This window comes from Cuculus canorus, chromosome 2, assembly GCF_017976375.1.
Source record: "Cuculus canorus isolate bCucCan1 chromosome 2, bCucCan1.pri, whole genome shotgun sequence".
Classification (NCBI taxonomy): Eukaryota; Metazoa; Chordata; class Aves; order Cuculiformes; family Cuculidae; genus Cuculus; species Cuculus canorus.
Window position 1 is genome coordinate 755,032 of NC_071402.1, and position 60,948 is coordinate 815,979.

The 60,948-nt window shown below is 56.0% G+C and overlaps 3 protein-coding genes across 3 annotated transcripts in view; 1 reads left to right on the forward strand and 2 right to left on the reverse strand.

Annotated features, from left to right (window-relative positions):
• Positions 1 to 6,862, forward strand: part of CPSF1 (cleavage and polyadenylation specific factor 1) — a 72,761-nt gene extending 65,899 nt beyond the window's left edge. Inside the window, exons 16-17 of the mRNA XM_054060588.1 lie at positions 3,597 to 3,735; positions 6,745 to 6,862. Coding sequence (XP_053916563.1) covers positions 3,597 to 3,735; positions 6,745 to 6,792 — 187 coding nt within the window. The 3' untranslated portion in view covers positions 6,793 to 6,862. The remainder of the gene's footprint in view (positions 1 to 3,596; positions 3,736 to 6,744) is intronic.
• A 12,200-nt stretch (positions 6,863 to 19,062) lies between these two features.
• On the reverse strand, positions 19,063 to 37,712 carry LOC128851142 (sphingomyelin phosphodiesterase 5-like; the record flags this gene model as incomplete). Its single annotated transcript, XM_054057763.1, has 8 exons — positions 19,063 to 19,084; positions 20,163 to 20,195; positions 20,749 to 20,898; positions 20,992 to 21,142; positions 30,676 to 30,739; positions 30,840 to 30,929; positions 33,699 to 33,839; positions 36,863 to 37,712. Coding segments are annotated over 6 exons (1,392 nt in total), but the record flags the coding sequence as incomplete, so codon positions are not given.
• Positions 37,713 to 53,215: 15,503 nt separating this feature from the next.
• On the reverse strand, positions 53,216 to 58,916 carry SPATC1 (spermatogenesis and centriole associated 1). Its single transcript, XM_054060603.1, has 5 exons — positions 58,721 to 58,916; positions 56,979 to 57,119; positions 55,130 to 55,420; positions 53,624 to 53,772; positions 53,216 to 53,533 (listed from the first exon to the last, which is right to left on the reverse strand). Exons 1-5 carry the CDS (start codon positions 58,914 to 58,916, stop codon positions 53,216 to 53,218), a joined length of 1,095 nt encoding a protein of 364 aa, XP_053916578.1.
• Between the last annotated feature and the right edge of the window lie 2,032 nt (positions 58,917 to 60,948).

A 60,948-nucleotide genomic window follows, 5' to 3' on the forward strand; every position in this document is an offset into this window, starting at 1 on the left:
ATAGAGACCCATAACAACCAATAGAGACCCATAGAGACCCATAGAGACCCATAGAGACCCATAGCAACCAATAGAGACCCATAACTGACCCATAGAGACCCATAACTGACCCATGGCTGACCCATAGAGACCCCATAGAGACACATAGAGACCCATAACTGACCCATAGCTGACCCAGAGAGACCCATAGAGACACATAGAGAACCATAGAGACCCATAGCAACCAATAGAGACCCATAGCGACCCATAGAGACCCATAGCGACCCGTAACTGACCCATAGAGACCCATAACTGACCCAGAGCGACCATAGCTGCCCATAACTGACCCATAACTGACCCATAACTGACCCATAGCGACCCATAACTGACCCAGAGAGACCCATAACTGATCCATAACTGACCCATAACTGACCCATGGCTGACCCATAACTGACCCATGGCTGACCCATAGAGACCCCATAGAGACCCATAGAGAACCATAGAGACCCATAGAGACACATAGAGACCCATAGAGATCCATAGAGATCCATGGAGACCCATAGCTGACCCATAGCAACCCATAACTGACCCATAGAGACCCATAGAGACCCATAGAGACCCGTAACTGACCCATAGCGACCCCATAGAGACCCATAGAGACACATAGAGACCCATAGAGAACCATAGAGACCCCATAGAGACACATAGAGACCCATAACTGACCCATAGCTGACCCAGAGAGACCCATAGAGACACATAGAGAACCATAGAGACCCATAGCAACCAATAGAGACCCATAGTGACCCATAGCGACCCATAGAGACCCATAGCGACCCGTAACTGACCCATAGAGACCCATAGCGACCCGTAACTGACCCATAGAGACCCATAACTGACCCAGAGCGACCCATAGAGACCCCATAGAGACACATAGAGACCCATAGAGAGACCCATAGAGACACATAGAGACACATAGAGACCCATAGCTGACCCACAACTGACCCATAGCTGACCCATAGCGACCCATAGCTGACCCATAGAGACCCATAACTGACCCATAACTGACCCATAACTGACCCATAGCTGACCCAGAGAGACCCATAGAGAACCATAGAGACCCCATAGACACCCATAGCTGACCCATAGAGACCCATAACTGACCCATAACTGACCCACAGCTGACCCAGAGAGACCCATAACTGACCCAGAACTGACCCACAGCTGACCCAGAGAGACCCCATAGAGACACATAGAGACCATAGAGACCCATAGCAACCAATAGAGACCCATAGAGACCCCATAGAGACCCATAACAACCAATAGAGACCCATAGAGACCCATAACTGACCCAGAGCGACCATAGCTGCCCATAACTGACCCATAACTGACCCATAGCGACCCATAACTGACCCAGAGAGACCCATAACTGATCCATAACTGACCCATAACTGACCCATAGCTGACCCATAACTGACCCATGGCTGACCCATAGAGACCCCATAGAGACCCATAGAGAACCATAGAGATCCATAGAGATCCATGGAGACCCATAGCTGACCCATAGCAACCCATAACTGACCCATAGAGACCCATAGAGACCCGTAACTGACCCATAGCGACCCCATAGAGACACATAGAGACACATAGAGACCCATAGAGAACCATAGAGACCCCATAGAGACACATAGAGACCCATAACTGACCCATAGCTGACCCAGAGAGACCCATAGAGACACATAGAGAACCATAGAGACCCATAGCAACCAATAGAGACCCATAGTGACCCATAGAGACCCATAGAGACCCATAGCAACCAATAGAGACCCATAGAGACCCATAACTGACCCAGAGCGACCCATAACTGACCCAGAGAGACCCATAACTGACCCATAACTGACCCATAACTGACCCAGAGCGACCCATAGAGACCCATAGAGAACCATAGAGACCCATAACTGACCCATAGAGACCCATAGAGTGACCCATAGAGACCCATAGAGACCCCATAGAGACCCATAGAGACTATAGAGTGACCCACAGCTGACCCAGAGAGACCCATAACTGACCCATAGAGTGACCCATAGAGACCCCATAGAGACACATAGAGTGACCCATAGAGACCCCAGAGACACCCCATAGAGACCCATAGGGACCCATAGACTGACCCATAGCGACCCATAGAGTGACCAATAGATACCCATAGAATGACCCATAGAGACCCATAGAGTGACCCATAGAGAGCCATAGTGACCCATAGTGAACTATAGAGACACATAGAGACCCCATAGAGACCCATAGAGTGACCCATAGTGAACCATAGAGACCCATAGAGTGACCCATAGTGACCCATAGAGACCCATAAAGTGACCCATAGAGAGCCACAGTGACCCATAGTGAACTATAGAGACACATAGAGACCCATAGAGTGACCCATAGTGAACCATAGAGAACCCATAGAGTGACCCATAGAGACCCATAGAGACCCATAGAGTGACCCATAGAGACCCATAGAGACCCCATAGAGACCCATAGAGACCCATAGAGTGACCCATAGAGACCCATAGAGACCCATAGAGTGACCCATAGAGAACCCATAGAGACCCCATAGAGACCCATAGAGTGACCCATAGAGACCCATAGAGACCCATAGAGTGACCCATAGAGACCCATAGAGACCCATAGAGTGACCCATAGAGACCCATAGAGAACCCATAGAGACCCCATAGAGACCTATAGAGACCCATAGAGTGACCCATAGAGACCCCAGAGAGACCCATAGAGACCCATAGAGACCCCATAGAGACCCATAGAGTGACCCATAGAGACCCATAGAGACCCCATAGAGACCCCATAGAGACCCATAGAGTGACCCATAGTGACCCATAGAGTGACCCATAGAGACCCATAGTGACCCATAGAGACCCATAGAGACCCATAGAGACCCATAGAGGCCCATAGAGTGACCCATAGAGACCCATAGAGACCCATAGAGACCCATAGAGTGACCCATAGAGACCCATAGAGTGACCCATAGAGACCCATAGCTGCCCCATAGCTGCCCCATAGAGACCCATAGCTGCCCCATAGAGACCCATAGCTGCCCCATAGCTGCCCCATAGCTGTGTTGCTTTCGAGTTCCCATTTTGGGGGTCCCCTTTTCGGGTCTCCATTTTCGAGTTCCCCTTTTCGGGGTTCTCTTTTCGGGTCCCCCGTTTTGGGGGTGTTGGTTTTTGGGGTTCACTTTCCCGATGGGGGTTTTTGGGGTTCACTTTCTCAGTGGGGGTTTTTGGGGTCCCCTTTTCAGGTTCCCCTTTTCAGGGTCCCCTTTTCAGGTCCCCATTTTTGGGGTCCCCTTTTCAGGTTCTCATTTTTGGGGTCCCCTTTTCAAGTTCCCCTTTTCAGGTCCCCACTTTCGGGGTCCCCTTTTTGGGGTGTGGGGTTTTGGGGTCCCCTTTTCACGTCCCCCATTTCAGGGTCCCATTTTTGAGTTCCCCTTTTCGGGGTTCCCTTTTTGGGTCCCCCGTTTTGGGGCTGTTGGTTTTTGGGGTTCACTTTGCCGGTGTTGGTTTTTGGGGTTCACTTTGCCGATGGTGGTGGTTTTGGGGTCCCCCCCCCAGACTGCTGCAGACGGAGCGGCGTTCGCTGCAGAACGCGGTGCGGAACGTGTTGGACGCGGAACTGCTGCAGCGCTTCCTCTACCTCAGCGCCATGGAGCGCCACGAGCTCGCCAAGAAGATCGGCACCACCCCCGACATCGTCAGTCACCCGGAAACGGGGGGGGAAGCGGGGAGGAAGTGGGGGCGGAAGTGGGGAGGAAGTGGGGGGGAAGTGGGGGGAGAAACAGGGAACAAATGGGGAGAAATGGGGGGGGAATGGGGTGGGAATAGGGGGGAATAGGGGGGAATGGGGTGGGAAATGGAGGGGAAATAGGGGGGAAGTGGGGAGGAAGTGGGGGAGGAAGTGGGGAGGAAATAGGGGGAGAAATGGGGAACAAATGGGGGAGAAATGGGGAACAAATGGGGGAGAAACGGGGAGGAAATGGGGTGGGAATAGGGGGGGAATAGGGGGGAAATGGGGTGGGAAATGGAGGGGAAATAGGGGGGAAGTGGGGAGGAAATAGGGGAGGAAGTGGGGAAGAAATAGGGGGAGAAATGGGGAACAAATGGGGGAGAAATGGGGAACAAATGGGGGAGAAAAGGGGAGGAAATGGGGTGGGAATAGGGGGGGAATAGGGGGGAAATGGGGTGGGAAATGGAGGGGAAATAGGGGGGAAGTGGGGAGGAAATAGGGGAGGAAGTGGGGAAGAAATAGGGGGAGAAACGGGGAACAAATGGGGGAGAAATAGGGGGGGAAATGGGGGGAATGGGGGGAATAGGGGGAAATGGGGTGGGAAATGGAGGGGAAATAGGGGGAAGTGGGGAGGAAGTGGGGAGGAAGTGGGGGAGGAAGTGCGGAGGAAGTGGGGAGGAAGTAGGGAGGAGAAACGGGGAACAAATGGGGGAGAAATGGGGTGGGAATAGGGGGGAATAGGGGGGAAATGGGGTGGGAAATGGAGGGGAAATGGGGGGAAGTGGGGAGGAAATAGGGGGAAATGGGGGGGAATAGGGGGAGAAATGGGGAACAAATGGGGGAGAAATAGGGGGGAATGGGGGGAATGGGGTGGGAAATGGAGGGAAAATAGGGGGAAATGGGGTGGGAAATAGGGGGAAATGAGGGGGAAGTGGGGAGGAAATAGGGGGAAGTGGGGGGAAATAGGGGGAGAAATGGGGAACAAATGGGGGAGAAATAGGGGGAATGGGGGGAATAGGGGGAATGGGGTGGGAAATGGAGGGGAAATAGGGAGGAAGTGGGGAGGAAATAGGGGGAGAAACGGGGAACAAATGGGGGAGAAATGGGGGGGAATAGGGGGGAAATGGGGTGGGAAATGGAGGGGAAATAGGGGGAAGTGGGGGGAAGTGGGGAGGAAGTGGGGGGAAGTGGGGGGAGAAACAGGGAACAAATGGGGAGAAATGGGGCAGAAATAGGGGGGAAATAGGGGGAAAGGAGGGAAATGGGGTGGGAAATGGAGGGGAAGTGGGGGAGGAAGTGGGGGGAATAGGGGGAGAAATGGGGAACAAATGGGGGAGAAATAGGGGGAAATGGGGTGGGAATGGGGGGGAATGGGGGGAAATGGGGTGGGAAATGGAGGGGAAATAGGGGGAAGTGGGGAGGAAGTGGGGGAGGAAGTGGGGAGGAAGTGGGGAGGAAATAGGGGGAGAAACGGGGAACAAATGGGGGAGAAATAGGGGGGGAATGGGGGGGAAATGGAGGGGAAATGAGGGGGGAAGTGGGGAGGAAGTGGGGTAGGAAGTGGGGAGGAAATAGGGGGAGAAAGGGGAGAAACAGGGAACAAATGGGGGAGAAACGGGGCAGAAATGGGGTGGGAATGGGAATAGGGGGAAATGGGGTGGGAAATGGAGGGGAAATAGGGGGAAGTGGGGAGGAAGTGGGGAGGAAGTGGGGGGAAATAGGGGGAGAAACGGGGAACAAATGGGGGAGAAATAGGGCTGAAATGGGGTGGGAATGGGGGGGAATGGGGGGAATAGGGGGAAATGGGGTGGGAAATAGGGGGAAATGAGGAGGAAGTGGGGAGGAAATAGGGGGAGAAATGGGGAACAAATGGGGGAGAAATGGGGGGAAATAGGGGGGAATGGGGGGAAATGGGGTGGGAAATGGAGGGGAAATAGGGGGGAAGTGGGGAGGAAGTGGGGGTGAGAAATGGGGAACAAATGGAGAAATGGGGCAGAAATGGGGTGGAAATAAGGGGGGAATAGGGGGAATGGGGGGAAATGGGGTGGGAAATGGAGGGGAAATGGGGGAAGTGGGGAGGAAGTGGGGGAGGAAGTGGGGAGGAAGTGGGGGGAAATGGGGGAAACGGGGAACAAATGGGGGAGAAATAGGGGGAAATGGGGTGGGAAATAGGGGAAATGGGGGAATGGGGTGGGAAATGGAGGGGAAATAGGGGGAAGTGGGGAGGAAATAGGGGGAGAAATGGGGAACAAATGGGGGAGAAATGGGGGGGAAATGGGGTGAGAAATAGGGGGAAATGGGGTGGAAATGAGGGGGGAAATGGGGCAGAAATAGGGGGGAAATGGGGGTGGAAATGGAGGGGAAGTGAAGTGGGAAATAGGGGGAAATGGAGGGAAATGGGGCAGAAATGGGGTACAAATTTGGCAGAAATGGGGGGGAAATGGGGCACAAATGGGGCGAAATGGGAGGAAATAGGGAAGAAATGGGGGAAATGGGGTGGGAAATGGGGGGTAATAGGGGAAATGGGGTGGAAATAAGGGGGAAATGGGAAATGGGGTAGAAAAGGGGCAGAAATGGGGTAGAAATAGGGGGGAAATGGGAGGAAATGGGGGAAATGAGGGGGAAATGGGGTGGAAATGAGGGTGGAAATGGGGTGGAAACAGGGCAGAAAGGGGGCTGTCTATGGGGCAGCTGTGGGGCAGCTGTGGGTCCAGCTCTCCCCTCCCGTGGGGGGGGGGTCTGTCCTCTTTGCTGCGCCCCACAGATCTGTGGGTCAGCTCTCTGCCCCACAGCTGCCCCACAGCTGCCCCACATGCCCACCCTCAGGCTCTCTGCCCCATAAGTTGTGCCCCACACACCCCCCGCCACGCTCCCTGCCCCACATCCACCCCACATCCGCCCCACATCCGCCCCCCCCTCCGCCCCCCGTGGCGTTCGCTGTGGGTCAGCGCTGAAGCCCTCCCTTCTGCCCCACAGATTCTGGAGGACCTTCTGGAGATCGACCGAGTGACGGCGCATTTCTGAGGGGCCTCAGACCCACAGCTGCCCCACAGCTGCCCCACGGCGACCCACAGCTGCCCCACAGCGACCCACATTCCACCCCCCTGACCCATGGCTGCCCCACGGCTGCCCCAGATGTGCCCCACGGCCGCCCCATGGCTGCCCCACAGCTGCCCCACGGCGACCCACATTCCAACCCCCCCGACCCATGGCTGCCCCACGGCTGCCCCACATCTCTCTCCCTGCCCCACGGCTGCCCCACGGCTGTCCCAGATGTGCCCCACGGCTGCCCCAGATGTGTCCCCCCCCGCCCCACAGCTGCCCCACGGCCGCCCCACGGCCGCCCCACGGCTGCCCCAGATGTGCCCCACGGCCGCCCCACAGCTCTCCCTCTGCCCCACGGCCACCCCACGGCTGCCCCAGATGTGTCCCCCCCTGCCCCACAGCTGCCCCACGGCTGCCCCACGGCTGCCCCACAGCTCTCCCTCTGCCCCACGGCCGCCCCACGGCTGCCCCACAGCTCCCCCTCTGCCCCACGGCTGCCCCACGGCTGCCCCACGGCTCTCCCTCTGCCCCACGGCTCTCTGTGGAGTTTTATAAAGAAAGGAGAAAGTCAAAGGTGGTCTCAGTGTCCTCAATCCACTCCGGCCCAGTACGGCCCAGTTCGGCCCAGTTCAGCCCAGTCCGGCCCAGTTCAGCCCAGTTCAGCCCAGTCCGGCCCAGTCCGGCCCAGTTCAGCCCAGTACGGCCCAGTTCAGCCCAGTTCAGCCCAGTCCAGCCCAGTTCAGCCCAGTCCATCCCAGTTCAGCCCAGTCCATCCCAGTACGTCCCAGTACGTCCCAGTTCAGCCCAGTCCATCCCAGTATGTCCCACTCTATCCCAGTCCCAATCCAATCCCGTCCCAGTTCATCCCGGTCTGTCCCAGTCTGAATACAATCCCATCCCAGTCCATCCCAGTCCCAATCCAATCCTATCCCAGTCTGTCCCAGTTCATTCCAGTCCATCCCAGTCCCAATCTAATCCCATCCCAGTCCATGCCAGTCCATCCCAGGTCATCCCAGTTCATCTCTAATCCCATCCCAGTCCATCCCAGTTCATCCCAGTCTGCCCCACTCCATCCCAGTCCATCCCAGTCCATCCCAATCCTTTCCCAGTCCATCCCAGTCCATCCCAATCCATCCCAGTCCCAACCCAATCCCATCCCAGCCCATACCAGTCCATCCCAGTTTGTCCCAGTCCATCCCAGTCCCAACCCAATCCCATCCCAGCCCATCCCAGTCCATCCCAGTTTGTCCCAGTCCATCCCAGTTCCAATCTAATTCAATCCCAGTCCATCCCAGTCCATCCCAGTTCCAATCTTAATTCAATCCCAGTCCATCCCAGTCCATCCCAGTCCATCCCAGTTCCAATCCAATCCCATCCCAGTCCCTCCCAGTCCGTCCCAGTTCAGCCCGGTCTGTCCCAGTCCGAATACGATCCCATCCCACTCCGTCCCAGTCCATCCCAGTCCATCCCAGTCCATCCCAGTCCCTCCCAGTCCGTCCCAGTCCCTCCTCTCCCATTCCCAGTGCAGCTCTGCTTTGGGGCACAGTTTGGGTTCAGAGGGGATTTGGGGCTCTCGGAGACAGTTGAGGTTCTCCACATTGAGGTTCTCCACATTGAGGTTCTCCTCTTGAGGTTCTCCACATTGAGGTTCTCCACATTGAGGTTCTCCACATTGAGGTTCTCCTCTTGAGGTTCTCCACATTGAGGTTCTCCTCTTGAGGTTCTCCTCTTGAGGTTCTCCTCTTGAGGTTCTCCACATTGAGGTTCTCCTCTTGAGGTTCTCCTCTTGAGGTTCTCCACATTGAGGTTCTCCACATTGAGGTTCTCCACATTGAGGTTCTCCTCTTGAGGTTCTCCACATTGAGGTTCTCCTCTTGAGGTTCTCCACATTGAGGTTCTCCACATTGAGGTTCTCCTCTTGAGGTTCTCCACATTGAGGTTCTCCACATTGAGGTTCTCCTCTTGAGGTTCTCCACATGGAGGTTCTCCTCTTGAGGTTCTCCTCTTGAGGTTCTCCACATTGAGGTTCTCCACATTGAGGTTCTCCTCTTGAGGTTCTCCTCTTGAGGTTCTCCACATTGAGGTTCTCCACATTGAGGTTCTCCTCTTGAGGTTCTCCACATTGAGGTTCTCCTCTTGAGGTTCTCCTCTTGAGGTTCTCCACATTGAGGTTCTCCACATTGAGGTTCTCCTCTTGAGGTTCTCCACATTGAGGTTCTCCTCTTGAGGTTCTCCTCTTGAGGTTCTCCACATTGAGGTTCTCCTCTTGAGGTTCTCCTCTTGAGGTTCTCCACATTGAGGTTCTCCACATTGAGGTTCTCCTCTTGAGGTTCTCCACATTGAGGTTCTCCTCTTGAGGTTCTCCTCTTGAGGTTCTCCACATTGAGGTTCTCCTCTTGAGGTTCTCCTCTTGAGGTTCTCCTCTTGAGGTTCTCCACATTGAGGTTCTCCTCTTGAGGTTCTCCTCTTGAGGTTCTCCACATTGAGGTTCTCCTCTTGAGGTTCTCCACATTGAGGTTCTCCACATTGAGGTTCTCCACATTGAGGTTCTCCTCTTGAGGTTCTCCACATTGAGGTTCTCCACATTGAGGTTCTCCTCTTGAGGTTCTCCACATTGAGGTTCTCCACATTGAGGTTCTCCTCTTGAGGTTCTTCTCTTGAGGTTCTCCTCTTGAGGTTCTCCACATTGAGGTTCTCCTCTTGAGGTTCTCCTCTTGAGGTTCTCCTCTTGAGGTTCTCCACATTGAGGTTCTCCTCTTGAGATTCTCCTCTTGAGGTTCTCCACATTGAGGTTCTCCTCTTGAGATTCTCCTCTTGAGGTTCTCCACATTGAGGTTCTCCACATTGAGGTTCTCCTCTTGAGGTTCTCCTCTTGAGGTTCTCCACATTGAGGTTCTCCTCTTGAGGTTCTCCACATTGAGGTTCTCCTCTTGAGGTTCTCCTCTTGAGGTTCTCCACATTGAGGTTCTCCACATTGAGGTTCTCCTCTTGAGGTTCTCCACATTAAGGTTCTCCTCTTGAGGTTTTCCACTTTGAGGTTCTCCTCTTGAGGTTCTCCACATTGAGGTTCTCCTCTTGAGGTTCTCCACATTGAGGTTCTCCACATTGAGGTTCTCCTCTTGAGGTTCTCCACATTGAGGTTCTCCACATTGAGGTTCTCCTCTTGAGGTTCTCCTCTTGAGGTTCTCCACATTGAGGTTCTCCTCTTGAGGTTCTCCACATTGAGGTTCTCCTCTTGAGGTTCTCCACATTGAGGTTCTCCACATTGAGGTTCTCCTCTTGAGGTTCTCCACATTGAGGTTCTCCACATTGAGGTTCTCCACATTGAGGTTCTCCTCTTGAGGTTCTCCACATTGAGGTCTCCTCTTGAGGTTCTCCACATTGAGGTTCTCCACATTGAGGTTCTCCTCTTGAGGTTCTCCACATTGAGGTTCTCCACATTGAGGTTCTCCTCTTGAAGTTCTCCACTTTGAGGTTCTCCACATTGAGGTTCTCCTCTTGAGGTTCTCCACATTGAGGTTCTCCACATTGAGGTTCTCCTCTTGAGGTTCTCCACATTGAGGTTCTCCTCTTGAGGTTCTCCTCTTGAGGTTCTCCACATTGAGGTTCTCCACATTGAGGTTCTCCTCTTGAGGTTCTCCACATTGAGGTTCTCCTCTTGAGGTTCTCCTCTTGAGGTTCTCCACATTGAGGTTCTCCACATTGAGGTTCTCCTCTTGAGGTTCTCCTCTTGAGGTTCTCCACATTGAGGTTCTCCTCTTGAGGTTCTCCTCTTGAGGTTCTCCACTTTGAGGTTCTCCTCTTGAGGTTCTCCTCTTGAGGTTCTCCACATTGAGGTTCTCCACATTGAGGTTCTCCTCTTGAGGTTCTCCTCTTGAGGTTCTCCACATTGAGGTTCTCCACATTGAGGTTCTCCTCTTGAGGTTCTCCACATTGAGGTTCTCCTCTTGAGGTTCTCCACATTGAGGTTCTCCACATTGAGGTTCTCCTCTTGAGGTTCTCCACATTGAGGTTCTCCTCTTGAGGTTCTCCTCTTCAGGTTCTCCACATTGAGGTTCTCCTCTTCAGGTTCTCCTCTTGAGGTTCTCCACATTGAGGTTCTCCTCTTGAGGTTCTCCACATTGAGGTTCTCCATATTGAGGTTCTCCTCTTGAGGTTCTCCACATTGAGGTTCTCCACATTGAGGTTCTCCTCTTGAGGTTCTCCTCTTGAGGTTCTCCACATTGAGGTTCTCCACATTGAGGTTCTCCTCTTGAGGTTCTCCACATTGAGGTTCTCCACATTGAGGTTCTCCTCTTGAGGTTCTCCACATTGAGGTTCTCCACATTGAGGTTCTCCTCTTGAGGTTCTCCACATTGAGGTTCTCCTCTTGAGGTTCTCCTCTTGAGGTTCTCCACATTGAGGTTCTCCACATTGAGGTTCTCCTCTTGAGGTTCTCCTCTTGAGGTTCTCCACATTGAGGTTCTCCACATTGAGGTTCTCCTCTTGAGGTTCTCCTCTTGAGGTTCTCCACATTGAGGTTCTCCACATTGAGGTTCTCCTCTTGAGGTTCTCCTCTTGAGGTTCTCCACATTGAGGTTCTCCACATTGAGGTTCTCCTCTTGAGGTTCTCCACATTGAGGTTCTCCACATTGAGGTTCTCCTCTTGAGGTTCTCCACATTGAGGTTCTCCACATTGAGGTTCTCCACATTGAGGTTCTCCTCTTGAGGTTCTCCACATTGAGGTTCTCCACATTGAGGTTCTCCTCTTGAGGTTCTCCTCTTGAGGTTCTCCACATTGAGGTTCTCCTCTTGAGGTTCTCCTCTTGAGGTTCTCCTCTTGAGGTTCTCCACATTGAGGTTCTCCTCTTGAGGTTCTCCACATTGAGGTTCTCCACATTGAGGTTCTCCTCTTGAGGTTCTCCTCTTGAGGTTCTCCACATTGAGGTTCTCCACATTGAGGTTCTCCTCTTGAAGTTCTCCACATTGAGGTTCTCCACATTGAGGTTCTCCTCTTGAGGTTCTCCACATTGAGGTTCTCCACATTGAGGTTCTCCACATTGAGGTTCTCCTCTTGAGGTTCTCCACATTGAGGTTCTCCACATTGAGGTTCTCCACATTGAGGTTCTCCTCTTGAGGTTCTCCTCTTGAGGTTCTCCACATTGAGGTTCTCCTCTTGAGGTTCTCCTCTTGAGGTTCTCCACATTGAGGTTCTCCTCTTGAGGTTCTCCTCTTGAGGTTCTCCACATTGAGGTTCTCCACATTGAGGTTCTCCTCTTGAGGTTCTCCTCTTGAGGTTCTCCACATTGAGGTTCTCCTCTTGAGGTTCTCCACATTGAGGTTCTCCACATTGAGGTTCTCCTCTTGAGGTTCTCCTCTTGAGGTTCTCCACATTGAGGTTCTCCTCTTGAGGTTCTCCTCTTGAGGTTCTCCACATTGAGGTTCTCCACATTGAGGTTCTCCTCTTGAGGTTCTCCACATTGAGGTTCTCCTCTTGAGGTTCTCCACATTGAGGTTCTCCACATTGAGGTTCTCCTCTTGAGGTTCTCCACATTGAGGTTCTCCACATTGAGGTTCTCCTCTTGAGGTTCTCCACATGGAGGTTCTCCTCTTGAGGTTCTCCTCTTGAGGTTCTCCACATTGAGGTTCTCCACATTGAGGTTCTCCTCTTGAGGTTCTCCTCTTGAGGTTCTCCACATTGAGGTTCTCCACATTGAGGTTCTCCTCTTGAGGTTCTCCACATTGAGGTTCTCCTCTTGAGGTTCTCCTCTTGAGGTTCTCCACATTGAGGTTCTCCACATTGAGGTTCTCCTCTTGAGGTTCTCCACATTGAGGTTCTCCTCTTGAGGTTCTCCTCTTGAGGTTCTCCACATTGAGGTTCTCCTCTTGAGGTTCTCCACATTGAGGTTCTCCTCTTGAGGTTCTCCTCTTGAGGTTCTCCACATTGAGGTTCTCCACATTGAGGTTCTCCTCTTGAGGTTCTCCACATTGAGGTTCTCCTCTTGAGGTTCTCCTCTTGAGGTTCTCCACATTGAGGTTCTCCTCTTGAGGTTCTCCTCTTGAGGTTCTCCTCTTGAGGTTCTCCACATTGAGGTTCTCCACATTGAGGTTCTCCTCTTGAGGTTCTCCTCTTGAGGTTCTCCACATTGAGGTTCTCCTCTTGAGGTTCTCCACATTGAGGTTCTCCACATTGAGGTTCTCCACATTGAGGTTCTCCTCTTGAGGTTCTCCACATTGAGGTTCTCCACATTGAGGTTCTCCTCTTGAGGTTCTCCACATTGAGGTTCTCCACATTGAGGTTCTCCTCTTGAGGTTCTTCTCTTGAGGTTCTCCTCTTGAGGTTCTCCACATTGAGGTTCTCCTCTTGAGGTTCTCCTCTTGAGGTTCTCCACATTGAGGTTCTCCTCTTGAGATTCTCCTCTTGAGGTTCTCCACATTGAGGTTCTCCTCTTGAGATTCTCCTCTTGAGGTTCTCCACATTGAGGTTCTCCACATTGAGGTTCTCCTCTTGAGGTTCTCCTCTTGAGGTTCTCCACATTGAGGTTCTCCTCTTGAGGTTCTCCACATTGAGGTTCTCCTCTTGAGGTTCTCCTCTTGAGGTTCTCCACATTGAGGTTCTCCACATTGAGGTTCTCCTCTTGAGGTTCTCCACATTAAGGTTCTCCTCTTGAGGTTTTCCACTTTGAGGTTCTCCTCTTGAGGTTCTCCACATTGAGGTTCTCCACATTGAGGTTCTCCTCTTGAGGTTCTCCTCTTGAGGTTCTCCACATTGAGGTTCTCCTCTTGAGGTTCTCCACATTGAGGTTCTCCACATTGAGGTTCTCCTCTTGAGGTTCTCCACATTGAGGTTCTCCACATTGAGGTTCTCCTCTTGAGGTTCTCCACATTGAGGTTCTCCACATTGAGGTTCTCCACATTGAGGTTCTCCTCTTGAGGTTCTCCACATTGAGGTCTCCTCTTGAGGTTCTCCACATTGAGGTTCTCCACATTGAGGTTCTCCTCTTGAGGTTCTCCACATTGAGGTTCTCCACATTGAGGTTCTCCTCTTGAAGTTCTCCACTTTGAGGTTCTCCACATTGAGGTTCTCCTCTTGAGGTTCTCCACATTGAGGTTCTCCACATTGAGGTTCTCCTCTTGAGGTTCTCCACATTGAGGTTCTCCTCTTGAGGTTCTCCTCTTGAGGTTCTCCACATTGAGGTTCTCCACATTGAGGTTCTCCTCTTGAGGTTCTCCACATTGAGGTTCTCCTCTTGAGGTTCTCCTCTTGAGGTTCTCCACATTGAGGTTCTCCACATTGAGGTTCTCCTCTTGAGGTTCTCCTCTTGAGGTTCTCCACATTGAGGTTCTCCTCTTGAGGTTCTCCTCTTGAGGTTCTCCACTTTGAGGTTCTCCTCTTGAGGTTCTCCTCTTGAGGTTCTCCACATTGAGGTTCTCCACATTGAGGTTCTCCTCTTGAGGTTCTCCTCTTGAGGTTCTCCACATTGAGGTTCTCCACATTGAGGTTCTCCTCTTGAGGTTCTCCACATTGAGGTTCTCCTCTTGAGGTTCTCCACATTGAGGTTCTCCACATTGAGGTTCTCCTCTTGAGGTTCTCCACATTGAGGTTCTCCTCTTGAGGTTCTCCTCTTCAGGTTCTCCACATTGAGGTTCTCCTCTTCAGGTTCTCCTCTTGAGGTTCTCCACATTGAGGTTCTCCTCTTGAGGTTCTCCACATTGAGGTTCTCCATATTGAGGTTCTCCTCTTGAGGTTCTCCACATTGAGGTTCTCCACATTGAGGTTCTCCTCTTGAGGTTCTCCTCTTGAGGTTCTCCACATTGAGGTTCTCCACATTGAGGTTCTCCTCTTGAGGTTCTCCACATTGAGGTTCTCCACATTGAGGTTCTCCTCTTGAGGTTCTCCACATTGAGGTTCTCCACATTGAGGTTCTCCTCTTGAGGTTCTCCACATTGAGGTTCTCCTCTTGAGGTTCTCCTCTTGAGGTTCTCCACATTGAGGTTCTCCACATTGAGGTTCTCCTCTTGAGGTTCTCCTCTTGAGGTTCTCCACATTGAGGTTCTCCACATTGAGGTTCTCCTCTTGAGGTTCTCCACATTGAGGTTCTCCTCTTGAGGTTCTCCACATTGAGGTTCTCCACATTGAGGTTCTCCTCTTGAGGTTCTCCACATTGAGGTTCTCCACATTGAGGTTCTCCACATTGAGGTTCTCCTCTTGAGGTTCTCCACATTGAGGTTCTCCACATTGAGGTTCTCCTCTTGAGGTTCTCCTCTTGAGGTTCTCCACATTGAGGTTCTCCTCTTGAGGTTCTCCTCTTGAGGTTCTCCTCTTGAGGTTCTCCACATTGAGGTTCTCCTCTTGAGGTTCTCCACATTGAGGTTCTCCACATTGAGGTTCTCCTCTTGAGGTTCTCCTCTTGAGGTTCTCCACATTGAGGTTCTCCACATTGAGGTTCTCCTCTTGAAGTTCTCCACATTGAGGTTCTCCACATTGAGGTTCTCCTCTTGAGGTTCTCCACATTGAGGTTCTCCACATTGAGGTTCTCCACATTGAGGTTCTCCTCTTGAGGTTCTCCACATTGAGGTTCTCCACATTGAGGTTCTCCACATTGAGGTTCTCCTCTTGAGGTTCTCCTCTTGAGGTTCTCCACATTGAGGTTCTCCTCTTGAGGTTCTCCTCTTGAGGTTCTCCACATTGAGGTTCTCCTCTTGAGGTTCTCCTCTTGAGGTTCTCCACATTGAGGTTCTCCTCTTGAGGTTCTCCTCTTGAGGTTCTCCACATTGAGGTTCTCCTCTTGAGGTTCTCCACATTGAGGTTCTCCACATTGAGGTTCTCCTCTTCAGGTTCTCCTCTTGAGGTTCTCCACATTGAGGTTCTCCTCTTGAGGTTCTCCTCTTCAGGTTCTCCACATTGAGGTTCTCCTCTTGAGGTTCTCCACATTGAGGTTCTCCACATTGAGGTTCTCCTCTTGAGGTTCTCCATATTGAGGTTCTCCTCTTGAGGTTCTCCTCTTGAGGTTCTCCTCTTGAGGTTCTCCACATTGAGGTTCTCCACATTGAGGTTCTCCTCTTGAGGTTCTCCTCTTGAGGTTCTCCACATTGAGGTTCTCCTCTTGAGGTTCTCCTCTTGAGGTTCTCCACATTGAGGTTCTCCACATTGAGGTTCTCCTCTTGAGGTTCTCCACATTGAGGTTCTCCACATTGAGGTTCTCCTCTTGAGGTTCTCCTCTTGAGGTTCTCCACATTGAGGTTCTCCACATTGAGGTTCTCCTCTTGAGGTTCTCCACATTGAGGTTCTCCACATTGAGGTTCTCCTCTTGAGGTTCTCTTCTTGAGGTTCTCCACATTGAGGTTCTCCACATTGAGGTTCTCCTCTTGAGGTTCTCCTCTTGAGGTTCTCCACATTGAGGTTCTCCACATTGAGGTTCTCCTCTTGAGGTTCTCCACATTGAGGTTCTCCACATTGAGGTTCTCCTCTTGAGGTTCTCCACATTGAGGTTCTCCACATTGAGGTTCTCCTCTTGAGGTTCTCCACATTGAGGTTCTCCACATTGAGGTTCTCCTCTTGAGGTTCTCCTCTTGAGGTTCTCCACATTGAGGTTCTCCTCTTGAGGTTCTCCTCTTGAGGTTCTCCTCTTGAGGTTCTCCACATTGAGGTTCTCCACATTGAGGTTCTCCTCTTGAGGTTCTCCACATTGAGGTTCTCCTCTTGAGGTTCTCCTCTTGAGGTTCTCCACATTGAGGTTCTCCACATTGAGGTTCTCCTCTTGAGGTTCTCCACATTGAGGTTCTCCACATTGAGGTTCTCCTCTTGAGGTTCTCCACATTGAGGTTCTCCACATTGAGGTTCTCCTCTTGAGGTTCTCCACATTGAGGTTCTCCACATTGAGGTTCTCCTCTTGAGGTTCTCCTCTTGAGGTTCTCCACATTGAGGTTCTCCACATTGAGGTTCTCCTCTTGAGGTTCTCCTCTTGAGGTTCTCCACATTGAGGTTCTCCACATTGAGGTTCTCCTCTTGAGGTTCTCCTCTTGAGGTTCTCCACATTGAGGTTCTCCTCTTGAGGTTCTCCTCTTGAGGTTCTCCACATTGAGGTTCTCCACATTGAGGTTCTCCTCTTGAGGTTCTCTTGAGGTTCTCCTCTTGAGGTTCTCCACATTGAGGTTCTCCACATTGAGGTTCTCCTCTTGAGGTTCTCCTCTTGAGGTTCTCCTCTTGAGGTTCTCCTCATTGAGGTTCTCCACATTGAGGTTCTCCTCTTGAGGTTCTCCACATTGAGGTTCTCCTCTTGAGGTTCTCCTCTTGAGGTTCTCCTCTTGAGGTTCTCCTCTCTGGTGTCCCCCCATTCCCATTCCCATTCCCATTCCCTTCTCGGTGAGGAGAAGACATCTCCACCTTTTGGCCTTCAGGTCTTTATTTCTCTTGGGTTGATTAAACCACCGCTCTCTCCAACGTGGTCAGAAGGTCTTCGAAGCCGTGGCCGAGCCCTCCCCAGGACCTTCTGACCCCTCCCCAGGACCTTCCGAGCCCTCCCCAGGACCTTCCGAGCCCTCCCCAGGACCTTCTGACCCCTCCCCAGGAGTGTCCAAGCGGTGCCCAACGTTCACCCAACCATTGTCCAACCTTCTCCCAACCTTCACTCAACCTCCACCCAACCTTCACCCAACCTTCACCCAACCTTCACCCAACCATCGTCCAACCACCATCCAACCATTGTCCAAACATCACCCAAAGATCATCCAAACATCGTCCAACCATGACCCAACCTTCACTCAACCATCACCCAACCTTCACCCAACCATGACCAAAACATTGTCCACCTTCACCCAACCTTCACCATTGTCCAACCATCATCGAATCACCACCCAAAGATCACCCAAACATCATCCAAACTTCACCCAACCTTCACTCAACCTTCACCCAAACATCGTCCAACCTTCACTCAACCTTCACCCAACCATTGTCCAACCATCACCCAAAGATTGTCCAACTTTCACTCAACCTTCACCCAACCATGACCCAACCTTCACCCAAACTTCATCCAAACTTCACCCAACCTTCACCCAACCTTCATTCAATCTTCTCCCAACCATGACCCAACCATTGTCCAACCATCACCCAAACATTGTCCAACCTTCACCCAACCTTCACCCAACCTTCACTCAACCATCACTCAACCATGACCCAAATATCACCCAACCATCACCCAAACATTGTCCAACCTTCACCCAAAGATCACCCAACCTTCACCCAACCATGACCAAAACATTGTCCAACCTTCACTCAACCTTCACTCAACCTTCACCCAACCATTGTCCAACCACCATCCAATCACCACCCAAAGATCACCCAAACATCATCCAAACTTCACCCAACCTTCACTCAATCTTCACCCAACCATGACCCAACCTTCACTCAACCATTGTCCAACCATTACCCAATCATCACCCAAACATCACCCAAATATCGTCCAACCTTCACTCAACCTTCATGAGACCATCACCCAACCTTCACCCAATCTTCACTCAACCATCACCCAACCATGACCCAAACATCACCCAAACTTCACCCAACTTTCACCCAACCATCGTCCAACCATGACCTGAACATCACCCAAACATTGTCCAACCTTCACCCAAACTTCACCCAAACATCACCCAAAGATCACCCAACCTTCACTCAACCTTCACCCAACCTTCACCCAACCATTGTCCAACCATCATCCAACCTTCACCCAAACATCACCCAAACATTGTCCAACCTTCACCGAACCTTCACTCAACCTTCACTCAACCTTCACCCAACCTTCACCCAACCGTGACTCAACCATTGTCCAACCTTCACCCAAACATCACCCAAACATTGTCCAACCATGACCCAACCTTCACTCAACCATCGTCCAAACATCACCCAAACATTGTCCAACCTTCACCGAACCTTCACTCAACCTTCACTCAACCATTGTCCAACCTTCACCCAACCATGACCCAAACATCACCCAAACATCGTCCAACCATGACCCAACCTTCACCCAACCTTCACTCAACCATTGTCCAACCATCACTCAAACATCATCCAAACATTGTCCAACCTTCACCCAACCATCAGCCAACCTTGAGCCAACCTTCACCCAACCATTGTCCAACCTTCACCCAACCATGACCCAAACATCACCCAAACATTGTCCAACCGTCACCCAAAGATTGTCCAACTTTCACTCAACCTTCACTCAACCTTCACCCAACCATGACCCAACCTCCACCCAAACTTCATCCAAACTTCACTCAACCTTCACCCAACCTCCACCCAACCATTGTCCAACCATCACCCAACCATCACCCAAACATTGTCCAATCATGACCCAACCTTCACCCAACCTTCACTCAACCATCACTCAACCATGACCCAAATATCACCCAACCATCACCCAACCATTGTCCAACCTTCACCCAAAGACCACCCAACCTTCACCCAACCATGACCAAAACATTGTCCAACCTTCACTTAACCTTCACCCAACCATTGTCCAACCATCATCCAATCACCACCCAAAGATCACCCAAACATTGTCCAACCTTCACCGAACCTTCACCCAACCTTCACCCAAACATCACTCAAAGATCACCCAACCTTCACCCAAACATCGTCCAACCATCACCCAAAGATCGTCCAACCTTCACCCAACCTTCACCCAACCATTGTCCAACCATTGTCCAACCATCATCCAACCTTCACCCAAACATCACCCAAACATTGTCCAACCTTCACCCAAACATCACCCAAACATTGTCCAACCTTCACCCAACCTTCACTCAATCTTCACCCAACCTTCACCCAACCATTGTCCAACCATGACCCAACCATCACCCAAACATCGTCCAACCTTCACCCAACCTTCACCCCACCATTGTCCAATCATCACCCAACCATCATCCAACCATGACCCAAACATTGTCCAACCTTCACCCAAACATCAACCAAACATCGTCCAACCTTCATGAGACCTTCACTCAACCTTCACTCAACCTTCACTCAACAATTGTCCAACCTTCACCCAACCATCATCCAACCATTGTCCAACCATTGTCCAACCATGACCCAAACATCACCCAAAGATGGTCCAACCTTCACCCAACCTTCACCCAACCTTCACCCAACCTTCACTCAACCATTGTCCAACCATTACCCAACCATCACCCAAACATCACCCAAAGATCCTCCAACCTTCACCCAACCTTCACTCAATCTTCACCCAACCATGACCCAAACATCACCCAAAGATGGTCCAACCTTCACTCAACCTTCACTCAACCATTGTCCAACCATCACCCAAACATCACCCAAACATCACCCAAACATCACCCAAACATTGTCCAACCTTCACCCAACCTTCACTCAACCTTCACCCAACCTTCACTCAACCATTGTCCAACCTTCACCCAACCTTCACCCAACCATTACCCAACCATCACCCAAACATCACCCAAAGATCCTCCAACCTTCACTCAACCTTCACCCAAACATCACCCAAACATTGTCCAACCTTCACCCAACCATCATCCAACCATTGTCCAACCATGACCCAAACATCGTCCAACCTTCACCCAACCTTCACCCAACCTTCACCCAACCATGACCCAACCATCACCCAAAGATCACCCAAAGATCATCCAATCTTCACTCAACCTTCACCCAAACATTGTCCAACCATCACCCAAAGATCACCCAACCTTCACCCAACCATTGTCCAACCGTGACCCAAACATTGTCCAACCTTCACCCAACCTTCACCCAACCTTCACCCAACCTTCACCCAACCATCATCATCCAACCATGACCCAAACATCACCCAACCTTCACCCAACCATGACCCAAACATCACCCAACCTTCACCCAACCATTACCCAAACATCACCCAACCTTCACCCAACCATTGTCCAACCTCCACCCAACCTCCACCCAACCACAGTCCATCCCCCCCCATCTCCAGGAGGTCCCCGATGTCCTCCCGGTGCCCCTCAGGAGCCCTCGTGGCCCACGTGGAGCTTCAACACCACCGGGAGATGATCGGAGAGCGTCGCCAGTTGGGTGACAAAGACCACCTCAGCCTTCTCCTGCCCAGAAGACACCGAGAGAGGACATCGTCACCACGTGGAGACACCAAAGGAGGAGAAGAACCCAACGATGGTGGTGGTGGTGGGACGGACCGTGAGTGGAGATCCAGGAGACCTCCGGTGGAGGACATAGTCCACGCGACGTCCCGACCATGAGGACATGGGGACCACCGGGAGGTCTTCACCGTTGGGCAGGAGAGGACCTGCCAAGAAGAGACGGCGCCCGGACGGCTCCGAGAGGGTCCTGAGGACCACCAGAAGGGGGTGGTGGTGGTCAGGAGGAGGTGGTGGTGGTCATGAGGAGGAGGTGGTGGTCATGAGGAGATGGTGGTGGTCATGAGGAGGAGGTGGTGGTCATGAGGAGGTGGTGGTGGTCATGGGGAGGTGGTGGTGGTCATGAGGAGGAGGTGGTGGTCATGAGGAGGAGGTGGTGGTCATGAGGAGGTGGTGGTGGTCATGAGGAGGAGGTGGTGGTCATGGGGAGGTGGTGGTGGTCATGAGGAGGAGGTGGTGGTCATGGGGAGGTGGTGGTGGTCATGAGGAGGTGGTGGTGGTCATGGGGAGGAGGTGGTGGTCATGAGGAGGTGGTGGTGGTCATGGGGAGGTGGTGGTGGTCATGAGGAGGAGGTGGTGGTCATGGGGAGGAGGTGGTGGTCATGAGGAGGTGGTGGTGGTCATGGGGAGGAGGTGGTGGTCATGAGGAGGTGGTGGTGGTCATGAGGAGGAGGTGGTGGTCATGAGGAGGTGGTGGTGGTCATGAGGAGGAGGTGGTGGTCATGAGGAGGTGGTGGTCATGGGGAGGTGGTGGTGGTCATGAGGAGGTGATGGTGGTCATGAGGAGGAGGTGGTGGTCATGAGGAGGTGGTGGTGGTCATGAGGAGGTGGTGGTGGTCATGAGGAGGTGGTGGTCATGGGGAGAGGTGGTGGTCATGGGGAGGTGGTGGTGGTCATGGGGAGGTGGTGGTGGTCATGAGGAGAAGGTGGTGGTCATGAGGAGGTGGTGGTGGTCATGAGGAGAAGGTGGTGGTCATGAGGAGGTGGTGGTGGTCATGAGGAGTTGGTGGTGGTCATGAGGAGGAGGTGGTGGTCATGAGGAGGTGGTGGTGGTCATGGGGAGGAGGTGGTGGTCATGAGGAGGAGGTGGTGGTCATGAGGAGGAGGTGGTGGTCATGGGGAGGTGGTGGTGGTCATGAGGAGGAGGTGGTGGTCATGGGGAGGTGGTGGTGGTCATGAGGAGGTGGTGGTCATGAGGAGGTGGTGGTCATGAGGAGGAGGTGGTGGTGGTCATGGGGAGGAGGTGGTGGTCATGAGGAGGTGGTGGTGGTCATGAGGAGGTGGTGGTGGTCATGGGGAGGAGGAGGTGGTCATGGGGAGGTGGTGGTAGTCATGAGGAGATGGTGGTGGTCATGGGGAGGAGGTGGTGGTCATGAGGAGGTGGTGGTGGTCATGAGGAGGTGGTGGTGGTCATGAGGAGGAGGAGGTGGTGGTCATGAGGAGGTGGTGGTGGTCATGGGGAGGTGGTGGTGGTCATGGGGAGGAGGTGGTGGTGGTCATGGGGAGGTGGTGGTGGTGGTCATGGGGAGGTGGTGGTGGTGGTCAAGGGGAGGTGGTGGTGGTCATGAGGAGGTGGTGGTGGTCATGGGGAGGAGGTGGTGGTCATGGGGAGGAGGTGGTGGTCATGAGGAGGTGGTGGTGGTCATGGGGAGGAGGTGGTGGTGGTCATGGGGAGGTGGTGGTGGTGGTCATGGGGAGGAGGTGGTGGTGGTCATGGGGAGGTGGTGGTGGTGGTCAAGGGGAGGTGGTGGTGGTCATGAGGAGGTGGTGGTGGTCATGGGGAGGAGGTGGTGGTCATGGGGAGGAGGTGGTGGTGGTCATGGGGAGGTGGTGGTGGTCATGAGGAGAAGGTGGTGGTCATGGGGAGGTGGTGGTGGTCATGGGGAGGTGGTGGTGGTCATGGGGAGAAGGTGGTGGTCATGGGGAGGTGGTGGTGGTCATGGGGAGGAGGTGGTGGTCATGAGGAGGTGGTGGTGGTCATGGGGAGGTGGTGGTCATGGGGAGGAGGTGGTGGTCATGGGGAGGTGGTGGTGGTCATGAGGAGGAGGTGGTGGTCATGGGGAGGTGGTGGTCATGGGGAGGAGGTGGTGGTCATGGGGAGGTGGTGGTGGTCATGAGGAGGAGGTGGTGGTCATGGGGAGGAGGTGGTGGTCATGGGGAGGAGGTGGTGGTCATGAGGAGGTGGTGGTGGTCATGGGGAGGTGGTGGTGGTCATGAGGAGGAGGTGGTGGTCATGAGGAGGTGGTGGTCATGAGGAGGAGGTGGTGGTCATGAGGAGGTGGTGGTGGTCATGGGGAGAAGGTGGTGGTCATGGGGAGGTGGTGGTGGTCATGAGGAGGAGGTGGTGGTCATGAGGAGGTGGTGGTGGTCATGAGGAGGAGGTGGTGGTCATGAGGAGGAGGTGGTGGTCATGGGGAGGTGGTGGTGGTCATGAGGAGGAGGTGGTGGTCATGAGGAGGTGGTGGTCATGAGGGGGAGGTGGTGGTCATGGGGAGGTGGTGGTGGTCATGGGGAGGAGGTGGTCATGAGGAGGTGGTGGTCATGAGGGGGAGGTGGTGGTCATGAGGAGGTGGTGGTCATGAGGGGGAGGTGGTGGTCATGAGGAGGTGGTGGTCATGAGGGGGAGGTGGTGGTCATGAGGAGGTGGTGGTGGTCATGAGGAGAAGGTGGTGGTCATGGGGAGGTGGTGGTGGTCATGGGGGGGAGGTGGTGGTCATGGGGAGGTGGTGGTTATGGGGAGGTGGTGGTGGTCATGGGGAGGTGGTGGTTATGGGGAGGAGGTGGTGGTCATGGGGAGGAGGTGGTGGTCATGAGGAGGTGGTGGTGGTCATGGGGAGGTGGTGGTGGTCATGAGGAGGAGGTGGTGGTCATGGGGAGGTGGTGGTGGTCATGAGGAGGTGGTGGTCATGTGGAGGAGGTGGTGGTCATGAGGAGGTGGTGGTGGTCATGGGGAGGAGGTGGTGGTCATGGGGAGGAGGTGGTGGTCATGAGGAGGTGGTGGTGGTCATGAGGAGAAGGTGGTGGTCATGGGGAGGTGGTGGTGGTCATGGGGGGGAGGTGGTGGTCATGAGGAGGTGGTGGTGGTCATGGGGAGGTGGTGGTTATGGGGAGGAGGTGGTGGTCATGGGGAGGTGGTGGTGGTCATGGGGAGGTGGTGGTGGTCATGGGGAGGAGGTGGTGGTCATGAGGAGGTGGTGGTGGTCATGAGGAGGTGGTGGTGGTCATGGGGAGGTGGTGGTCATGGGGAGGTGGTGGTGGTCATGGGGAGGAGGTGGTGGTCATGGGGAGGTGGTGGTGGTCATGAGGAGGTGGTGGTGGTCATGGGGAGGTGGTGGTGGTCATGAGGAGGTGGTGGTGGTCATGGGGAGGTGGTGGTGGTCATGAGGAGGTGGTGGTCATGAGGAGGAGGTGGTGGTCATGGGGAGGTGGTGGTGGTCATGAGGAGGTGGTGGTGGTCATGAGGAGGTGGTGGTGGTCATGAGGAGGTGGTGGTCATGAGGAGGTGGTGGTGGTCATGAGGAGGAGGTGGTGGTCATGAGGAGGTGGTGGTGGTCATGAGGAGGTGGTGGTGGTCATGAGGAGGTGGTGGTGGTCATGAGGAGGTGGTGGTGGTCATGGGGAGGTGGTGGTGGTCCTGGGGAGGAGGTGGTGGTCATGAGGAGGAGGTGGTGGTCATGGGGAGGTGGTGGTGGTCATGAGGAGATGGTGGTGGTCATGAGGAGGTGGTGGTGGTCATGGGGAGGAGGTGGTGGTCATGGGGAGGTGGTGGTGGTCCTGGGGAGGAGGTGGTGGTCATGAGGAGGAGGTGGTGGTCATGGGGAGGTGGTGGTGGTCGTGAGGAGGTGGTGGTGGTCATGGGGAGGTGGTGGTGGTCATGAGGAGATGGTGGTGGTCATGAGGAGGTGGTGGTGGTCATGGGGAGGAGGTGGTGGTCATGAGGAGGAGGTGGTGGTCATGGGGAGGAGGTGGTGGTCATGAGGAGGTGGTGGTGGTCATGAGAAGGAGGTGGTGGTCATGAGGAGGTGGTGGTGGTCATGAGGAGAAGGTGGTGGTCATGGGGAGGTGGTGGTGGTCATGGGGAGGAGGTGGTGGTGGTCATGGGGAGGTGGTGGTGGTCATGGGGAGGAGGTGGTGGTCATGAGGAGGTGGTGGTGGTCATGAGGAGGTGGTGGTGGTCATGGGGAGGTGGTGGTGGTCATGGGGAGGTGGTGGTGGTCATGGGGAGGAGGTGGTGGTCATGAGGAGGAGGTGGTGGTCATGAGGAGAAGGTGGTGGTCATGGGGAGGTGGTGGTCATGAGGAGGTGGTGGTGGTCATGAGGAGGTGGTGGTGGTCATGGGGAGGTGGTGGTCATGAGGAGGTGGTGGTGGTCATGGGGAGGTGGTGGTGGTCATGGGGGGGGAGGTGGTGGTCATGAGGAGGTGGTGGTGGTCATGGGGAGGTGGTGGTCATGGGGAGGTGGTGGTCATGAGGAGGTGGTGGTGGTCATGGGGAGGTGGTGGTCATGGGGAGGTGGTGGTGGTCATGGGGAGGTGGTGGTGGTCATGGGGAGGTGGTGGTGGTCATGGGGAGGTGGTGGTGGTCATGAGGAGATGGTGGTGGTCATGAGGAGGTGGTGGTGGTCATGGGGAGGTGGTGGTGGTCATGAGGAGGTGGTGGTGGTCATGGGGAGGAGGTGGTGGTCATGAGGAGGAGGTGGTGGTCATGGGGAGGAGGTGGTGGTCATGAGGAGGTGGTGGTGGTCATGAGAAGGAGGTGGTGGTCATGAGGAGGTGGTGGTGGTCATGAGGAGAAGGTGGTGGTCATGGGGAGGTGGTGGTGGTCATGGGGAGGAGGTGGTGGTGGTCATGGGGAGGTGGTGGTGGTCATGGGGAGGAGGTGGTGGTCATGAGGAGGTGGTGGTGGTCATGAGGAGGTGGTGGTGGTCATGGGGAGGTGGTGGTGGTCATGGGGAGGAGGTGGTGGTCATGAGGAGGTGGTGGTGGTCATGAGGAGGTGGTGGTGGTCATGGGGAGGTGGTGGTCATGAGGAGGTGGTGGTGGTCATGGGGAGGTGGTGGTCATGAGGAGGTGGTGGTGGTCATGAGGAGGTGGTGGTGGTCATGGGGAGGTGGTGGTGGTCATGGGGAGGTGGTGGTGGTCATGGGGAGGTGGTGGTGGTCATGGGGAGGAGGTGGTGGTCATGGGGAGGTGGTGGTGGTCATGAAGAGGAGGTGGTGGTCATGGGGAGGAGGTGGTGGTCATGGGGAGGAGGTGGTGGTCATGGGGAGGAGGTGGTGGTCATGGGGAGGAGGTGGTGGTCATGAGGAGGAGGTGGTGGTCATGGGGAGGAGGTGGTGGTCATGGGGAGGTGGTGGTGGTCATGGGGAGGTGGTGGTGGTCATGGGGAGGTGGTGGTGGTCATGAGGAGGTGGTGGTCATGGGGAGGTGGTGGTGGTCATGAGGAGGAGGTGGTGGTCATGGGGAGGTGGTGGTGGTCATGAGGAGGTGGTGGTGGTCATGAGGAGGTGGTGGTGGTCATGGGGAGGTGGTGGTGGTCATGAGGAGGTGGTGGTGGTCATGGGGAGGTGGTGGTGGTCATAAGGAGGTGGTGGTGGTCATGGGGAGGTGGTGGTGGTCATGGGGAGGTGGTGGTGGTCATGAGGAGGAGGTGGTGGTCATGGGGAGGAGGTGGTGGTCATGAGGAGGTGGTGGTGGTCATGAGGAGGTGGTGGTGGTCATGAGGAGGTGGTGGTGGTCATGGGGAGGTGGTGGTGGTCATGGGGAGGTGGTGGTGGTCATGAGGAGGTGGTGGTCATGGGGAGGTGGTGGTGGTCATGAGGAGGAGGTGGTGGTCATGGGGAGGTGGTGGTGGTCATGAGGGGGAGGTGGTGGTCATGGGGAGGTGAAGGTCAGGGGAGGAGGTGGTGGTGGTCATGGGGAGGAGGTGGTGGTCATGAGGAGGTGGTGGTCATGGGGAGGTGGTGGTGGTCATGAGGAGGAGGTGGTGGTCATGGGGAGGAGGTGGTGGTCATGGGGAGGAGGTGGTGGTCATGAGGAGGAGGTGGTGGTCATGAGGAGGAGGTGGTGGTCATGAGGAGGTGGTGGTGGTCATGAGGAGGAGGTGGTGGTCATGAGGAGGTGGTGGTGGTCATGAGGAGGTGGTGGTGGTCATGAGGAGGAGGTGGTGGTGGTCATGAGGAGGTGGTGGTGGTCATGGGGAGGTGGTGGTGGTCATGAGGAGGTGGTGGTGGTCATGAGGAGGAGGTGGTGGTGGTCATGAGGAGGAGGTGGTGGTCATGGGGAGGTGGTGGTGGTCATGGGGAGGTGGTGGTGGTCATGAGGAGGTGGTGGTGGTCATGGGGAGGTGGTGGTGGTCATGAGGAGGTGGTGGTGGTCATGAGGAGGTGGTGGTGGTCATGGGGAGGTGGTGGTGGTCATGGGGAGGTGGTGGTGGTCATGAGGAGGTGGTGGTGGTCATGAGGAGGAGGTGGTGGTCATGGGGAGGTGGTGGTCATGGGGAGAAGTTGGTGGTCATGGGGAGGAGGTGGTGGTCATGAGGAGGTGGTGGTGGTCATGGGGAGGAGGTGGTGGTCATGAGGAGATGGTGGTGGTCATGGGGAGGTGGTGGTCATGGGGAGAAGGTGGTGGTCATGGGGAGGAGGTGGTGGTCATGAGGAGGTGGTGGTGGTCATGGGGAGGTGGTGGTGGTCATGGGGAGGAGGTGGTGGTCATGGGGAGGTGAAGGTCATGGGGAGGAGGTGGTGGTGGTCATGGGGAGGAGGTGGTGGTCATGAGGAGGTGGTGGTGGTCATGAGGAGGAGGTGGTGGTCATGAGGAGGTGGTGGTGGTCATGAGGAGGAGGTGGTGGTCATGAGGAGGAGGTGGTGGTGGTCATGAGGAGGAGGTGGTGGTGGTCATGAGGAGGTGGTGGTGGTCATGAGGAGGAGGTGGTGGTGGTCATGAGGAGGTGGTGGTGGTCATGAGGAGGTGGTGGTGGTGGTCATGAGGAGGTGGTGGTGGTCATGAGGAGGAGGTGGTGGTGGTGGTCATGAGGAGGTGGTGGTGGTCATGAGGAGGAGGTGGTGGTGGTCATGAGGAGGTGGTGGTCATGAGGAGATGGTGGTGGTCATGAGGAGGTGGTGGTGGTCATGAGGAGGAGGTGGTGGTCATGGGGAGGTGGTGGTCGTCATGGGGAGGAGGTGGTGGTCATGGGGAGATGGTGGTGGTCATGGGGAGGTGGTGGTGGTCATGAGGAGGTGGTGGTCATGAGGAGGAGGTGGTGGTCATGGAGAGGTGGTGGTGGTCATGAGGAGGAGGTGGTGGTCATGGGGAGGTGGTGGTGGTCATGAGGAGGAGGTGGTGGTCATGAGGAGGAGGTGGTGGTCATGGAGAGGTGGTGGTGGTCATGAGGAGGTGGTGGTGGTCATGAGGTGGTGGTGGTCATGAGGAGGAGGTGGTGGTCATGAGGAGGTGGTGGTGGTCATGAGGAGGAGGTGGTGGTAATGGGGAGGAGGTGGTGGTCATGAGGAGGTGGTGGTCATGAGGAGGTGGTGGTGGTCATGGGGAGGTGGTGGTGGTCATGAGGAGGTGGTGGTGGTCATGAGGAGGTGGTGGTGGTCATGGGGAGGTGGTGGTGGTCATGGGGTTGTGGTGGTGGTCATGGGGAGGAGGTGGTGGTCATGAGGAGGAGGTGGTGGTGGTCATGAGGAGGTGGTGGTGGTCATGAGGAGGTGGTGGTCGTCATGAGGAGGAGGTGGTGGTCATGGGGAGGTGGTGGTGGTCATGAGGAGGTGGTGGTGGTCATGGGGAGGAGGTGGTGGTCATGAGGAGGAGGTGGTGGTCATGGGGAGGAGGTGGTGGTCATGAGGAGAAGGTGGTGGTCATGAGGAGGAGGTGGTGGTCATGGGGAGGAGGTGGTGGTCATGAGGAGAAGGTGGTGGTCATGGGGAGGAGGTGGTGGTCATGAGGAGGAGGTGGTGGTCATGAGGAGGAGGTGGTGGTCATGAGGAGGTTGTGGTGGTCATGGGGAGGTGGTGGTGGTCATGAGGAGGAGGTGGTGGTCATGAGGAGGTGGTGGTGGTCATGGGGAGGTGGTGGTGGTCATGAGGAGGAGGTGGTGGTCATGGGGAGGAGGTGGTGGTCATGAGGAGGAGGTGGTGGTCATGAGGAGGAGGTGGTGGTCATGAGGAGGAGGTGGTGGTGGTCATGAGGAGGAGGTGGTGGTCATGGGGAGGAGGTGGTGGTCATGAGGAGGAGGTGGTGGTCATGGGGAGGAGGTGGTGGTCATGGGGAGGAGGTGGTGGTCATGAGGAGGTGGTGGTGGTCATGGGGAGGTGGTGGTGGTCATGGGGAGGAGGTGGTGGTCATGAGGAGGTGGTGGTGCTCATGGGGAGGAGGTGGTGGTCATGAGGAGGTGGTGGTGGTCATGAGGAGGTGGTGGTGGTCATGGGGAGGAGGTGGTGGTCATGAGGAGGTGGTGGTGGTCATAAGGAGGTGGTGGTGGTCATGAGGAGGAGGTGGTGGTCATGAGGAGGTGGTGGTGGTCATGGGGAGGTGGTGGTGGTCATGGGGAGGAGGTGGTGGTCATGAGGAGGTGGTGGTCATGAGGAGAAGGTGGTGGTCATGAGGAGGTGGTGGTGGTCATGGGGAGGAGGTGGTGGTCATGGGGAGGATGTGGTGGTCATGAGGAGGAGGTGGTGGTCATGAGGAGGTGGTGGTGGTCATGGGGAGGAGGTGGTGGTCATGGGGAGGATGTGGTGGTCATGAGGAGGAGGTGGTGGTCATGAGGAGGAGGTGGTGGTCATGGGGAGGTGGTGGTGGTCATGAGGAGGAGGTGGTGGTCATGGGGAGGAGGTGGTGGTCATGAGGAGATGGTGGTGGTCATGGGGAGGTGGTGGTGGTCATGAGGAGGAGGTGGTGGTCATGAGGAGGTGGTGGTGGTCATGGGGAGGTGGTGGTGGTCATGGGGAGGAGGTGGTGGTGGTCATGGGGAGGAGGTGGTGGTCATGGGGAGGTGGTGGTGGTCATGGGGAGGTGGTGGTGGTCATGAGGAGGTGGTGGTCATGAGGAGGTGGTGGTGGTCATGGGGAGGTGGTGGTGGTCATGGGGAGGAGGTGGTGGTCATGGGGAGGAGGTGGTGGTCATGAGGAGGAGGTGGTGGTCATGGGGAGGTGGTGGTGGTCATGAGGAGGAGGTGGTGGTCATGGGGAGGTGGTGGTGGTCATGGGGAGGAGGTGGTGGTCATGAGGAGAAGGTGGTGGTCATGAGGAGGAGGTGGTGGTCATGAGGAGGAGGTGGTGGTCATGAGGAGGTGGTGGTGGTCATGGGGAGGTGGTGGTGGTCATGAGGAGGTGGTGGTGGTCATGAGGAGGTGGTGGTCGTCATGAGGAGGAGGTGGTGGTCATGAGGAGGTGGTGGTGGTCATGGGGAGGAGGTGGTCATGAGGAGGAGGTGGTGGTCATGGGGAGGAGGTGGTCATGAGGAGGAGGTGGTGGTCATGGGGAGGAGGTGGTGGTCATGAGGAGGTGGTGGTGGTCATGAGGAGGTGGTGGTCATGGGGAGGAGGTGGTGGTCATGAGGAGGTGGTGGTGGTCATGAGGAGGTGGTGGTCATGAGGAGGTGGTGGTGGTCATGGGGAGGAGGTGGTGGTCATGAGGAGGAGGTGGTGGTCATGGGGAGGTGGTGGTGGTCATGAGGAGGTGGTGACCCCTTCCCGGTCCCCTCCCGTTTCCCCTCTCTGTCACCTCTTGAGGTTCTCTGGGGTGGACACGGCCTCATCATAGATCTTCAGGGGGTTGAGAAGAGTTCCTGGAGATGGAGATGGAGGTGGAGATGGAGGTGGAGGTGGAGGTGGACGTGGAGATGGAGATGGAGATGGAGGTGGGGATGGGGTGGGATGAGGTCCTACCTATGGCCCAGGGTTGGTCCCGTCCCGGCGCCTCTCGACACGGATCCTGGTAGACATCAAAGATCTCATGATGCTGATTGAGCTCCTCAGCTGAGGGGAGAGAAACCATCGCCATCATCTCCACCTCCACCTCCATCCCCACCTCCATCTCCATCTCCACCTCCACCTCCACCTCAACCTCCATCTCCACCTCCACCTCCACCTCCATCTCCACCTCCACCTTCACCTCCATCTCCACCTCCACCTCCATCTCCACCTCCACCTCCACCTCCATCTCCACCTCCACCTCCATCTCCACCTCCACCTCCATCTCCACCTCCACCTCCACCTCCACCTCCACCTCCACCTCCATCTCCACCTCCATCTCCACCTCCATCTCCACCTCCACCTCCACCTCCACCTCCATCTCCACCTCCACCTCCACCTCCACCTCCACCTCCACCTCCATCTCCACCTCCACCTCCACCTCCACCTCCATCTCCACCTCCACCTCCACCTCCACCTCCATCTCCACCTCCACCTCCACCTCCATCTCCACCTCCATCTCCACCTCCACCTCCATCTCCACCTCCACCTCCATCTCCACCTCCACCTCCACCTCCATCTCCACCTCCATCTCCACCTCCACCTCCACCTCCACCTCCACCTCCACCTCCATCTCCACCTCCACCTCCACCTCCACCTCCACCTCCACCTCCACCTCCACCTCCACCTCCACCTCCATCTCCACCTCCACCTCCACCTCCATCTCCACCTCCACCTCCACCTCCACCTCCATCTCCACCTCCACCTCCACCTCCACCTCCATCTCCACCTCCACCTCCACCTCCATCTCCACCTCCATCTCCACCTCCACCTCCATCTCCACCTCCACCTCCATCTCCACCTCCACCTCCATCTCCACCTCCATCTCCACCTCCACCTCCACCTCCACCTCCATCTCCACCTCCACCTCCACCTCCACCTCCACCTCCACCTCCACCTCCACCTCCACCTCCATCTCCACCTCCACCTCCACCTCCACCTCCATCTCCACCTCCACCTCCACCTCCACCTCCATCTCCACCTCCACCTCCACCTCCACCTCCATCTCCACCTCCACCTCCATCTCCACCTCCATCTCCACCTCCACCTCCACCTCCATCTCCACCTCCACCTCCATCTCCACCTCCACCTCCACCTCCATCTCCACCTCCACCTCCACCTCCACCTCCACCTCCACCTCCATCTCCACCTCCACCTCCACCTCCATCTCCATCTCCATCTCCACCTCCACCTCCATCTCCACCTCCACCTCCACCTCCACCTCCATCTCCATCTCCACCTCCATCTCCACCTCCACCTCCATCTCCATCTCCACCTCCACCTCCATCTCCATCTCCATCTCCACCTCCATCTCCACCTCCACCTCCACCTCCATCTCCATCTCCACCTCCATCTCCACCTCCACCTCCATCTCCATCTCCACCTCCACCTCCATCTCCATCTCCATCTCCATCTCCACCTCCATCTCCACCTCCACCTCCACCTCCATCTCCACCTCCACCTCCATCTCCACCTCCATCTCCACCTCCACCTCCACCTCCATCTCCATCTCCACCTCCACCTCCATCTCCACCTCCACCTCCATCTCCATCTCCACCTCCACCTCCACCTCCATCTCCATCTCCACCTCCATCTCCACCTCCATCTCCACCTCCACCTCCACCTCCATCTCCATCTCCACCTCCACCTCCACCTCCACTACATCTCCACCTCCACCTCCACCTCCATCTCCACCTCCATCTCCATCTCCATCTCCACCTCCACCTCCACCATCTCCACCTCCACCTCCACCTCCATCCCCATCTCCACCTCCATCTCCACCTCCACCTCCACCTCCATCTCCATCTCCACCTCCACCTCCACCTCCATCTCCACCTCCATCTCCATCTCCACCTCCACCTCCATCTCCACCTCCACCTCCACCTCCACCTCCATCTCCACCTCCACCTCCATCTCCACCTCCACCTCCACCTCCACCTCCACCTCCACCTCCACCTCCACCTCCACCTCCACCTCCATCTCCACCTCCACCTCCACCTCCATCTCCACCTCCACCTCCATCTCCATCTCCATCTCCACCTCCATCTCCACCTCCATCTCCACCTCCACCTCCACCTCCACCTCCATCTCCATCTCCACCTCCACCTCCACCTCCACTACATCTCCACCTCCACCTCCACCTCCATCTCCACCTCCATCTCCATCTCCATCTCCACCTCCACCTCCACCATCTCCACCTCCACCTCCACCTCCATCTCCATCTCCACCTCCATCTCCACCTCCATCTCCACCTCCACCTCCACCTCCACCTCCATCTCCACCTCCACCTCCATCTCCACCTCCATCTCCATCTCCACCTCCACCTCCACCTCCATCTCCACCTCCACCTCCACCTCCACCTCCACCTCCATCTCCACCTCCACCTCCACCTCCACCTCCACCTCCATCTCCATCTCCACCTCCACCGCCACCTCCATCTCCATCTCCACCTCCACCTCCATCTCCACCTCCACCTCCATCTCCACCTCCATCTCCATCTCCACCTCCATCTCCATCTCCACCTCCACCTCCACCTCCACCTCCATCTCCACCTCCACCTCCACCTCCATCTCCACCTCCACCTCCATCTCCACCTCCATCTCCATCTCCACCTCCACCTCCACCTCCATCTCCACCTCCACCTCCACCTCCATCTCCACCTCCATCTCCACCTCCACCTCCACCTCCATCTCCACCTCCATCTCCACCTCCACCTCCACCTCCATCTCCACCTCCACCTCCACCACCTCCACCCTCTGTCCCCTTTCTCCCAACCTGGGGAGGTGTTATCGAAGTTGAGGTCTCCACAGAAGACGTCGAAGGCCACGAGGTCACCGTCTTTCTTCTGCTGCTCCTGGAACTCCTCCATCCACCGCAGCCCCATGGAGAGCTGCGCGTTCCTCACCAGCGCATCTCCTGCAGCACCGGGACCACCCGTGGACCATCCGTGGACCACCCGTGGACCACCCATGGACCTCCCATGGACCTCCAAACCACCCATGGACCTCCCATGGACCTCCCAAACCACACGTGGACCTCCCATGGACCACTGATGGACCTCCAAACCACCCATGGACCTCCCCTGGACCTCCCAAAGCACCCATGGAACTCCCATGGACCACTGATGGACCTCCAAACCACCCATGGACCTCCCATGGACCTCCAAACCACCCATGGACCTCCCATGGACCTCCCAAACCACACGTGGACCTCCCATGGACCACTGATGGACCTCCAAACCACCCATGGACCTCCCCTGGACCTCCCAAAGCACCCATGGAACTCCCATGGACCACTGATGGACCTCCAAACCACCCATGGACCTCCCATGGACCTCCAAACCACCCATGGACCTCCCATGGACCTCCCAAACCACACGTGGACCTCCCATGGACCACTGATGGACCTCCAAACCACCCATGGACCTCCCCTGGACCTCCCAAAGCACCCATGGAACTCCCATGGACCACTGATGGACCTCCAAACCACCCATGGACCTCCCATGGACCTCCAAACCACCCATGGACCTCCCATGGACCTCCCAAACCACACGTGGACCTCCCATGGACCACTGATGGACCTCCAAACCACCCATGGACCTCCCCTGGACCTCCCAAAGCACCCATGGAACTCCCATGGACCACTGATGGACCTCCAAACCACCCATGGACCTCCCATGGACCTCCAAACCACCCATGGACCACTCATGGACCTCCCAAATCAACCATGGACCACTCATGGACCTCCCAAAGCACCCATGGAACTCCCATGGACCACTGATGGACCTCCAAACCGCCTGTGGACCAACCATGGACCACTCATGGACCTCCCAAACCACCCATGGACCTCCCATGGACCACTGATGGACCTCCAAACCGCCCGTGGACCACTCATGGACCTCCAAACCACCCATGGACCTCCCAAACCACCCATGGACCTCCCACGGACCTCCCAAACCACCCATGGACCTCCCATGGACCACTGATGGACCTCCAAACCACCCGAAGATCTCCCAAACCACCCATGGACCACCAATGGGCCACCCATGGACCTCCCAAACCACCCATGGATCTCTCAACACCATCCAACCCCATCGTAGATGCCTCCAACCCCATCTTAGATCTCTCCAACCCCACCTTAGATCCCTCCAATGCCATCTTAGATCCCTCCAACCCCATCATAGGTACCTCCAACCCCATCTTAGATCCCTCCAACCCCATCTCAGACCCTTCGAACCCATCGTAGATCCCTCCAACCCCATCTTAGATCCCTCCAACTCCATCTTAGATCCCTCCAACCCCATCTTAGACCCTTCAAACCCATCGTAGATCCCTCCAACCCCTACTTAGATCCCTCAAACCCATCTTAGATCCCTCCAACCCCATCGTAGGTCCCTTCAACTCCATCTTAGATCCCTCCAACCCCATCTTAGATCCCTCCAATCCCCTCTTAGATCCCTCCAACCCCATCTTAGACCCTTCGAACCCATCTCAGATCCCTCCAACCCCATCTTAGACCCTTCGAACCCATCTCAGATCCCTCCAACCCCATCTTAGACCCTTCGAACCCATCTCAGATCCCTCCAACCCCATCTTAGATCCCTCAAACCCATCTTAGATCCCTCCAACCCCATCTTAGACCCTTCAAACCCATCATAGATCCCTTCGAACCCATCTCAGATCCCTCCAACCCATCTTAGACCCTTCAATCCCATCTTAGGTCCCTCCAACCCCATTGTAGACCCCTTTGAACCCCATCATAGATCCCTCCAACCCCATCTTAGACCCTTTGAACCCATTTTAGATCCCTCCAACCCATCTTAGATCCTTCGAGCCCCATCGTAGGTCCCTTCAACTCCATCTTTGATACCTCCAACCCCATCTTAGATCCTTCGAACCCATCTTAGATCCCTCCAACCCCATCTTAGACCCTTTGAACCCATCTTAGACCCTTCGATCCCATCTTAGATCCCTCCAACCCCATCTTAGACCCTTCGATCCCATCTTAGATCCCTCCAACCCCATCTTAGATCCTTCGATCCCATCTTAGATCCCTCCAACCCCATCTTAGATCCTTCGAACCCATCTCAGATCCCTCCAACCCATCTTAGATCCCTCCAAACCCCATCTTAGATCCCTCAAACCCCATCTTAGATCCCTCCAAACCCCATCATAGGTCCTTCGAACCCATCTCAGATCCCTCCAACCCCATTTTAGACCCTTTGAACCCCATCTTAGATCCCTCCAACCCCATCTTAGATCCCTCCAACCCCATCGTAGACCCTTCGAACCCATTTTAGATCCCTCCAACCCCATCTTAGATCCCTCCAACCCCATCGTAGGTCCCTTCAACTCCATCTTAGATCCCTCCAACCCCATCTCAGGTCCCTCCAACCCCATCTCAGATCCCTCCAACCCCATCGTAGATCCCTCAAACCCCATCATAGGTCCTTTGAACCCATGGTAGATCCCTCAAACCCCATCTTAGATCCCTCCAATCCCATCTTAGATCCCTCAAACCCCATCTTAGACCCTTCGAACCCATCGTAGATCCCTCAAACCCCATCATAGGTCCTTCGAACCCCATCTTAGATCCCTCAAACCCATTGTAGATCTCTTCAACCCCATCTTAGATCCCTCCAACCCCATCGTAGATCCCTCAAACCCCATCATAGGTCCTTCGAACCCATCTTAGATCCCTCAAACCCATTGTAGATCTCTTCAAACCCATCATAGATCCCTCAAACCCCATCGTAGATCCCTCAAACCCCATCGTAGATCCCTCAAACCCCATCTTAGATCCTTTGAACCCATGGTAGATCCCTCAAACCCCATCGTAGATCCCTCAAACCCCATCTTAGACCCTTCGAACCCATCTTAGATCCCTCCAACCCCACCGTCGGTCCCTCCACGGCCGCCGTCGTCCCCCTCGTCTCTCACCGGCCGGCGCCTGCAGGTGGGTACACCCCAAATACCCCACGATCCGTCCTTCCGTCCTCATTCCCACCAACACTTGAACCACCAACACCCCTTTCGCCGCCAACGAATCCTCTCCGGCGCCGTTGGGAAAGGCGTGAAACTTCGCCGCCATCACCGGGTATCGACTTCCCACCATGAGACCGCTATTGAAGACCTTTAACTTCCAACCCTTCCATCCGGCGGCGCCGACGTCATAAAGAACATTCCGGAACCTTCCGGAAAGTCCTCGACGTAAGGCGGCGGTGGCTTTGGAGTCAAAGACTTCTTGGAAGCAAACGAAGTCAACGTCCGGTGGGAAGCGTTGGGTGAGAGGCACCGTTTGGTCATTCCGAAGGGTTTCGGTGATGGCGGTGACGGCGGTGGTGGTGGTGGTGGAGGAGTTCGGTGACGCCGGAAGGAGGAATCGAGCGATGGTTTTGGCGCGCGTTGGCGTTCGGCCCAAATTGGTGAATTTGGCCAAACCGCTCGGTAAAAGGCAAAGGTTGGCGGTGGCGAAGGTGAAAGCGGCGCCGTCGTTGCGGGCGTTCCACGGCGTCGCCGGAAGCGTTTGCGGTGTCGATTGATAAACGAAGGGATAACGTTGGGATTGAAGCGGAAGCCATAACGCCAACCCCAAAGCCGCCAACGGCAGCGCCGCCGCGAGGGCAAAGGTCAACGCCAACGCCGTCAGCGCTCGAGGGAACCAATGGCGGTGGTCCAGAGTGGTGGGGCGGAGGTCCAGGAGGGCGTTGGTGGCCCAAAAGGAGGGGGCGAGGAGGGACGAAGCCACCGAATCCAACGCCGTCAAAGCGGCGTTGGGGAAAGGGGAGGAGGGGAGGGGGGGGGGGGGGAGGGGGGGGGGGCGGCGGAGGGGGGGGGGGGGGGGGGGGGGGGGGGGGGGAATAAAGGGGGTTGTGTTAGAAATGGGGCCAAATGGGATCTCCTTCGAAATTGGGCCAAAAGGGATCAAACTCAAAATGGGGCCAAAAGGGATCATGTTCCAAAGTGGGAACTTATTCCAAATGGGGCCAAAGGGATCGCGTTCTAAATGGGGCCAAAAGGGATCCGTTACAAATGGGGCCAAATGGGATCCAGTTCCAACCTGGGAACCTATTCCAAATGGGGCCAAAAGGGATCTCCTTCCAAACTGGGAACCTATTCCAAATGGGGCCAAGGGGGTTATGTTCCAAATGGGGCCAAAAGGGATCACATTCAAAGTGGGGCCAAAGGGATCACCTTCCAAACTGGGAACCTATTCCAAATGGGGCCAAAAGGGTCATCTTCCAAATGGGGCCAAAGGGGTCACGTTCCAAATGGGGTCAAAAGGGATCTCCTTCCAAATGGGGCTAAAGGGGATCCATTACAAATGGGGCCAAAAGGATCACGTTCCAAATTGGGCCAAAAGGGATCACCTTCCAAACTGGGAACCTATTCCAAATGGGGTCAATGGGATCACATCCCAAATGGGGCCAAAGGGATCCGTTACAAATTGGGCCAAAGGGGATCCAGTTCCAAACTGGGAACCTATTCCAAATGGGGCCAAAAGGGTCATCTTCCAAATGGAGCCAAAAGGGATCACCTTCCAAAGTGGACCAAAGGGATCTCCTTCCAAAGGGGCCAAAGCAGATCATGTTCCAAACTGGGCCAAAGGGGTCACGTTCCAAATGGGGCCAAAAGGGATCTCCTTCCAAAGGGGCCAAAGGATCACTTTCTAAATGGGGCCAAAAGGGGTCATGTTCCAAATGGGGCCAAAGGGATCACGTTCCAAACTGGGAACCTATTCCCAATGGGGCCAAAGGGATCGCGTTCCAAACGGGGCCAAATGGGACCCACTTCCAAACTGGGAACCTATTCCAAATGGGGCCAAAGGGATCATGTTACAAATGGGGCCAAAAGGGATCACCTTTCAAACTGGGAATCTATTCCAAATGGGGCCAAAAGGGATTACATTTCAAATGGGGCCAAAGGGATCACGTTCCAAATGGGGCCAAAAGGGATCACGTTCTAAACAGGGCCAAAGGGGATCACACTCAAAATGGGGCCAAAGGGGATCATCTTCCAAATGGGGCCAAAGGGATCTCCTTCCAAACGGGGCCAAAGTAGTTCATGTTCCAAACAGGGCCAAAGGGATCACGTTCCAAATGGGGCCAAAAGGGATCACCTTCCAAACTGGGAATCTATTCCAAATGGGGCCAAAGGGGTCACGTTACAAATTGGGCCAAAGGGATCACCTTCCAAATGGGGCCAAAGGGATCGCGTTACAAATGGGGCCAAAAAGGGATCACGTTCTAAACAGGGCCAAAGGGGATCCAGTTCCAAACTGGGAACCTGTTCCAAAGGGGCCAAAAGGGATCATGTTCCAAATGGGGCCAAAGGGGTCACGTTAGAAATGGGGCCAAAGGGGATCCACTTCCAAACTGGGAACCTATTCCAATCTGGGCCAAAGGGTATCTCCTCCACAATGGGCCAAATGGGATCCAGTTCCAAACTGGGCCAAAATGGGGACCATGATCCAAATGGGGCCAAATGGATCACGTTCCAAATTGGGCCAAAGGGATTCCCTTTGAAACTGGGACCTTATTCCAAACTGGGCCAAAAGGGATCACTTTCTAAAGTGGACCAAAGGGGTCACTTTCCAAATTGGGCCAAAGAGATCCGTTCCAAATGGGGCCAAAGGGATTCCCTTCCAGACTGGGACCCCATTCCAAACTGGGCCAAAGTGAATCCCATTCCAAACTGGGCCAAAGGGGAACCGGGATCCACTTCCGAATTGGGCCAAACGGGACCCACTTTCAAACTGGGAATCTGTTCCAAATGGGGCCAAAGTGGTCACATTCCAAGCGGGGCCAAAGGGATCCCCTTCCAAATGGGGCCAAAGGGATCGCCTTTCAAACTGGGCCAAATGGGATCCACTTCCAAACTTGGAACCTTTTCCAAATTGGGCCAAAGGGGATCACGTTCCAAACTGGGCCAAAGGGATCCCATTCTAAACTGGGCCAAAGGGGATCCACTTCAAAATGGGGCCAAAGAGGATCCTATTCCAAATTGGGCCAAAGGGATCTTATTCCAAACTGGGCCAAAGAGATCACTTTCCAAAGGGGACCAAAGGGATCTCCTTCCAAACTGGGCCAAAGGATCCTATTCCAAACTGGGCCAAACTGGGCCAAAAGGGATCCCCTTCCAAACTGGGCCAAACTGGGAACCTATTCCAAACTGGGCCAAAATGGGGACCATGATCCAAAGGGGGTCAAATGGATCATGTTCCAAATTGGGCCAAAGGAATCCGTTCCAAATGGGGCCAAAGGGTTTCCCTTCCAGACTGGGACCCCATTCCAAACTGGGCCAAAGTGAATCCCATTCCAAACTGGGCCAAAGGGGATCCGGGATCCACTTCCAAATTGGGCCAAACGGGACCCACTTTCAAACTGGGAATCTGTTCCAAACTGGGCCAAAGGGATCGCCTTTCAAACTGGGCCAAATGGGATCCACTTCCAAACTTGGAACCTATTCCAAATGGGGCCAAAGGGGATCACGTTCCAAACTGGGCCAAAGGGATCCCATTCTAAACAGGGCCAAAGTGGATCCCATTCCAAACTGGGCCAAAGTGATCCCGTTCCAAACTGGGCCCTCATTCCAAACTGGGCCAAAAGGGATCCCCTTCAAAATGGGCCAAAAGGGATCCCCTTCCAAACTGGGACCCCTATTTCCAAGGAGGACCCCCCCAAATCCAGGGGGACCCCAATATCCCCAGGAACCCCAAAGTCCCCGGGACCCCCAAAGCCAGGGGGACCCCAATATCCCCAGGAACCCCAGTATCCCGGGAACCCCTAAAGCCAGGGGGACCCCAATATCCCTGGGAACCCCCAAAGCCAGGGGGACCCCAACATCCCCAGGAGGACCCCAATATCCCCAAGACCTCCAAAGCCGGGGGGACCCCAATATCCCCAGAACCCCCAAAGCCAGGGGGACCCCAATATCCCCAGGGGGACCCCAATATCCCCAGAGGGACCCAAATATCCCCGGGACCGCCAAAGCCAGGGGGACCCCAATATCCCTGGAACCCCCAAAGCCAGGGGGACCCCAATATCCCCAGGAACCCCAGTATCCCGGGAACCCCTAAAGCCAGGGGGACCCCAATATCCCTGGGAACCCCCAAAGCCAGGGGGACCCCAACATCCCCAGGAGGACCCCAATATCCCCAAGACCTCCAAAGCCGGGGGGACCCCAATATCCCCAGAACCCCCAAAGCCAGGGGGACCCCAATATCCCCAGGGGGACCCCAACATCCCCGGGACCCCCAAATCCAGGGGGACCCCAATATCCCCAGGGGGACCCCAATATCCTCTGGACCCCTTAATCCAGGGGGACCCCAATATCCCCAGGAGGACCCCAATATCCCCGTGACCCCCAAAGCCAGGGGGACCCCAATATCCCCAGGGGGACCCCAACATCCCCGGGACCCCCAAATCCAGGGGGACCCAAATATCCCCAGGGGGACCCCAATATCCCCGGGACCCCCAAAGCCAGGGGGACACAAATATCCCCGGGGGACCCCAATATCCCCAGGGGGGGACCCCAATATTCCCAGGGGGACTCCAATATCCGCGGGAACCCCAAAGCCAGGGGGACCCCAATATCCCCAGGGGGACCCCAATATCCCCAAGACCTCCAAAGCCGGGGGACCCCAATATCCCCAGGGGGACCCCAATATCCCCAAGACCTCCAAAGCCAGGGGGACCCCAATATCCCCAGAGGGACCCCAATATCCCCGGGAACCCCAAAGCCAGGGGGACCCCAATACCCCCAGAGGGACCCCAATATCCCCAGGGGGACCCCAACATCCCCGGGACCCCCAATCCAGGGGGACCCCAATATCCCCAGGTGGACCCCAATATCCCCGGGGGGGACCCCAATATTCTCAGGGGGACCCCAATATCCCCGGAACCCCCCAAGCCAGGGGGACCCCAATATCCCCAGGGGGACCCCAATATCCCCAAGACCTCCAAAGCCGGGGGACCCCAATATCCCCAGAGGGACCCCAATATCCCTGGGATCCCCAAAGCCAGGGGGACCCCAATATCCCCACGGGGACCCCAATAACCCCGGTACCACTTAATCCAGGGGGACCCCAATATCCCCAGGAGGACCCCAATATCCCCGTGACCCCCAAAGCCAGGGGGACCCCAATATCCCCACGGGGACCCCAATATCCCCAGAACCCCCAAAGCCGGGGGACCCCAATATCCCCAGGGGGACCCCAATACCCCCGGGACACGCCCCCAATCCCGGGGGACCCCAATATCCCCAGGGGGACCCCAATATCCCCGTGACCCCCAAAGCCGGGGGGACCCCAATATCCCCGGGGGGGACCCCAATATCCCCGGGAACCCCAAAGCCGGGGGGACCCCAATATCCCCAAGACCTCCAAAGCCGGGGGGACCCCAATATCCCCAGAACCCCCAAAGCCAGGGGGACCCCAATATCCCCAGGGGGACCCCAATATCCCCAAGACCCCTCAACCCAGGGGGACCCCAATATCCCCAGGGGGACCCCCCCAATCCCGGGGTACCCCGATATCCCCCGGGCTCACCGGAGCTCCCGGCCATTCCCTGAATCCCAGTGAGGCCAAACTGGCCGGACTGGTTCCGGGGTGCTCAGGGCCCCACAGCACCGCCTCCCCGCAAACTGGGCAGACTGGGAGCGCTGGGGAGACTGGGGGAGACTGGGGAGACTGGGGAGACTGGGGAGACTGGGGATACTGGGGAGACTGGGGGCACTGGGGAGACTGGGGGAGGCTGGGGGAGACTGGGGGATACTGGGCAGACTGGGAGCACTGGGGAGACTGGGGGAGACTGGGGGCACTGGGGAGACTGGGGAGACTGGGGAGACTGGGAGCACTGGGGAGACTGGGGGATACTGGGGAGAATGGGAGTGCTGGGGAGACTGGGAGCACTGGGGGATACTGGGAGCACTGGGGAGCACTGGAGATACTGGGGAGACGGGGGGAACTGGAGACACTGGGGGCACTGGGAAGACTCGGGATACTGGGAGTACTGGGAGCTCTGGGAGCACTGGGGAGACTGGGGGAGACTGGGAGCACTGGGCAGACTGGGGGCACTGGGAGCACTGGGCAGACTGGGAGTACTGGGGAGACTGGGGGATACTGGGGATACTGGGGATACTGGGGGCACTGGGGATACTGGGGAGACTGGGGAGACTGGGGATACTGGGGAGACTGGGAGCAATGGGGAGACTGGGGGCACTGGGGGATACTGGGAGTACTGGGGAGACTGGGAGCACTGGGCAGACTGGGGGCACTGGGAGCACTGGGGAGACTGGGGGCACTGGGGAGACTGGGGGAACTGGGGAGACTGGGGAGACTGGGAGCACTGGGGAGACTGGGAGTACTGGGGGATACTGGGAGCACTGGGGAACACTGGAGATACTGGGGAGACGGGGGAACTGGGGAGACTGGGGGCACTGGGAAGACTCGGGATACTGGGAGTACTGGGAGCTCTGGGAGCACTGGGGAGACTGGGAGCACTGGGGGCACTGGGCAGACTGGGGAGACTGGGGAGACTGGGAGCACTGGGGAGACTGGGAGCACTGGGGGCACTGGGGAGACTGGGGAGATGGGATACTGGGAGCACTGGGGAGACTGGGAGCACTGGGGGCACTGGGGAGACTGGGAGCACTGGGGAGACTGGGGGCACTGGGGAGACTGGGGATACTGGGGAGACTGGGAGCACTGGGGAGACTGGGGGAACTGGGGGCACTGGGGATACTGGGGGGACTGGGAGGACTGGGGAAACTGGTGAACTGGGAACACTGGGGATACTGGGGTCATTGGGGATACTGGGGAGACTGGGAGTACTGGGGAGACTGGGGACACTGGAGAGACTGGGGAGACTGGGGGCACTGGGGAGACTGGGGACACTGGGGGCACTGGGGAGACTGGGGAGACTGGAGACCCTGGGGATACTGGGGAGACTGGAAGTACTGGGGTGACCGGGGGCACTGGGGATGCTGGGGTGACTGGGAGCACTGGGTTCATTGGGAGCACTGGGGGCACTGGTGATACTGGGAGCACTGGGTTCATTGGGAGCACTGGAAACACTGGGGATACTGGGAGCACTGGGGAGACTGGGGGAACTGGGGAGACTGGGGAGACTGGGAGCACTGGGGAGACTGGGGTGACTGGGGTCACTGGGGATGCTGGGGTGACTGGGAGCACTGGGGTCACTGGGGATACTGGGGGCACTGGGGATACTGGGAGCGCTGGGGGCACTGGGGATACTGGGAGCACTGGGAGCACTGAGGATACTGGGAACAATGGGGTCAATGGGGGCACTGGGAACACTGGGGATACTGGGGGCATGAGTTACTGGGAATACTGGGTTCACTGGGGATACTGAGGGCACTGGGAGCACTGGTGATACTGGGAGCACTGGGGATACTGGGAGCACTGGGAGCACTGGGAGCACTGGTCATACTGGGAGCACTGGTGATGAGCACTGGGAGCACTGGTGATACTGGGAACACTGGGAGCACTGGGAGCACTGGTGATACTGGGAGCACTGGGGATGCTGGGGATACTGGGAGCACTGGGGAGACTGGGGGATACTGGGGAGACTGGGGAGACCGGGGGATACTGGTAGCGCTGGGGGCACTGGGGAGACTGGGAGTACTGGGTAGACTGGGGGCACTGGGGAGACTGGGGAGACTGGGAGCACTGGGGAGACTGGGAGTACTGGGTAGACTGGGGAGACTGGGGGAACTGGGGAGACCGGGGAGACTGGGGGCACTGGGAGCACTGGGAGCACTGGGAGCACTAGTGGCACTGGGAGCACTGGTGTTACTGGGAGCACTGGGAGCACTGGGAGCACTGGTGATACTGGGTTCACTGGCGATACTGGGAGCACTGGGAGCACTGGGAGCACTGGTGATACTGGGTTCACTGGTGATACTGGGAGCACTGGGGATACTGGGAGCACTGGGAGCACTGGGACGCCGTTCCCTCCTCCACTCACCTCCTCTCCCGGTGGCGCCGTCGGACATCGCTGGTGGCACCAACACCGCTTCGTTCCTGGAGGAACCGCTCAGGGCCACCGCTTTGGGCCACCAATGATGGCTCAGGACCACCAATCGCTGGAGGTCACCAATGGTTGAAGGTCACCATTGGTTAAAGGTCACCGTTGGTTGGAGGTCACCATTGGGTGGAGGTCACCATTGGTTAAAGATCACCGTTGGTTGGAGGTTACCATTGGTTGGAGGTCACCGTTGGCTCAGGGTCACCGTTGGTTGGAGGTCACTATTGGTTAGAGGTCACCATTGGTTGAAGGTCACCGTTGATTGGAGGTCACCATCAGCTTGGGGTCACTGCTGGATTGAGGTCACCATCAGCTTGGGGTCACCACCAGCTTGAGGTCACTTCTGGATTGGGGTCACCACCAGCTTGGGGTCACCACCAGCTTCTGGTCACCACCAGCTTGTGGTCACTGCTGGATTGGGGTCACCACCAGCTTGAGATCACCTTCAGCTCCAGGTCACCACAAGCTTGGGGTCACCACCAGCTTGGGGTCACTGCTGGATTGGGGTCACCACCAGCGCCTGGTCACCACCAGCTTGGGGTCACCACCAGCTTGGGGTCACCACCAGCTTGAGGTCAGTTCTGGATTGGGGTCACCACCAGCTCCTGGTCACCACCAGCTTGGGGTCACCACCAGCTTGAGGTCACCACCAGCTTGGGGTCACTGTTGGATTGGGGTCACCACCAGCTTGGGGTCACTGCTGGATTGGGGTCACCACCAGCTCATGGTCACCACCAGCTTGAGGTCACTTCTGGATTGAGGTCACCATCAGCTTGGGGTCACCACCAGCTTGAGGTCACTTCTGGATTGGGGTCACCACCAGCTTGGGGTCACTTCTGGATTGAGGTCACCATCAGCTTGGGGTCACCACCAGCTTGGGGTCACCATCAGCTCAGGGTCACCATCAGCTCATGGTCACCATCAGCTTGAGGTCACTGCTGGATTGGAGTCACCTTCAGCTCCAGGTCACCACCCGCTTGGGGTCACTATCAGCTTGGTGTCACCACCAGCTTGGGGTCACCACCAGCTCCTGGTCACCATCAGTTTGGTGTCACCACCAGCTTAGGGTCATCACCAGCTTGGGGTCACTTCTGGATTGGGGTCCCCACCAGCGCCTGGTCACCACCAGTTTGAGGTCACCACCAGCTTGGGGGTCACTGCTGGATTGGGGTCACCACCAGCTTGAGATAACCTTCAGCTCCAGGTCACCACCAGCTTGAGGTCACCATCAGCTCCTGGTCACCACCAGCTTGGGGTCACTGCTGGATTGGGGTCACCACCAGCTCCTGGCCACCACCAGCTTGGGGTCACCACCAGCTTGAGGTCACCACCAGCTTGAGATCACTTCTGGATTGGGGTCACCACCAGCTCCTGGTCACCATCAGCTTGGGGTCACCACCAGCTCGTGGTCACTGCTGGATTGGGGTCACCACCAGCTTGGGATCACTTCTGGATTGGGGTCACCATCAGCTTGGGGTCACCTTCAGCTTGGGGTCACCTTCAGCTCCAGGTCACCACCAGCTTGGGGTCACTACTGGATTGGGGTCACCATCAGCTTGGGGTCACCTTCAGCTCCTGGTCACCACAACCTTGGGGTCACTGCTGGATTGGGGTCACCACCATCTTGGGGTCACCACCACCTTGGGGTCCCCCCCAGCTCCTTCTCCTCACCCTCTCGGGCTCTCCACCAACTCGAGGTCTCCTCCTCTCCCAACTCCACCTCTCTGGTGGTTCTCCAGGTCACCAACACCCTCTCATCACCAGAGGGACACTGAGGCTCTCATTTCCGGTGACTCTTAATTACCGGTGACACTAATTAGCGATGACACTAATTACCGGTGTCCGGTTCCCACCCACATTCCAACCATGGGTAGGTGGAACCCAACCACAAGAGTTGGGGTTCCACCACCATTGGTGACACCAATGACCCCAATTCCACCTCTGTTGGGGACAATGATGACCCCAATTCCACCTCTGTTGGGGACAATAATGACCCCAATTCCACCTCCGTTGGGGACAATAATGACCCCAATTCCACCTCTGTTGGGGACAATGATGACCCCAATTCCCACCTCTGTTGGGGACAATAATGACCCCAATTCCACCTCTGTTGGGGACAATAATGACCCCAATTCCACCTCCGTTGGGGACAACAATGACCCCAATTCCACCTCTGTTGGGGACAATAATGACCCCAATTCCACCTCTGTTGGGGACAATGATGACCCCAATTCCCACCTCCGTTGGGGACAATGATGACCCCAATTCCACCTCTGTTGGTGACAATAATGACCCCAATTCCCACCTCTGTTGGGGACAATAATGACCCCAATTCCACCTCCGTTGGGGACAATAATGACCCCAATTCCACCTCTGTTGGGGACAATAATGACCCCAATTCCCACCTCTGTTGGGGACAATAATGACCCCAATTCCACCTCTGTTGGTGACAATGATGACCCCAATCCCACCTCCGTTGGGGACAATGATGACCCCAATTCCCACCTCTGTTGGGGACAATAATGACCCCAATTCCACCTCTGTTGGGGACAATAATGACCCCAATTCCACCTCCGTTGGGGACAATAATGACCCCAATTCCACCTCCGTTGGGGACAACGATGACCCCAATTCCACCTCCGTTGGTGACAATGATGACCCCAATTCCCACCTCTGTTGGGGACAATAATGACCCCAATTCCACCTCCGTTGGGGACAATGATGACCCCAATTCCACCTCTGTTGGTGACAATAATGACCCCAATTCCACCTCCGTTGGGGACAATGATGACCCCAATTCCACCTCCGTTGGTGACAATGATGACCCCAATTCCCACCTCCGTTGGGGACAATAATGACCCCAATTCCACCTCTGTTGGGGACAATAATGACCCCAATTCCACCTCCGTTGGTGACAATAATGATCCCAATTCCACCTCTGTTGGGGACAATAATGACCCCAATTCCACCTCCGTTGGGGACAATGATGACCCCAATTCCCACCTCCGTTGGGGACAATAATGACCCCAATTCCCACCTCTGTTGGGGACAATAATGACCCCAATTCCACCTCCGTTGGGGACAATAATGACCCCAATTCCCACCTCTGTTGGGGACAATGATGACCCCAATTCCACCTCCGTTGGGGACAATGATGACCCCAATTCCACCTCCGTTGGGGACAATAATGACCCCAATTCCCACCTCCGTTGGGGACAATGATGACCCCAATTCCACCTCTGTTGGGGACAATAATGACCCCAATTCCCACCTCTGTTGGGGACAATGATGACCCCAATTCCACCTCCGTTGGGGACAATGATGACCCCAATTCCCACCTCTGTTGGGGACAATAATGACCCCAATTCCACCTCCGTTGGGGACAATGATGACCCCAATTCCCACCTCCGTTGGGGACAATGATGACCCCAATTCCACCTCCGTTGGTGACAATGGTGACCCCAATTCCCACCTCCGTTGGGGACAATGATGACCCCAATTCCACCTCTGTTGGGGACAATGATGACCCCAATTCCCACCTCCGTTGGGGACAATAATGACCCCAATTCCACCTCTGTTGGGGACAATAATGACCCCAATTCCACCTCCGTTGGGGACAATGATGACCCCAATTCCCACCTCCGTTGGGGACAATAATGACCCCAATTCCCACCTCTGTTGGGGACAATGATGACCCCAATTCCACCTCCGTTGGGGACAATAATGACCCCAATTCCCACCTCTGTTGGTGACAATGATGACCCCAATTCCCACCTCTGTTGGTGACAATGATGACCCCAATTCCACCTCTGTTGGGGACAATGATGACCCCAATTCCCACCTCTGTTGGGGACAATAATGACCCCAATTCCACCTCTGTTGGGGACAATAATGACCCCAATTCCACCTCTATTGGGGACAATGATGACCCCAATTCCACCTCTGTTGGGGACAATGATGACCCCAATTCCACCTCTGTTGGGGACAATAATGACCCCAATTCCCACCTCTGTTGGGGACAATGATGACCCCAATTCCCACCTCTGTTGGGGACAATGATGACCCCAATTCCACCTCCGTTGGGGACAATAATGACCCCAATTCCACCTCTGTTGGGGACAATGATGACCCCAATTCCCACCTCCGTTGGGGACAATAATGACCCCAATTCCACCTCTGTTGGGGACAATAATGACCCCAATTCCCACCTCCGTTGGTGACTCCGTTTCCCTCTTCCTGTGGTGACAGCGGTGACGCCACAGGTCCGGTGGCCAAAGTCCACCCGGTGGTGGCCACACCTCGTTGGTCAACACCCAAAACCGGTTGGACGACCGTGTAACCCTTTGGGTGCCACAGCCACGAGGAGGACATCCTGGTGTCCCCATCCTGGTGTCCCCATTCTGGTGTCCCCACCTTGGTGTCCCCTTCTTGGTGTCCCCATCCTGATGTCCCCATCCTGACGTCCCCATCCTGGTGTCCACATCCTGATGTCCCCATCTTGATGTCCCCATCCTGATGTCCCCATCTTGGTTGTCCCCATCCTGATGGTCCCATCTTGGTGTCCCCATCTTGATGTCCCCTTCCTGATGTCCCCATCCTGATGTCCCCATCCTTGGTCCCCCATCCTGATGTCCCCATCTTTTTGTCCCCATCCTGATGTCCCCATCTTGATGTCCCCATCCTGATGTCCCCCCAACCATCTACACCCCAAATCCTGGTGTCCTCCTGGTTGTCCCCATCTTGATGTCCCCATCTTGGTGTCCCCAACTTCTGTCCACATCCTTGTGGCCCTCCAACGATCTACACCCCAAATCTTGGTGTCCTCATCCTGGTTGTCCCCATCCTGATGTCCCCCCAACCATTTGTACCCCAAATCCTGATGTCCTCCTCCTGGTTGTCCCCATCCTGGTGTCCCCATCTCAATGTCCCCGTCCTGATGTTCCCATCCTGATGTCCCCATCCTGGTGTTCCCATCTTGGTTGTCCCCATCCTGATGTCCCCATCCTGGTGTCCCCATCTTGATGTCCCCATCTTGGTTGTCCCCATCTTGGTGTCCCCATCCTGATGTCCCCATCCTGGCGTCCCCATCCTGGTTGTCCCCATCCTGATGTCCCCATCCTGATGTCCCCATCCTTGATGTCCCCATCCTGATGTCCTCATCCTTATGTTCCCATCTTCATGTCCCCATCCTCGTTGTCCCCATCCTGATGTCCCCATCCTGATGTGCCCATCCTCCTTGTCCCCATCCTGATGTCCCCATCCTGGTGTCCCCATCCTGATATCCCCTTTCTGATGTCCCCATCCTGATGTCCCCATCCTGATGTCCCCATCCTCCTTGTCCCCATCCTGATGTCCCCATCTTGGTGTCCCCAACTTTTCTCCCCATCCTGGTGACCCTCCAACCATCTGTACCCCAAATCCTGATGTCCTCCTCCTGGTTGTCCCCATCCTGATGTCCCCATTCTGGTGTCCCCATCCTGGTGTCCCCAACCCGTGTTTCCATCCTGGTTGTCCCCATCTTTTTGTCCCCATCTTGGTTGTCCCCATCCTGGTGTCCCCATCCTGATATCCCCATCCTGATGTCCCCATCCTGATGTCCCCATCTTGGTGTCCCCATCCTGGTGTCCCCATCCTGATGTCCCCATCTTGGTGTCCCCAACCCGTGTTTCCATCCTAGTGTCCCCATCCTGATGTCCCCATCTTGGTGTCCCCAACCCGTGTTTCCATCCTGGTGTCCCCATCCTGATGTCCCCATCTTGGTGTCCCCAACTTTTCTCCCCATCCTGGTGGCCCTCCAATCATCTGTACCCCAAATCCTGATGTCCTCCTCCTGGTTGTCCCCATCCTGATGTCCCCAACTTGGTGTCCCCATCCTGGTGTCCCCATCCTGATGTCCCCATCCTTATGTTCCCATCTTCATGTCCCCATCCTCGTTGTCCCCATCCTGATGTCCCCATCTTGGTGTCCCCATCCTGATGTCCCCATCCTGATGTTCCCATCTTGATGTCCCCATCTTGGTTGTCCCCATCCTGATGTCCCCATCTTGATGTCCCCATCTTGGTGTCCCCATCCTGATGTCCCCCCAACCATCTACACCCCAAATGTCGGTGTCCTCCTCCTGGTTATCCCCATCCTGGTTATCCCCATCCTGGTTGTCCCCATCTTGGTGTCCCCATCTCGATGGTTTTGGTGCTGTTGATGATGTGGTTGATGGTTTTGGTGGTGTTGATGGTGTAGTTGATGGTTTTGGTGCTGTTGATGGTGTGGTTGATGGTGTAGATGATGGTTTTGGTCCTATTGATGATGTGGTTGATGGTGTAGATGATGGTTTTGGTGCTGTTGATGGTGTGGTTGATGGTTTTGGTGCTGTTGATGATGTGGTTGATGGTGTAGATGATGGTTTTGGTGCTGTTGATGGTGTGGTTGATGGTGTAGGTGCTGTTGATGATGTGGTTGATGGTGTGGTTGATGGTTTTGGTGCTGTTGATGGTGTGGTTGATGGTGTAGATGATGGTTTTGGTCCTGTTGATGGTGCTGTTGATGGTGTGGTTGATGGTTTTGGTGCAGTTGATGATGTGGTTGATGATGTAGATGATGGTTTTGGTGGAGTTGATGGTGTGGTTGATGATGTGGTTGATGATATTGATGTGGTTGATGGTGTAGATGATGGTTTTGGTGGTGTTGATGATGTGGTTGATGGTGTAGATGATGGTTTTGGTGGTGTTGATGGTGCGGTTGATGGTGTAGATGATGGTTTTGATGCTGTTGATGGTGTGGTTGATGGTTTTGGTGCTGTTGATGGTGCGGTTGATGGTGTAGATGATGGTTTTGGTGGTGTTGATGGTGTAGATGATGGTTTTGGTGCTGTTGATGATGTGGTTGATGGTGTAGATGATGGTTTTGGTGCTGTTGATGATGTGGTTGATGGTGTAGATGATGGTTTTGGTGCAGTTGATGGTGCGGTTGATGGTGTAGATGATGGTTTTGGTGCAGTTGATGATGTGGTTGATGATGTAGATGATGGTTTTGGTGGAGTTGATGGTGTGGTTGATGATGTGGTTGATGATATTGATGTGGTTGATGGTGTAGATGATGGTTTTGGTGGTGTTGATGATGCGGTTGATGGTGTAGATGATGGTTTTGGTGGTGTTGATGGTGCGGTTGATGGTGTAGATGATGGTTTTGGTGCTGTTGATGATGTGGTTGATGGTGTAGGTGATGGTTTTGGTGCTGTTGATGGTGTGGTTGATGGTGTAGATGATGGTTTTGGTGCTGTTGATGGTGCGGTTGATGGTGTAGATGATGGTTTTGGTGCTGTTGATGATGTGGTTGATGGTGTAGATGATGGTTTTGGTGCTGTTGATGGTGTGGTTGATGGTTTTGGTGCTGTTGATGATGTGGTTGATGGTGTAGATGATGGTTTTGGTGCTGTTGATGATGTGGTTGATGGTGTAGATGATGGTTTTGGTGCAGTTGATGGTGTGGTTGATGGTGTAGTTGATGGTTTTGGTGGTGTTGATGATGTGGTTGATGGTGCAGATGATGGTTTTGGTGGTGTTGTTGATGCGGTTGATGGTGTAGATGATGGTTTTGGTGCTGTTGATGGTGTGGTTGATGGTGTAGTTGATGGTTTTGGTGGTGTTGATGATGTGGTTGATGGTGTGGTTGATGGTTTTGGTCCTATTGATGATGTGGTTGATGGTGTGGTTGATGGTTTTGGTCCTGTTGATGATGTGGTTGATGGTGTGGTTGATGGTTTTGGTCCTGTTGATGATGTGGTTGATGGTGTGGTTGATGGTTTTGGTGCTGTTGATGGTGCGGTTGATGGTGTAGATGATGGTTTTGGTGCTGTTGATGATGTGGTTGATGGTGTAGATGATGGTTTTGGTGCTGTTGATGGTGTGGTTGATGGTGTAGATGATGGTTTTGGTGCTGTTGATGATGTGGTTGATGGTGTAGATGATGGTTTTGGTGCTGTTGATGATGTGGTTGATGGTGTAGATGATGGTTTTGGTGCTGTTGATGGTGTGGTTGATGGTGTAGATGGTGGTTTTGGTGCTGTTGATGGTATGGATGATGTTTTTGGTGGTGTTGATGACGCGGTTGATGGCTTTCATGTGCTCAATGGCTTTAATGCAGTTGATGGTCTTCACACAATCGATACTTTCGGTTCAGTCAACGGTTTCGGTGCCATTATTGATATCGAGAACGATTCCGGTGGTGGTGGAACCCCCATCCCAACCTCTCACCACCGGAACAAAGGTTGTCCATCCTCCCTCGCCAACTCCTGGAGACAATTGAGGACGACCAACGCGTCGGCTCTGGCGGCCGCCGGTACCGTTTCCTTCACCACCCGCCTCAAGAGGTCACCGTTTTGGTTGATCTCCAGAAGATCCGATTGAGGAAGGACCCCATAAGCGTTGACCAAAGATTCGGTGAAAGCCGAATGGGTGGTGGGACTGTACCCCAACGTCCGGAGACGTTCCATCAACGCAACGTAACGTCGCGCCGCCGCCGCGCAACGCCGTTCGTCGAAGCCGTCCGGCACCGCCTCCAACGCCGTCTATGGGTGGAAGGAGGAGAAGACAAAGGATGAGGTCCACCATGAGGGGAAGCGAAGCCAAAGAAGGGGGTTTGGTGGTATCAACCCTACCGTGATGATCTTCTCGGGGAGGTTGGAGACGGTGAAGCCGTAGAAGTGGGTGCGGTGGGGGAAGACGGTGGTGAGGATGCGTCGGTCGAGTTGGTAAGCGATCTCCCCAACGAGCTGCTCCCAGAAGGGGTGGTGGGACCAGGGAAGATCTGGAGGTGGAGGTGGAGGTGGAGGTGGAGGTGGAGGTGGAGGGGGAGGGGGAGGTGGAGATGGAGGTGGAGGTGGAGGTGGAGGTGGAGGTGGAGATGGAGATGGAGGTGGAGGTGGAGATGGAGGTGGAGGTGGGGGTGGAGGTGGAGGTGGAGGTGGAGATGGAGTGGAGGTGGAGGTGGAGGTGGAGGTGGAGGTGGGGGTGGAGGTGGAGGTGGAGGTGGAGGTGGAGATGGAGGTGGAGGTGGAGGTGGAGATGGAGGTGGAAATGGAGGTGGAAATGGAGGTGGAAATGGAGGTGGAGGTGGAGGTGGAGGTGGAGATGGAGGTGGAGATGGAGGTGGAGGGGGAGATGGAGGTGGAGGTGGAGGTGGAGATGGAGGTGGAGGTGGAGGTGGAGGTGGAGGTGGAGGTGGAGATGGAGGTGGAGGTGGAGGTGGAGATGGAGGTGGAGGTGGAGGTGGAGGTGGAGGTGGAGGTGGAGGTGGAGATGGAGGTGGAGGTGGAGATGGAGGTGGAGGTGGAGGTGGAGGTGGAGGGGGAGGTGGAGGTGGAGATGGAGATGGAGGTGGAGGTGGGGGTGGAGGTGGAGGTGGAGGTGGAGATGGAGGTGGAGGTGGAGGTGGAGGTGGAGGTGGAGATGGAGGTGGAGATGGAGATGGAGGTGGAGATGGAGGTGGAGGTGGAGGTGGAGATGGAGGTGGAGGTGGAGATGGAGGTGGAGATGGAGGTGGAGGTGGAGGTGGAGGGGAAGGTGGAGGTGGAGATGGAGGTGGAGGTGGAGGTGGAGATGGAGGTGGAGGTGGAGATGGAGGGGGAGGGGGAGGTGGAGATGGAGGTGGAAATGGAGATGGAGGTGGAGGTGGAGGTGGAGATGGAGGTGGAGGTGGAGATGGAGGTGGAAATGGAGATGGAGGTGGAGGGGGAGGTGGAGGTGGAGATGGAGGTGGAGATGGAGGTGGAGATGGAGGTGGAGGTGGAGGTGGAGGGGGAGATGGAGGTGGAGGTGGAGGTGGAGGTGGAGGTGGAGGTGGAGGTGGAGATGGAGGTGGAGGTGGAGGTGGAGGTGGAGGTGGAGGTGGAGATGGAGGTGGAGGTGGAGGTGGAGGTGGAGGTGGAGGGGGAGATGGAGGTGGAGGTGGAGGTGGAGATGGAGGGGGGGGGGGAGGTGGAGATGGAGGTGGAAATGGAGATGGAGGTGGAGGTGGAGGTGGAGGTGGAGGTGGAGATGGAGGTGGAAATGGAGGTGGAGATGGAGGTGGAGGTGGAGGTGGAGATGGACATAGAGATGGAGGTGGACATAGAGATGGAGATGGACATAGAGATGGAGATGGAGATGGAGGTGGCGATGGGCACCTGTGGGCGTGGAGGCCATGATGGGCTCCCAGGCGGTGGCCATGCGGTGAGCGTCTCGCGGCGCCGTCCGTCCGTCGGTGGCCTCAGCGCCGCCGGCGTTGGGTGGGGCAGAAGGTGATGGGATGGATTCGGCATCGGATCGGGGAAGGTCCGAGGGCGGCAGTGTCCCCGTGCTCAGCTCCGCTGTGGTGGAAACCTCCGGAGAACGACGGGGACCAACGGAGGAGAAGCGGTTGATGGGACACGAGAGGCGACGGAGGTCGGGAATGACCGGAGAGGTCCTCGGGAACGCTGACGGGAGGAGAAAGGTGGAGGTGGAGGTGGAGGTGGAGGTGGAGGTGGAGGTGGAGGTGGAGGTGGAGGTGGAGGTGGAGGTGGAGGTGGAGGTGGAGGTGGAGATGGAGGTGGAGGTGGAGGTGGAGGGGGAGGGGGAGGTGGAGATGGAGGTGGAGGTGGAGATGGAGATGGAGGTGGAGGTGGAGATGGAGGTGGAGGTGGAGGTGGAGGTGGAGGTGGAGGTGGAATGGAGGTGGAGGTGGAGGTGGAAATGGAGGTGGAGGTGGAGGTGGAGGTGGAGATGGAGGTGGAGGTGGAATGGAGGTGGAGGTGGAGGTGGAGGTGGAGGTGGAGGTGGAGGTGGAATGGAGGTGGAGGTGGAGGTGGAGGTGGAGGTGGAATGGAGGTGGAGGTGGAGGTGGAGGTGGGAATGGAGGTGGAGGTGGAGGTGGAATGGAGGTGGAGGTGGAGGTGGAGGTGGAGGTGGAGGTGGAATGGAGGTGGAGGTGGAGGTGGAAATGGAGGTGGAGGTGGAGGTGGAGATGGAGGTGGAGGTGGAGATGGAGATGGAGATGGAGATGGAGATGGAGATGGAGATGGAGGTGGAGATGGAGATGGAGGTGGAGATGAGGATGGAATGGAGATGGAGGTGGAGATGGAGATGGAGGTGGAGGTGGAGATGGAGGTGGAGGTGGAGGTGGAGGTGGAGGTGGAATGGAGGTGGAGGTGGAGGTGGAAATGGAGGTGGAGGTGGAGGTGGAGATGGAGGTGGAGGTGGAATGGAGGTGGAGGTGGAGGTGGAGGTGGAGGTGGAGGTGGAGGTGGAGGTGGAATGGAGGTGGAGGTGGAGGTGGAGGTGGAGGTGGAATGGAGGTGGAGGTGGAGGTGGAGGTGGAATGGAGGTGGAGGTGGAGGTGGAATGGAGGTGGAGGTGGAGGTGGAGGTGGAGGTGGAGGTGGAATGGAGGTGGAGGTGGAGGTGGAAATGGAGGTGGAGGTGGAGGTGGAGATGGAGGTGGAGGTGGAGATGGAGATGGAGATGGAGATGGAGATGGAGATGGAGGTGGAGATGGAGATGGAGGTGGAGATGAGGATGGAATGGAGATGGAGATGGAGATGGAGATGGAGATGGAGATGGAGATGGGGATGGAGATGGAGATGGAGATGGAGACGGAGATGGAGATGAGGATGGAGATGAGGATGGAGATGGAGGTGGAGGTGGAGGTGGAGATGGAGATGAGGATGGAATGGAGATGGAGATGGAGATGGAGATGGAGGTGGAGATGGAGGTGGAGATGGAGATGGAGGTGGAGATGAGGATGGAATGGAGATGGAGATGGAGATGGAGATGGAGATGGAGATGGAGATGGAGGTGGAGGTGGAGATGGAGATGGAGATGGAGATGGAGATGGAGATGGAATGGAGATGGAGATGGAGATGGAGATGGAGGTGGAGATGGAGATGGAGGTGGAGATGGAGATGAGGATGAGGATGGAGATGGAGATGGAGATGTTCTCAGCCCACCACCCCTCTCCCCCTGAGCTTTGGCTTCAGCCCCTTTGTCCCTCCCATACTTCGCTGTCCGGGCGGGAGCAGAAGTCCTGAGCTGATGTCGGTGCCGCCCGTCACCGTCCCCGATGTCATCTGTCCCACCGAAGGGTCCCCAACGCGGGAACTGCGCTCCAGAGACGCCACAGTGGAATCCGGACTCACAGCTGTGGGAGAAGGAGGACATTCACCACCAGAGAACCCTCAAACCATGGGTTGGGTTGAGAGGAACCTCCAAGATCATCCAAATCCATGGTTGAGGGACACCTCCCACTGAATCAGGAGCTCCAAACCCCATCCAACCTGGCCTGGAACCCCTCCAGGGATGGGATCTGGGGGTTCTGGTGGACGTCAAGTTGGAATCATGGAAGCAGGAGATGGTTTGGGTTGGATGGGACCTCCAAGACCATCCAGATCCATGGTTGAGGGACACTTCCCACTGGATGAGGGGCTCCAAAGCCCATCCAACGTGGCCTGGAACATCTCCAGGGATGGGATCTGGGGGTTCTGGTGGACATCAGGTGGGAATCATGGAACCAAGAGATGGTTTGGGTTGGAAGGGACCTCAAAGCCCATCCAAATCCATGGTTGAGGGACACCTCCCACTGGATCAGGGGCTCCAAACCCCATCCAACCTGGCCTGGAACCCCTCCAGGGATGGGATCTGGGGGTTCTGGTGGAGGTCAAGTTGGAATCATGGAACCAGGAGATGGTTTGGGTTGGAAGGGACCTCCAAGATCATCCAAATCCATGGGCAGGGACACCTCCCACTGGATCAGGTTCCTCCGAGTCCCATCCAACGTGGCCTCGAACTCCTCCAGGGATGGGATCTGGGGGTTCTGGTGGATATTAGGTGGGAATCATGGAACCAGGAGATGGTTTCGTTTGGAAGGGACCTCAAAGCCCATCCAGTTCCATGGTTGAGGGACACCTCCCACTGGATCAGGAGCTCCAAACCCCATCCAATGTGGCCTGGAACACCTCCAGGGATGGGATCTGGGGGTTCTGGGGGACATCAAGTTGGAATCGTGGAACCAGGAGATGGTTTGGGTTGGAAGGGACCTCAAAGATCATCCAGATCCATGGTTGAGGGACATCTCCCACTGGATCAGGGGCTCCAAACCCCATCCAACCTGGCCTGGAACATCTCCAGGGATGGGATCTGGGGGTTCTGATGGACATCAGGTGGGAATCATGGAACCAGGAGATGGTTTCGTTTGGAAGGGACCTCAAAGCCCATCCAGTTCCATGGTTGAGGGACATCTCCCACTGGATCAGGTTCCTCCAAGGTCCATCCAACCTGGCCTGGAACCCCTCCAGGGATGGGATCTGGGGGTTCTGGTGGACGTCAAGTTGGAATCATGGAAGCAGGAGATGGTTTGGGTTGGAAGGGACCTCAAAGCCCATCCAGTTCCATGGTTGAGGAACACCTCCCACTGGATCAGGGGCTCCAAACCCCCTCCAACCTGGCCTGGAACACCTCCAGGGATGGAGCAGCCACCACTTCTCTGGCCAACCCCTTCCAGGACCTCCCCACCCTCCCAGGAGAACATTTCACCCCAAGATCTCACCTCCGTGTCCCCTCCTGCACCTCCAAACCATTCCCTCCTCCACCTCCTCTCCCATCACTCCTTGACCAACAACATCTCCTCAGCTTTCCTGGAGCCCCCATTCCCTACTGGAACCTTCTCTAAAGTCCCCCCAGAACCTTCTCCAGGGTGGACAACCCCTTACGGTTGGGTTGAAGACACTCCTTAACGGTTCCCACCTGGGACGTGGAAGGAGAGAGGTCTCCGGTTGGAGGAGTTGAGCAGCGCTTGAGCGTTCTGCTGCTCCATCAACAGTCCCACCATCCGCATCAGCTCCTCGTTCTCCGTCAACAGCTCCTGGATCCCTCGGCGCAGTTGGTTGTAAGAGGCCAAGACGGTGACCGCCGCCCGCGGGAGGTGACCTCCAGGCTCCATGGTGGCCTCCAAACCCAACGGTGGTGGTGGTGATGGTGGTGGTGCTTCACGTTGACATCTACCCCAACGTTCAGGTGGAAACGGCACCGGTGGGGGAGGAAGTTGTGGAGGTGACCACCGGTTGCCGAGGGGACGCTGGGAGAGATCAAGTTGTCCTCAACTTGGAGGTGGTGGGGTGATGTCACAAAGGGACGGTGGACTTTGGTGTCCACCACGGGGGGTCAACGGTTGGGTGGATGGGATCCATCTGGACTTGGATAAAGCCTTTGAAACGGAGCTCAGAAGGTCCAAATCGGAGAGAGAGATGGATTTGAGGGGTGGGATTGGGCGGGTGGTGGTCATCAAAGAGTGGTGGTCCATGGGTTGAAGTCCAAATGGAGATCTGTGAGTGGTGGTGGCCCTCAAGGGGTCCATAATGGGACCAGTGGTGGTTCAATCAGGTCAAGAGGGACCTAAAAGAGGTGGAGAAGTGGGGCTGGAGAACCTCAGGAGGTTCAACAAAGCCAAGAGGGACCTAAAAGAGGTGGAGAAGTGGGGCTAGAGAACCTCAGAAGGTTCAAAAAGGCCAAGAGGGACCTGGAGGAGGTGGAGAAGTGGGGCTGGAGAACCTCAGGAGGGTCAATCAGGCCAAGAGGGACCTGAAAGAGGTGGAGAAGTGGGGCTGGAGAACCTCAGGAGGGTCAATCAGGCCAAGAGGGACCTAAAAGAGGTGGAGAAGTGGGGCTGGAGAACCTCAGAAGGTTCAAAAAGGCCAAGAGGGACCTAAAAGAGGTGGAGAAGTGGGGCTGGAGAACCTCAGGAGGGTCAATCAGGCCAAGAGGGACCTAAAAGAGGTGGAGAAGTGGGGCTGGAGAACCTCAGGAGGTTCAATCAGGTCAAGAGGGACCTAAAAGAGGTGGAGAAGTGGTGCTGGAGAACCTCAGGAGGTACAACAAGGCCAAGAGGGACCTGGAGGAGGTGGAGAAGTGGGGCTGGAGAACCTCAGGAGGTTCAATCAGGCCAAGAGGGACCTAAAAGAGGTGGAGAAGTGGGGCTGGAGAACCTCAGGAGGTTCAATCAGGCCAAGAGGGACCTAAAAGAGGTGGAGAAGTGGGGCTGGAGAACCTCAGGAGGATCAACAAAGCCAAGAGGGACCTGGAGGAGGTGGAGAAGTGGGGCTGGAGAACCTCCGGAGGTTCAATCAGGCCAAGAGGGACCTGGAGGAGGTGGAGAAGTGGGGCTGGAGAACCTCAGGAGGTTCAATCAGGCCAAGAGGGACCTGGAAGAGGTGGAGAAGTGGGGCTGGAGAACCTCCGGAGGTTCAATCAGGCCAAGAGGGACCTGAAAGAGGTGGAGAAGTGGGGCTGGAGAACCTCAGGAGGTTCAATCAGGCCAAGAGGGACCTGAAAGAGGTGGAGAAGTGGGGCTGGAGAACTTCAGGAGGGTCAATCAGGCCAAGAGGGACCTCTCCTGGGAGACCTCCTCTGGAGGATTGGGTCCAGGTCTGGAATCCTCAACAGAAGAAGGAGATGGAGCTGTTGGAACGCGTCCAGAGGAGGCGATCCGGTGGGATGTGTCCCTTCCCATGGCAGAAAGGGTGGAACTTGGATGAGCTTTGAGGTCTCTTCCAACCCAAAGTATTCTATGACTCTATGACTCTTCACCGGATGAACCCATGGGAGGGATCACCACAGGGTGTGGTGGGGAGTGGAGATGAATTCCCACCGGGGTGACTGATCCCGGCGTTCCCGGCGCTCCGGGTTGGATCTGAGTCAGGAGCTGAGGGAGGGGATCAACCGCTCCCTCGGTCAGTTTGGGGGTGACACCGGGATGGGTGGGAGAGTGGATGGAGAGCAGGAAGGGTCTCCAGAGGGATCTGAGCATGGATCCATGGGATGGAAGGGTCTACAGAGGGATCTGAGCATGGATCCATGGATGGAAGGGTCTACAGAGGGATCTGAGCATGGATCCATGGGCTGGAAGGGTCTCCAGAGGGATCTGAGCATGGATCCATGGGCTGGAAGGGTCTACAGGGGGATCTGAGCATGGATCC

Excerpts from the sequence above, each read along its gene's own strand:
- SPATC1 (XM_054060603.1), bottom strand. The coding sequence starts at position 58,916 with ATGGAGCCTGGAGGTCACCTCCCGCGGGCGGCGGTCACCGTCTTGGCC. Across the intron at positions 57,120-58,720 it reads TCTCTCCTTCCACGTCCCAG|CTGTGAGTCCGGATTCCACT; the intron begins GTGGGAACCGTT and ends CTTCTCCCACAG. Across the intron at positions 53,534-53,623 it reads TCCCCGAGAAGATCATCACG|ACGGCGTTGGAGGCGGTGCC; the intron begins GTAGGGTTGATA and ends TTCCACCCATAG.